Source organism: Cryptomeria japonica, chromosome 5, assembly GCF_030272615.1.
Source record: "Cryptomeria japonica chromosome 5, Sugi_1.0, whole genome shotgun sequence".
NCBI classification, from domain to species: domain Eukaryota; kingdom Viridiplantae; phylum Streptophyta; class Pinopsida; order Cupressales; family Cupressaceae; genus Cryptomeria; species Cryptomeria japonica.
This window is the reverse complement of record NC_081409.1, coordinates 352,760,308-352,832,396: the sequence shown is the minus strand read 5'-3', so window position 1 is coordinate 352,832,396 and position 72,089 is coordinate 352,760,308. Positions and strand designations below refer to the sequence as shown.

Genomic DNA, 72,089 nt, shown 5'->3' with positions numbered 1-72,089 from the left:
AGAATCCTCAAAGAGTAATGGTACCATGAATATCAATTTAATGGATATATATTCTTATTATTAATGATCTATGGTATCTTTTCATCATTAATGTATAGCACATGGTTAATGTTTTTCTTAGTTAAAGTTATATGATTAAATGTTAGTTAACCTTGGCATCATATATTGACTCGTGAATTAGTTATTGTGTATATCCTTTTAAAATAATTTAAAATTAATTTTCAATAAATATTTACAAAGTTATCAAGGAAATATGTATAGAATGATGCTTTTCATGCCTTTATGTGCTTGATTAAAAAAATGTGAGTAAACATACATTTCAGTGATAAAATATGTGATATGCTCTTTTAAAGACTTCATGCATTTTATTTGTTATCTTTGAATAATGTGCTTGAACTTGTTGGTTGAAAATTTTGTAAACTAGGGAAGCTCACAAAATTGTGGTTTCACCCATAGTATGCGAGATTGAATCTCTCCTAATTATAAGGAAAGGCTCCCCATTTTTACTTACTACTCTTCTTTACTTAAAACAAAATTCTAACTATGAATTCTAATCTAAACTTGGGTGGTACATCATCTTATTCTCTCTTTTAGAACATATCTTATTTGTTTCTCTTTTTTCAAAAAAGATATTACAATTTGGAACAATAATGATTAATACAACTTTGAAATCACTATAGAATAACTCAAAGTATTATAATGGACAATACAAATAACAAGAAGAAAAGTTTCCATGAAAGCACAAAGTCTTATGTTGCTTCTTCAGGATGAGAAAATAGTACTTAAGCACAAAGTCTTACAAATACTATAATCCTATCAAGCTTTAACTAATAACTTATGTAACCCAGCATACTTTCTCAAGATAACAAGACAAAGAAAAAATTATTCATATTGATATCTAATTACAATTTCAATAATCTTTTCTTGAAATAACAAGATGAAGCTCAAATTCTTCAGATAGCTATCTCTTGTACTAATTCTATTTCACAAACTCTGAAATGTAACACAAAGTTTACAAGACAAAATTGTTCTACTCTTTAATAATATTTCTCCACAATGCTTTTACTTGATCAAAACAAGATTTTATAACAAGAATGACATAAGAACACTGTCACCATAAACCACAATGTATTCAACACAAAGTTTGATTGCCAAATATGTCTTCTTATTTGATCAAATTTGCAAAATACCAGTATGAACTCAAAGTTTCACTTTGCTCTTCACTTCGATAGAGTTTTGTTGCATAAGATTAAAGATGGTATTACAATGAAAAACCTCATATATATATAGGAGAGGGACCATGAGCTAATCTAGGAAAGCTAAAACAAACTATGACTAAGTAAAAAATGAGTCCTACTTGACTTAGAACTTGTGCATATTCTAGATGCAAAAACATTAATACAAAATGACACTTTAAGTGTCAAATTCTAACTACAAAGATGCACCTACAACTTTAGAAATATAAAAAACTACCAAGTGTCCCCAAACACTCCATTATGATCTTGCTTCATGAATTCCTTGAAATTTTGAAGAGAAACCTTCATTTGTCTTCATCAGGTCCTTGAGTATGGCTTGTGACAACTTTGACCCAAGTGATTCAATCTCCAAGGCCAACATAACATATTTTGTGCTTCTTCAGAAGAGATGCCAAGTTATCTAGATTAACTTGGATATCTATTATCTTATCAATTGAGGACAAGGTGAAAATTTCTTTGTCGACCTCTTCTCCAATGAGCAAGCTGAACTCTTTGAAAATAACATCTTCGTGAAGAGGCTTTTGATTCTCATCAAGGAATGTACAAGGAAGTGTTGATACTTTTTCAATGATTTCATTTCCTTTGTCATTACATTCCTTTTGGACCTTTCTCATGCATTAGATGAACACTAAAAATTGTTGGTTGAAAATTTTGTAAACTAGGGAAGTTCACAAAATTGTGGTTTCAGCCATAGTATGCGATATTAAATCTCTCCTAATTATAAGGGAAGGCTCCCCCTTTTTTCTTACTACTTTTCTCTACTTAATTTTTTTTTCTAACTATGAATTCTAATGTAAACCTGGGTGGTACATCATCTTATTCTCTCTTTTAGAACAAATGTTATTCTTTTCTCTTTTTTTCAAAAATATTACAATTTGGAGTAGTAATGATTCATACAACTTTGAAATCACTATAGAATAACTCAAAGTATGCTAATGCACAATACAAATAACAGGAAGCAAATTTTCCATGAAAGAATAAAGTCTTCCGTTGATTCCCTAGGACAAGAAAGTAGTACTTAAGCATAAATTCTTACAAATACTATAATCTTATCAAGCTTTGAAGTCCTAATAACATTTTTAACCCAACATACTTTCTCAAGATAAAAATTCAAAGCATAAAGTCTTCGTGATATCTAATTATAATTTTAATAATATTTTCTTGAAATAACAAGATAAAGCTCAAAGTCTTCAAATAACGATCTCTTGTACCAATTCTATTTCACAAACGTTGAAATGTAACACAAAGTTTACAAGAAAAATTTGTTCTACTCTTTAATGACATTTCTCTACAATGCTTTTACTTGATCAAAACAAGATTTTATAACAAGAATGACATAAGAACACTCTCACCATAAACCACAATGTATTCAAAACAAAGTTTGAATGCCAAAGATGTCTTCTTATTTCATCAAATTTTTAAAATAACAATATGAACTCAAAGTTTCACATTTCTCTTCACTTTGACAAAATTTCATTGCATAAGTTTTAAGATGAAAATTACAATAAACACCCTCATATATATAGGAGAGGGGAAATGAGCTAATCAAGGAAAGCTACAACAAACTATGGCTAAGTAAAAAATGAGTCCTACTTGACTTAGAACTTGTGCATATTCTAGATGCAAAAACATGAATACAAAATGATACTTGAAGTGTCAAATTCTAATTGCAAAAATGCACCTACAACAATAGAAATATAAGAACTACTAAGTGTCCCCAGACAATCCATTATGATCTTGCTTCATAAATTCCTTGAACTTTTGAAAAGAAACCTTCATTTGTTCTTCATTAGGTCCTTGAGTATGGCTTGTGACAACTTTGACCAGAGTGATAGAATCTCCAAGGCCAACATAACATCTTTTGTGCTTTCTTAGAAGAGATGCCAAGTTATCCCGATTAACTTGGATATCTATTAGCTTATCAATTGAGGGCGTAGAGAAAATTTCTTTGTTGACCTCTTCTCCAATGAGCAAGCTAAATTCTTTGACAATAACATCTTCATGAAGAGGGTTTTGATTCTCATCAAGGAATGTGCAAGGAAGTGCCGATACCTTTCTAATGATTTCCTTTCCTTTGTCATTACATTCCTTTTGGGCCTTTCACTTTCCTTTGATGAGAACTTATAGAGTGTTCATTTGATGTTATAATGCTTCCTTTTGTTCAATATACATGTCCCTTGAAGAGAGCACTCAATTATCAACTAGAACATCTAATTGAGAATCTTTTGACTTCAACCATGAGTCAAAGTCCTTCTCTTGTGTTTCTAATTCCTGTGAGAGTATATCCAATATTTTATCTACCTCAAACTTGACACCCTCTAGGTTATTGATTAATGCAACTGCATAACATAGAAGATGCCTTCCTTTGCTTAATATCCTGTCCATCCATTCACCCAGTGATCTTCCTCATGAAATGACCTTCTCAGCCTACTTGATGACCTGTTCATCAACTGATGAAGTAACCAGTTCAATTACCATTGAGGACTTTGTTATGTTTATCAACATAGTGGTGAGTTGTCCCACCTATATCTTCATTTTGTCCTTCTTGATCTTTTCCTCATTATACCTAGCCACAAGGTTGTCAAAAGATGTTTGAGCATCTTCAATAGTTCCTTCATTAGTTTGCTTACCTAATTCAATCTTGTTGATAATAGAATATGTGGGTTGGATCTTGTCAATATCTATATCTGGAGGAGGCACCACCAATTATACATACTTGTTCTTTGATTTATCCACCTTCACCCTAGATGAGGTTTTAGCCTTCTTTGTAACCTTGGGTTTGACAAGAATTAACTGGCTAAAGTCAAATTCATCTGGGGAGATGGCCTGCTTATTTTGCTTGGGGGTATTGGGGACTAGCCAGGGTGGTAAAGGTGTATCATCTTCTACTCTTGTGGCCAATACTTGAGATGAAATTTCTTGATTTTGTACATTTGTGGTCACAATGGGAGGAGTAAAAGTTACAATTGTAGGGGGGTTATCAATAACCAAAACTTTGGGTGCAACCTGAGTTTTTGACATGAATTTATCAAAATCTTCAAACATAGAAGAAGATACTTTGGACAAATTTGGAAGAAGCACATTCTCAATATTATCCTATGGGGTATCTAAAGTTGAATCACTAGTTGTTGTAGAAGGATTGGTATAAATCACTACACTAAGAGCATCGATGCATAGGAAATGGTAGAACCAAAAGGAATAGGATTAGAAACTGACATTGGAGGAGGAGTTGTACCTAGAGTATAATGAGATGTAGGAGGGATGATTTCTTGTGTCTTTCTAGTCTCGAAAGTACTAGTAATTTTTGGTAACCCCTCCTCATCATTCTCTTCTTCTTCTCCTTTTCTTACTCTTCCTCATCTTCTTGTTGTATCTCCTCCTGACCAACTCTTCTTTAGCTTCTGCCTTTGTCTAAGTATCCCTAGCCAAGGGTTCCTCTTGAATCTTATCCTTATCCTTTCCAACAGTGAATTTTAACTTAGGAGCCTTTGGAGTTGTTGAATCTTGCCTATTCTTGGTTCTTAACTCAAAATTATTTCCCACTAGTCTGATGGTTCATCCTTTGATCTAGTTTGGAAAGACTTCAATTGAATCCCTTTCTGTGTTAACCAAACATTGGCATTGACAAGAATATTTTGGAACCTGGTTCTTATTGAAGTAATTTCCTTCTGAGACCAATGGATGAGGGGTAAGGGATAATAGATTCAATATAGAGAATAATGTGGTAGCATTATTTTTTGCTAGAATAATTTGACACTAGCATTATGTCAATGCACTTTCATAACCCTATACCAATACCCTTATCCCTATAGGTACCTCAACCCTATACCTTAAACCCTATATCATACACCCTATACCCCATACCTAAATGGGTAGAGAGAGGGGTGAGATTGATAGATGGTGATAGAAAGAGTGGGTAATGAGACATGGATAGAGAGGTAGAGAGGTGGAGAGGAAGGGAGTGAAAAGTGACAACCTAGACAATGGAGAGAGAGATGGGGCTAAGGAGCCTGGGAGGGGGAGATAGAGAGGGAAAGGGGAATAAAGGGAGGGAAATATCTAGAGATGGGAGAGGGGGAGAAGAGGAGAGACAAAAGAACAAAAAGAGAGAGAGGAGTAATAAGGGATGGAAGGAGAGGTAGGAATTGAGGGAGTGAGAGGCCTAGGGAAAGAGAAGATAGAGAGGTGGGGGAGAGAGATAAGAGAATGAGAGAATTAATAAAGGCATAGGGGTAAGGGGAGAGGGAGAGAACTAGAGAGGGGATAGATAGATATATGAGAGACCTATAGGGGGAAAGAGAAGTAAGAGACCTAGATGGAGAGAGAGAGGGGTGGGATATATATAGGGGGATAGAGACTAGTGGGTAATATTATTCTTGTCTTCATAATTATGTGTGTGACCTAAATATTATTATTTTCTTCATCAGTATGGTTCTCCTATTATCACTTAGTGGCATAACCCAAAATTTTCCCATGTGCTTTCTTTTCCTACCAAGCTTGGGGGTACAACCGATATGTTCCCCTTGTGACCCCTTTTCCTACCATAATGGGTAGCATGAACTCAATTTTCTTCTACATCTATTTTCCTCTTATTCTCTCTCAAAAAATAGTGAGCAATCTTTACTTTATGACCTTAAGCACTTTATCTTAAGTTTATTGGCCCTTTACTTCTTATCTTATCACCAATTAATTTAAGGGTTGGGCTAGGTGTGACACGCGTATTTTATCTCTTACTCACTTTTCATATCATTGTGATAATAGTTAAAGCTAAGGTAGCTTCTTTAGGTAGCCTAAAATTTTATCCAGTTTGCTAGTTACCACATAATTATTGATAGTATCATCACTTTTTATGTTTATACATTTTTTGGTTTGTTTGCGGGTAGTAAGCACATATATCAAAGGGTGACAATTACATATCCATTATCATGGATGATTAGCAAATAACTATTTTGTTACCAAATTCATAACTTTTAAAACCATAATTATTAGTGCGTTTACCATTAGCTTGGCCTAGATTAATCTTGGGTGGCTACCTTGAAATTCTTATCATCATGAGCAATATCCAATTTTTAATTTCTATTTCTAATTTACCTTTTCCAAGGTGTCCCTTCGTGGATCTGCTCACTTTATTTTTTCTTTTCTCCAACTCCCTATGGACCCCTTACATAAAAATAAGTACCGACCTCATTTTCATCCATATAGAATACTCCAAGAGTTTATGCATATGTTCTATGATTAGGTAATGTGTTTTCCTTGTATTTCTTTATTTTCCTTGTATACTGTTTATATGAATGTGTGTATGTCTCCATACTTGGGGTTTATTTTTTTGTTTCCATTTCCTATATATATGTGTTGTTGGGAATTTATTTTTGTATCATATAATGACTACTCTCTTCAAGTGTATTACATTACTAGGTAAATAAACAAATAAAGATAAAAGAGAAAATTAGGAGATTGGTACTTGTCCTTTGATAATTTATCCACTATACTTTTATTATTACTTCTTCCTGTTCATTATATCATCATTGCTAAAGTGGGCATGAAATGTAATTATAAAAATTACTACCTTACAACTTATTTTATCATGTTTTTCCTCATTTTCGGTGTTCTCATGTGTATGTTTTTAGCCTTGTTTTAGCTTGTGTTCACACCTCATATAACCTTGTGCATCTTTTGCTTAGCTCTAATTCATACCTATCCTTCTCTTCTTGCCTTTTTAAATCTTTATAATTTATGGTTCACCCTTTTCATGTGTTTTTGACCTATATCTAAACATTTTTCATCCTTTGCCATGTGATTCTTATCATACCTATCTAGTGTCTATTTTGTGTTTTCTTCCTCAAGTGCATTTGAACCTTATTTATCACATTGCAAAATTCCAATTCAATTAAGACTAGTTTGAATGACCTTAGATCAATTCTTATACATCTTTCCCAATAATTTTGGGGGCCTCAAAATTAAATGTGACTTGCACCTTTTTGGGACATGTGTGCCACCTAGTGGAACACTTGGATTGGGTGAATATTGGTTTAGACACATAAATTTGTCCACTTAATTAAATGAATATTTAGTATTTATTTGATTATTTAACCATCAGTCAACAATTAATTAAATTAATATTTAATTAATTCTTCCTCAAACCTCTTCTTCTATTAACTAATTAAATTATTCAATTTATTTAAATTAATTCATTAAACCATACTCTAACAATCAATTAAATGAATAAAACATATTTGTTTAATTTGCCCCCCTTCCTCATTTAAATAAATAAATAAATATTTATTTAAATCTCTAAACTTCCCCCCCACTTGCATTCTCCTACAAATGCAAGTTGCACAATTTTAGTTGAAATAAATGAATTTTATTTTAATTAGAACCCTATTTTCTCTCACCCACCAAACCCACTTGCATCCTAAACCCCTTCTAGATTCTTCTAATCCATTCCAAATTAGCCTAATCTTATTCCCTAATTATTGTCACATTCCTAAGCAAAGAAAAGTCACTTCTCAAAGCCTCCAAAGTCTTTGAAAAACATTATTCATTGCATAAAAGCTTTATTAACTAACTCAATCCTAACCAAACCCTCCCAAGGTAACCTTCGTGTCATCTCAAGCATTTAATGCTTCTTCCCTCTCTTATCAAACCATCTCATGTTGACATTTGTCATCATGGGATTGGGTTGAAAGCCACCACATAGATCATAAACCCATAAATCCTGGCCCTTGTTAAGATTACTCAATCTTGACCATCCATTTCCCCTATTTTCCCTATAAATAGAGCTCTCATTCTTCATTTAAAGAAAATAAGAAATCTTTTTACATCAAACTTATAGTCATTTTTAAAAGAGCACTTAGAAGCATTTGCATTGTTATTTTGCTAAAATTTACATAGACTAATTAGGTGCTTTCTCATAGTAACTTATTTGCACTTGCATAGGCATTTGTTCTCATTTTCATAAACATCTTGAATCTTCATAAGACATCCATGAATAGTGCAAAAAGCTGAGAGCTACACTCGTGTGGGACTTGGAGAGGAGAGGAACAAGGGAGGAGCAACTGTGAGCATGTTGGTGAGCATCTTGGGGGGTTTTCTTTCCTTCCTTAATTTGTGTATGCTTCTTATTGTGTGATTTTTATCTCTTTTGATATGCATGTTAAGGATCATAGGTTCATTTGTATTTCATTTCGATTATCACTAACATATTAATGTTTGAACTTGTGTCCCTTTTTAGCGTGCATCATTTGGTGAACCCAATGTGAATCAAACACGCAACCTTATGATATTTCCAATCTAACTTTTTGTGATTTTTCTTATAATTTTTACACAGAGATTGTGCTTTAGCGCTTTTGTCTCGCATTTTGGCACTATCGACATAATATTTTTAGCGCTTTCGTCCAAATTTTCGCACTTTTGTTCATTTATTAGCGCTTTTGTTCATTTATTAGCGCTATTGTAAAAATCTAGCACTTTTGCGCTCTCTGTCTGTCAGTCTTTTAATTCTGTCAAAATTGTTAAATTAACGCTTTTGTTCATAGCTTAGCGTTGTTTTCATTTGTTTTTGTGCTTTTGCAAGTACTTCGACGCTGTTGTCCAAAGTAGCGCTTTTGTGTTCTCACAGAGTGGCACTTTTGTAACAAAGAGCTAAAAAATAAATTGTAACGGAAAAATTTAAAACTTAGGCTTGTGGAAGCCCACCAAAGGATTTTTTTTATATTCATTAATTTTTCTTCTTGCAGGTTACTAACGATTTCTTGCAGGATTCGAGGAGTTAGAATTAAGAAAATTTAATTTCTTCCAGCTTTTTAAAGTTGGGTAAAAAGAATTCATTTTCCCTTTTGTTTAAAATGAATCTCATCTTTTATTTTGGGCTAAAAATCAAGTACACCTTCATTTGAGCTTAAAAAGAATCTTATTGTAAGGTAAAAGGAACAACAAATCAAACAACTTTGCTTTCTTGCAAGTTAGAAAAAAAAACATTTCAATTTGGGCTTAAGAACAAACAAATATTTCATTTTCTTGCAAATGGTAAAATTCACAATCAACCTTTTATTTGCAAATTAAAAAGAACAATCAAACTTGTCCATTTCTTTACAAAATGCGATTTTCTTTTAAGCAAACATGCTTTCAATTTTGTTGAATAGGATTTTACTTTCCTAGTTAGAAAATAAATTACTTTGTTAAATTAAAAAGAACATCATGTCTATTGGAGCAACATCTCCAAATAGCAAATAGATCATATTGCAATAAAAGGCTAAAAATAACAAGTGTTTTTTGTGTTTGGAACACTTGTGCAAAAATGTAGAGTGGTCCCATTTCTAACACACACTATCCTCTCCCTTGGCTCTCATGGTCATAGGTGCAAGAGAAAAGTGTTAGTAACACTCTAAATTTTCTATTTTTAAGAGAGGCCTGCCAAGAAACATATCACTCTTGGGAATGACCTTGCGTGGTAAATCCTTCGAGCCACTATAGAAATCAGGTGAGAGTGAAAGTTGTAGCCTTGGGTGTAGTTGTTCCTATAGTGTAACTTGTCGAAAGGACATATGGGCCTAACCACAAGTTACAAGGCTCTTAAGTGAGTCACTACAGAATGAACTTACGTCCAAAGACATCGAACATTACTAGACACCAAATATACTCACCATACATATTTCCTTGAGTAGAACAGGGCTTTTTGAAAAGCTACTTGTAGCTTGATGAAAGTGGTGACTCCCCCATCATAGGGATCATCTATCTGTTATGCTCGTGCAAGACATAGTATATCACATCCTTACCTGCCATAGTGAGATACATAAGGTATGTAGTACCAAAGTCAAAGAAATATCAAGATGTGGGCTGAAAATATTGCAACTGGCCATGACCTTAGGGATAAAAATTGTTTGAGTTGTCTTCATCTTGTTTTAGACCAGTAACAATTTGGGCCGACTTTAGGCTTTGGGAACATAAAATACATTTATAAAAGGTGAAAAAGTTCACGATTGGATTGATTTAGACCCACATCTGTTGTGCCTTTATTGAAAAGGGGCAAGATTATTGTGCTTGTTTGCTTGTCATGTTTTATTGTCAAAGAAATTCAAAACAATTGAAACCAAGTATCCATCCAACAAATCTACATCAAACATTGATAAACAAAACAACATCAACAAGTGAAACAAAGTATCATTTTGTATGACCATCACTCATATCTTGATAAAAAGGAGTCTTCATCAAAAGACAAAATTGAAGAAGAGACAACTTTGTTCAAAAGATTTTATAAAGAAAAGGAATTTTTTCTATATCAATAGACAACTATTTCTCTCACATAGGGTATTCTTGCATCATATGCACTTGTACCTTCAAGGAAAATCCAATGAATTTGACAAAGAGCCTTTGAGAAATAGAGATTTCACTCAGCATAGAGCTTTTGATTATCACAAGAACAAAGGGGGCAAGATCAATTCTACTTTCTTTCCTCAAATCTTTATCACATACAACGAGGATCGAGAGGAACCACCAACCCCTGTAAGAGAGTAAGAAGTAGAAACCCCCTTCATAGAATTTTATTTAGACACATATCCTACTCACTTTCACATCCAAACATCACAAATCCATTCAAGTCTCAAAAACAAAGAGGTATTGTCCTTAGTTCTTTTAGATATTTCTTAAACAAACCAACAAATCATTTTAGAGTGTCTCTACATCTAGGATCAATCATACTAAGAGGCATTTTTACACGTCTAGATAGGTTAAAAATACTTTATGAGTGCATCCTCTCATTACTAGGTAGCTTGGTTTGTAACACATCTCAAACCTTTCTATACCTCATCACATCAAAATTGTTGAAAAACACAAGAGCAACTCACAAAGAACTTTTTTGACATCCAACCTTCAGTATTAAAGATCTATCTTCCACCAAACATTTCATAAAACTTGTCTTCCATCAAACATTTCATCACCACCTCATAGTCATTTTTACAACATCAACTTTCAAAACCATGGCTCAAACAAGATCAATGAGGAATCAACAACTAGAAATTGAAGAGGAGGAACGAAACCTCAACGATTTTCATGAGGCCTTTGGAGGAGGCACTAATGATGAAGACCAACACTCCAACTCCAGAAGATATAGAAAGAGCACAACATAATCCCAAATTCAACACACTCTTTGATGAAATTCTTAGAAACAATGCAAATGCTCATTTCTTAAGACTTGCTCAAGAGGGTGCCAAATTACCCTCCAACTTTGATACAACATAGATACGAAAAACATCTAAGCAACATAGCCGTCATGATGGTGGAGGAGGTAGAAACTACTTCCGCTATGACCCTAATCATCAAGGGAATCCTTCACCTCCTCCTCCTCTTTCACAAATAGACATGTTGAGGCAACAAGTAGAAAAAATCACCCAACAATTGAACAATGGTGTGAAGTCCACTCAGTTCTCACTTAATGACATGTGTCCCTATCCTTTTGATAGGAACGTGCTTATTCCACCTTTTCCATGAGGGTTCAAAATACCCAAATTTGAAAAGTATAGAGGCAAAGGAGATCCTAGGGATCATGTGCAAGAATTTCACTCCACTTGTTTAGAGGTGGCCTATGAGGACACATATCTAATGCACCTCTTTCCTCAAAGTTTGGGAGGCACAACCACACAATGGCTTTCACGACTACTAGGTGGCATTAGAACATTTGAAGAAATGGTCCAAATATTCATCGCTCATTATGCATACAACATAGAACATGATGTTACCATGGTGGATTTGTGCAACACCAAACAAAAACCAGGGGAGCTATTCTCAACTTTCCTACAATGGTGGAGGCAACTATCTAGCAGGCACTCCCTTCATCTACCTGAGCAAGAATTAGTGGAAATTTTCATTTCCAACTTAAATGATGAAATGGAATTTCATTTGGACATGAAGAGTACAAAATCCTTTGAATAAGTGATCACTCAAGGGATCAAATGTGAAAGAGCCCTCATAAAAAGGGAGTGATCAAAATTTATAATGAACCTAAAGATGGTCCTCATCCACATTATAATAGCGATAAACCTAAATTTTCGAACAAAAACAAGAACATTGTCAATGACGAGATAGTGGATGCAAGAACAGTAAAAATTGCACAACCTGTGGTCATGTTTGCAGGACAAAATCCCCCTCCTAACAACAATACCATCAACAATCCATAAAATCAAGGTTGTAATGCACAACAAGATGAACCAAAACAAAAGCAACAAAAGTACAAGCCAAAACACACATATACACCCTTAGGGGAACCTATCAAAATGATCTTATGTCAATTGGTCTCCTCCAATCTTGTGACCTTGCCAAAAACATCCAATTATGAGCCTCAGGTCAAGCCTCCATGGTGGTGAGATCATGAACATTGTGAATTTCACCAAGGAAGAGGGCATAAAACAAGCAATTGCCATCGGCTAAAAGATCTTGTTCAGGATCTTATTGATAGAGGAGAAATTGAAATTGAGGGACACGACCCAAAAAAATCCAATGATGATCACTTAATGTTCAAGAATCCACTTCCATCACATGATCAAAGGGGTCCTTCCACCTTAGGGAGAAACATAGATACCACAACAAATTATACACAAGTTGCATACAATTATACTGTGAATCACCTTTATGATGCGGATGAATAAGTTGCAACTCTTACCATAAAAGATCCAAATCCTGCATGCAACGTTGTTTCAATATTACTATTTGAGCAGCACCACAAGGCACGACACCCCTCCCCAAATAATATAATCTTGTAGAGAAATTGGATCAGATGCCAACCCTCATCTCCATATTAGATCTTTTGTGCTTATCCCCCTCACATAAAACAATCTTGGATCAAGCTCTCTAAGAAGTGTTCATTCCCGCCAAACTCAACACAGATCAATTTCAAGCCATGGTTGGTAGTCTAAAGTCATCACCATGTCTCACTTTTACCAAAAATGACAACACATCCTTCCAACAACCCCATAATGCATCCCTTCATGTTGAAGGATTCGTAAACCAACATAGAATCAAGCGAGTCTTGATTGACAATGGAGCTAGCTTAAACATATGCACCTTGTAGTTAGTCACAACATTAGGTTATGCAATAAAATCGGTGGATGCCAGAAAAAAGATAACCATTAAAGCATATGATGATGCAGAACGTTCTTCCAGAGGAGCTGTTACATTACCTATCAGGGCTGGGCTAGTGGTGAGGCATATAGTTTGCCAAGTTCTAGAGCTTCCTTTTCCATACAATCTATTGTTAGGAAGACCTTAGATCCATGTCATGCAAGTCATTCCATCTACCTATTACTAGTATATCAAGTTTCCACATAATGGGGTAAAAATTACAATCCTTGGTGATTCTAATCCATTTTCATATTGTAATAATATTAACCATCAGCCAAAGATCACCGTACCTAACAATGGAGAAGCTATCCCTTCCTCATCATATGTTAATCCAGCCTCCCTTTCCAGCTTAACGACCCTTACAGCAAAGCAAAAGAAATTGAAAATGAAAATGGACGAGGAAGGTCCTGGGGAATATAATCTTAGCCAACTCTTTTGTGTTGGGCAGTTACTTACATCCTGTAGAAATCATGGCAAACCCCAAGGTTTACTTCAAACACCACTGGCCAAAAGAACTTGCACTTTAGCACAATTCACCCCTGGTAAAAGTCAAGAGGAGGAAACCATGGATGAAGACCTAGCATAATGGATCTACATAGACCCTATCAACAAAGAAAGACTGAAGGCTAAGCTCCCCACTGACAAATATGGCAAAGGTTTCACTATAATGCAAAGAATGGGCTATGATGTCCATAGTGCTTTGGGACCTTGCAAGCAAGGATGACAAGAGCCCTTACAACCGGAGTTGAAACCAAGAGATAAAACCGGAGTAGGTTTTCAAAAATAATCCCTTCCTAAGCTTCGATTCAAAGGAAAATTCAAAAAACCCATATATCAGCCAATTACTCCAAGGATGCAATCCTTGACTATATCTGTGACACCAACAACACCAATAACCCCATCAGTAGCATCAGTAGCACCAACAACACCAATAACCCCATCGGCAACATCAATAGAACCGATAACCCCATCAACAACATCAGTAGCACCAACAACACCAACAACATCAACGACTCCACCAGCAACACCAACAACACCAGTAACACCAGCAACCCGACTCCCAAAAGTACATAAGCTAGTAACTAATGCACTATTCAATTCAAAAGATATCCCTACTTGGTACAGTAATCGGATGCTAGAGAGTGATTCAAAGACAGACTCACATGAGTGGGAATGGGATTCAATACACTTAAATACTTTAGACGAGGAAGAAACATCACCCCCTCCGCCTCATAAGGATATACCATTTTATGGAGAAGCATGGATTCAATTTTTTTGGGTTCCCGAGCTCAAAACAACTTCCACAGGCCCTACGTCAAATCCTACGCCAGAATCTGACAAGGAGAATACCATCAATGAACTTCACACCTCTGTATTAACCCTCACTAATGCCTCCCATTAAATCAACTTAATCGATGAAGTAATACCTATCATTCATCCCCAACTCATTGAATGGAACCAGCCAAATCCTCCATGCCTTGACCATTTCCAAAACGATGAGGCACTCATAGACTTTCTAGAATTATGGGATAACATACCAAGCGGGGATCATAAAGTTGGGTTTGCCATCAAACTTAACAACGTATCATACTTTGGGGCAGATGCTAAACCTTTCAGCTACAAAAATATTACAATAAAACATGGATCTTCCAGTGAAAACCACACCATGGCACTGTTTGATCCCAAAAAAGTAAAAATAAAGAGTGTATCCAAAGGTGAAAACCTCTCTGAGGTGCTTGAGAGTGAAAGGTTTGTCATCCTCCCCTTTAGTATGAATCAAGAAAGATCAACCATCCTAATAGAGGAAACAAAAGAATTCAATGTGGGGACCCCTGAGACTCCTTACCAAATACATTTGGCATCTCTATTAACTCCAAAAGAACAACCAAAATTTGTGGAATTATTCTAGAAGCGCCAAATCAACTTTGCATGGTCTTATGCAGACATGTATGGATTAGATCCAGATTTGGTCATGCATCACCTAACTGTAGTAGAAAAAGCTAAACCTATCAAACAAAAGCTCAGAAAGATGCACCCACAAATTGTCGTTCTTGTCAAGGCTGAACTTAAAAAGATCTTAGATGTTGGTTTCATCAGACCAATTGATTATGCAGAGTGGATCTCCAATATTGTACTTTTTGGTAAACCTAATGGGGGCATCTGTATTTGTATGGACTTCAGAGATTTGAACAAAGAATGTCCTAAAGATGAATTTCCACTACCAAACATCGACATGATTGTTTATCTAATAGTAGGTCATGCAATGCTTTCTCTTATGGATGGGTTTTCAGGGTACAACCAGATTAAAATTGCTCCAAAGGATCAACACAAAACTGCTTTCACATGTCTATGGGGAACATATTGTTGGAATGTGATGCCATTTGGTCTAAAGAATGCAGGGGAAACATATCAAAGAGCCATGACTACCATATTTCATGATATGATGCAAACCATAATGGAAGATTATGTGGATGATTTACTAGCTAAATCATGAACAAGAGAGGTTCATATTGCAGTATTGGATAAAATCTTTGACATATTAGAACAATACCACATCCGTTTCAATCCCAAGAAATGTGTCTTTGGAGTAACTTCGGGGAAGCTCGTAGGATACATTGTCTCAAGTAAAGGCATTGAGGTAGATCTTGCGAAAGTCAAGGAAATCATGGACATGCCACCTCCAAACAATATCAATCAGTTGAGGACATTAAAAGGGCGGTTACAATCCATTTGATGATTCATTGCACAACTGGATGATAAATGTCATCCCTTCACCCATTTATTGCACAAAAATATCCGCTTTCAATGGGATGCAAAATTCCAGCAAGCATTCCAAATGCTTAAAGACTACCTAATGAATACACCATTGTTGATTCCACTAGATCCAAGCAGATCTATATTGCTATACATTTCAACTACAATCATGGCATTAAGAGTATTGCTTGCATAATATAATGCAGAAGGAAAAGAATGTGTTGTCTACTACATCTCTCAAACACTGGTAGGCTATGAACTCAATTACACACCTATTGAGCGAGCTTGCCTAGCAGTTATCTTGGTAGCCACCAAATTAAGGCACTACATGTTAATGCACAAGGTATAACTTATTGCCAAGATAGATCCACTCAAGTACCTACTCAACAAGACAAAATTAACGTGTTGCTTGGCCAAATGGGTTATGATCTTGAGTGAATTTGATAAAGAGTATGTTGACTGCAAAGCTATCAAGGGATGGGTTATTGCAAATCAGTTGGCTGATGCACCACTCAAAGACGACCATCCTCTTATTTCCAACTTTCTTGATGAAAAAATCTTCATGATCATAGCTACACAACCTTGGAAGCTATATTTTGATGGCTCATACACCAGACATGGCTCGGGGGTAGGTATTCTTTTTATCACACCTCAAGGTGACAACATCTCGAAGTCCTACATATTCACTTTCCCCTGCACAAATAATATAGCAGAATATGAGGCATTGATCACAGGACTCACATTGGCTATACAATGGAATCTAAAAGAGCTACAAGTATATGGAGATTCCCAGCTAGTCATCTGACAAGTCACTGATGAATACCAAACAAAGGATGATAATCTCATGTCATACAAAAGGATGGTGGATACTTTGAAAGAATCATTTACAACTATCACATTTGAGCAAGTACCAAGAGATCAAAATCGAGCTACCGACACAATGGCTACCATTGCATCTCTCCTGGATCCTCCACAAAATTTGACACGCTATGACTTTTTGGTAGAACAACATTGGATCCCCGCTTATGATATCCGTGAAACTAAAATGATGTCGCCTTGTCATTTCTAAATCTCCATGGTATGGTGAGTTTTTCACTTACCTACATGACCACACACTTCCCCCTAATCAATCAAACAACCAACAAAAAACCTTTATCCACCAAACCGTTGGATACACCATCATTTCTGAAACCCTATATAGATGAAGTCTTGATGGTACTCTCCTTCGATGTTTGGAACAAGATGAGATAACAAAAGCCTTGGAAGAGGTACATGAAGGAATTTGTGGGGCTCACTCAAGCGGTCCTTCACTAGCAAAGAAAATCATGCGAGCCAGATACTATTGGCCCTTCATGGAAAAAGACTCCCACTACTTTGTCAGAAAATGCAAGAATTGCCAAGTTCACGGAGACCTGATACATGCCCCAACACAAGAATTACAACCTATCACTAGACCATGGCCCTTTTGCCAATGGAGACTTGACCTTGTGGGTAAAATACATGCATCTTCATCCAATGGTCATAAATTTATCATTACCACCACATAATACTTCACAAAGTGGATTGAAGTCATTCCACTTACCCAAGTCACCGATAAAAAGATCGCCTCATTCATCCTCAATTACATCATCTGTCGGTATGGTGTACCCATGTTCATCATCACAGCTAATGGCCTTCCTTTCAAAAATCAAGATGTCCAAGAACTTTGTGAGAAGTTTCATATCCAACACCATTTTTCCACTCCCTATTACCCACAAGGCAATGATCAAGCGGAAGCATCAAACAAGAATATATTAAGGATTCTCAAAAAGACAGTCAATGATGCTGGTCATGATTGGCACATTTGATTGAATCCAACACTAGTGGCATATTGAACTAGCATTCAAACGCCTACAGGCACAACCCCCTACTCATTAGTTTATGAAGCAAAATCCATCTTTCCTATTGAGGTTAAAATATCATCTCTATGGGTCTCCTTGCACAATCTAATAGATGATGAAGAATATCGAGTCTCACATCTTCAGGACTTGGAACTACTTGATGAAAAGCAACAAGCTACCTACAACCACCTAGAAGCCTATCAGCGGCACATGAGCATAAGCTACAATCATCAGGTCAAACCTCGCACATTTGAAGTAGGAGATCTTGTTCTCAGGGAGAATCCTCACAACCAACCGAACATAGAACACCAGGGCAAATTTGAATCCAATTGGCTAGGTCCATATGTCATCACTGTCATCTTCAGGTCTAGGGCATATCAGTTAGCAAATTTAGAGGGAGAACCACTAGCAGATCCGATCAACAAAATGCATCTAAAAAGGTTTCATACATAAAGCTATGGAGAGCATTAGGCTCATCTAATATCAGAAAAAAACAAAAATATTCAAAAAATAGTCCTGAACAAAATACAAAAATACAAAAATCAAGAAAATAGTAAAGAAAAATCATTCATCCAAATGGGGAAAACCACTCTGGGGGTGCCTTGGGTAAGTACGGTGGTGAAAACCTAGCAAACAGGCACCATTCGTAAATGTTATGGCTCCATTGTCTTTCAGACTTGTTGTGATCACATCCATTCACCCATCATTTATACCATGGCTTGTTATTGATCTACAATCAGGGTTATTACTGCATGTATCCCGTGTCACGCTTTGATAGCGACATCTAACTAGGGGAAAATGTTCTTGTATGTGGGAAAAGCGGTTCAATGAAATCCAAAATGTGAAAATATTCAAAGATTTGCCCACACACCCATGGGACTCTTGGTGCAAGTTATGGAGCCATGAGGAATGGCTCAACTTCCCAAGGAGTGTTCCATGGTTCTCTATCTCACAAGGTCCCTCAAGCCAATGCCTTTTCTCTCAGATCATTGAGCAAAGTGACTTAGGGATGACGAATGCAAGAACGAGGGATGCTTTTGATCAAATTTAGTATGAATGCATCCTATTTATGCATGATTCTAGTAAATGAACTAAACTAGATGATAAGATGACAAGGTTAGTAAAATTACTATCCTAACATGATATAGTAGCTATATGATTTAATCTAAGATGATAGAAATATTCTAAAATAATTATTAGATTTATTTCTATTGCAAAGAGAGGCTAAATGCTTGTTAAAATTAAGTATAAGTATGATGCTAAAGACTTGGATCCTTTTGAAGAAGGAATGGGCTCTATTTATAGGGAAAATAGGGTAATGGATGGTCAAGATTAAATGATCTGATCAATGGTCGTGATTGAAAGCTATTAATCCATGTTACAATTCTCACCAATGAAATGGTGACAATTGTCAACATAAGACTGTTTGAGAGAAGTAAGAAGCATTAAATGCTTGAGAAGACCTCATGGTTACCTTAGAAGGTAAAGGTTAAGGTTAGGTTAAGGTTATCCATTGGATAAATATTTTACCCAAAGGGTAAACTCTTGTGCAAGGGTTAAAGGGATAAGCATGGTCAAAGAAATGAATGCTTGATGAGACCCCTGGGTTAGATGAGGGTTGAGTTAGGCAAAAAGTCTCTAACCATGCCACTAAGGGTTAGTTAACCATTAATGGTTTGAAGACTTTGGGGACAAATTTGTAAGAGTCCTTCCAAATTTGGGGGTTTTCAACAAGTTAGCTTGTTGAAGGCATAAAGGCTTTAATGCCTTTGGAAGACTTTACTCCAAATTTGAGAAGTGACCTCCTCAAATTTAGGGAAAGGGGATAATTGAAGGGTTTAGCTTAATTGATTAGGATTAGAGAGGTTCTAGAAGAATTTAGGAAGAGGGTTAGGAGGCAAGTGGGAGATGTAGGAAAATGCAAGTGGGTGAGAAATAATAGGATTTAATTAAAATAAATTGCTTTATTTCAATTTGGTTGCAAGTTGGGAATTTTAAATAAATTAGATTTATTTAATTGGGGTGAACTATTTAATTAAATGTAAACTTAATTAAAAAGAAGAGAGAAGGGATTTAATTAAATAAAATGATTTATTCAATTAAATGATATAAAAGGCTTAAGTGAATTTAAATAAATAAATTGAATAATTTATTTAATTAAAATAGAGGAATGTGGGTGATTTAATTAAATTAGATTTAACTAAATAGAGGAATGAGAATAAAATGAACATTAAATATTCATTTAGGAATATGATCATTTTTATACGTCTACAATTCTTAAACCTACTAATGGAAGTGGATTCTCCATTACTTGTGATTCATTGAGTTGCTCATTCAAAAATGTCTTGACATAATACCAAAAAACATTCATTCAAACTTAGAAAAATCCCCAAAACATTTGCAAAAAGTCCTAAAGATAATACCAAAAACATTTACAAACATTCAAACAAATCCAAAAACATTGCAACGGATATTATTTCTTGTACATACACATCGCAACAAACACCACACAAACATTTTGAGCTACTCAAATGAGGACCACTTATCAAATCAACCAACCAATCAAAACATTTGCACACAAGTGTCTTCACAAGGATGCATCCTTCCTCACAAACAAGACATGGTAACACGTTGACAAGAAAATTCTGTTTGGTTGATAAGTACTTGGTCGATTTGTTATTTGTTTATTTATATCAGGTTCCTATGCTACTCCAGGATATCCACGAGTGATTAGACTAGCCGGGATGGTTCCTGATATCTTTTCTTTGTTTGTTGTCTGTGGATTGTTCCAATGAATTTCTGGGGCATATACTAATGGTGTCTACATGAGAAGTTCACTAAGCTATGTGATCTTATGCAAAAATACAGTCATAGATCACTATGGTTTACTGACTACAGCGTACACCTCGACCATTTATACATGAACCCGAATGGAGGGGAACTTTCTTTGTCTGTGATGTTTGCTTATAGGTGAAACACTCAACTGTGGTTTCAGATACCTCGGCCAAGATCGATACTACTATGCTTGATGATGAGAATAAAGCACTATGAATAATCCATGGATCATCATCTCATCTCATCTATTTATATTGCATTTCGTTGCATATCACCCATCCATTTGTTCATTCATCATTCATATATGTTGTTTGCATGCAAGTAATTCAGGTTTCTATGAGAAAGCACCTAATATAAATTTGTCTTGGGTACAATCACGACGGAGTTCTTTGATACATCATCTCACATCTCCATTCCACATCCGCAATTTCTCACCAACTTGTATTCATATCATGAAGGCATGGCATTATCATTTAGTTACATTTAGATTCATTAAATCCATTCAGATATTCATTTAAGTGCATTTGTTTATTCATCAATAAAGTACATTCAAAACATCAAGTGCATTTTATTCTCATTTAGTTGCCTTGCAAATCATTTCATTCATTCATTTTAGTTACATTTTATTCATTAAACGTGCATTCATTTAATCATTAAAATTCATTCCATCATTTAGTTGTTTCGTACATTCATTTATCATCATTTAGTTGCATTTAAGTGCATTTGTTTATTTGTCATCAAGAACATTCATCTATCCATTTAGTGCATTCATTTAATCATTAAAGTGCATTCATTCATTATCATTTAGTTGCATTTCACATCATTTTATTCGTTTAGATTCATTTAGTTGCCTTTCAAATCATTCATCATCATTTGGTTGCATTAAATACATACATTTATTATCATTTAAAGTGCATTTATTCATTAAGTACATTCAACCATCCATTTAAGTGCATTCATTTAGCAACATACATAACATTTTCATAAACATTTCATTCATTTAGATTCATCTTAAAAATATGCATCATTTACTCATATCATCATCTCATCATATTCAACATGTACAGTATTATCTATCACAAATTTCATTTTTCATTATTCAAATCTCATCATTTAGCATAAATCATCATCATTTCATCACATTAATAGTATTACAAAGCATCATCCATCTATTAACCTGCATCCACATGTTAGCAAATCATCCATATCATACATATAGAAATCATATCATCAACATGTACATCTAGAAAGTAAACATCTCCATATCATGTAAGCATAACTCATATCATCATCTTGCACAAAGTACACATATCATCACATGGATACATATCATATCATCACCACAAAAATGCGATCTCATCATATATCGCATCAAAAATAATACGTGTATCAGAGTACAATGATGTCTCAAAATATTAGCTACCAAGAGCCATCCAAGTATCAGTCTAGTAACAATGTAACAATGCATAGAAACATCTCAAATGGCACTCTGGTCAGATGCTGCTCCCCCACCACCCTCACCATCTCACCGAGGAGGACCCATAACACCACCACTTCTTTGAACCCTATGTGACCGCTCTGATCTTGCCCGCCACATCTGAGAGTAGGTCATTGCTCGTTGACTAACGGACACAACTTGCTCATATAATCCCCACCAATAGTCAATCTCTGCCCCTTCCCACCGCATCTCTCTCAATACCTCCCCAGTTGGACCCTATCCCTGTGCTCCCTCCAATGCTCAAACTCTATCATGTAGCTCCCTCACTCTGTCCACCAGATCATCTCTCTCTCACACAACTACAGTCAACTTAGCCTCCCATACAAAAAGTTGGACATCCCTGGCTACAATCTTCGCATCCTTATCCTACAATCGTGCCTCAACTGTTGTCAGTCGCATCTATAACCGTAATATCATAAACTCTTGCAGGTCTCCCTCTCCTCCATCTACAACTCCCTCTCCCATCTCCATAGGCTCCTCTCCACCACCCGTGGCTCCCTATCCTATTTCCATAGGCCTCTCTCCCCCACCAACATCTCTCCCTCCTACTCTCGTTGCTCCCTGTATCAGCAGACCTTGTGACATTCGTAAAGGTTGCCCACCTCTGCCTCTCCTCTGTAACCACCCTCCTCTACCTCCAAATCCACCTCCCCCACCACCTCCACCTCCTCCTCCAAAACCTCTGCCACCTCTACCGACTCTCCTTCTTCGTCGTCATTCTCTGTCATCCTGAAATAGTGGTATGGGCTCTGCAAGATCTGAAATCTGCAGAATCAGATGGGCAACGGGATACTGTGTATACTCCTCTGTCACCCCTGCATCTACAATCTCTGGCCTCATTTGCCATGGTCTCGCTTGTAATGTACAAAACTCTACAAGGGCATGATCATAGGGTAAAACCAGCCCCCACTGCCATTTGTCCCACACTACCCATGCATACTCCCTCGAATCCCTTGGCATACTCTGCCTCCATCCAAACTGTCTCATCACTCTCCTTGGCAACTGTCTCTCCACAACATAGGATGTGCGACCAATCAAAAAATGCGTCATGTAAACATACGATAAAGCCTCTCCATCATCCTCCTAGACCTCACAATTAGTGTATGACCTCCATTTGACTATATCTAAGTCATCCAATGCCTGTCGCCAAAACTCCAACTTCCCCAAATGGGGCTGGGTCATCAAACCTCCATACATAAAAACATAGGGTTGATCTATCGCCCTAAACCTCAAACATACCGGTCCTGTGACTGGCAAGTTCTCCCAAGACCAGATATGTAATAAAGTGATCCCTACCCCTAGTGATCTACTCTCTCGGTACACTGCCTCGTGCAAATCCCTGTAAAGGTGCACTAACACACATGGCCCCCATGCATAGCGGGTCCCCTCTGTCACCATCTGCTCTATCACTTGGCCCCAACCAACGACCAATCCATGCGAACGTCGATCGGGGCAAAGAAAACCCCCGACGATCCCTACTAGTACTGATGGTAGAGGCTCCTAAAGCATTGCTATATCCTCCCACGCCACAGAGCCATCCTTAATGTATACATCCTCGATGAATATCCTCAGCATGACTGTCATCCCGAGGTGCCGATCATATGTCACAAGCTCTCCCCTAATCGGGATATGAAGTAGCCTCCACACATCCTCCAGGGTTACACTCATCTCTCCCATCACCAAAAGAAAGGAGCACATCTCGCTGGTATCGATGGATCCGCTCTAGTCGGTGATTTTCTATAGGCATGACCATGATGACTATTGCTCACTCCTTCGCCAAAGGTCACTATCAGAGCTCCAAACTGCTAGGGAGATAGGTGCAAATAAGACCGTTTTACCCCTTCCCCTCCAAATAAACCCCCCAACCCTAACCCTAATTCACTCTGCTCACCGTTGTGGTCCCTGTGAACTTTGGAAGCCTCTCATTTCTGTATTAACTCTGTTTTCTCCCATTCTTTCACCATCCTTTCTAATTTCTTCTATTCTACCTCCCCCCAACTTCTTTCTCTTTTTCGAGAGATCGCCCAATTTTTTGAATTTTTTTGGTCCACTAAATTAACATTTATGGGGCATATTTCTCATACCTATCTTTCTTTCTTTGAAACAACATGACAAACTGCACCGTCTCAAAGAGGGGCAAATGTAGACAAATAAATCTGTCCACTTAATTAAATGAATATTTAGTATTTATTTGATTATTTAACAATCAACCAACAGTTAATTAAATTAATAGTTAATTAATTATTCCTCAAACCTCTTCTTCTATTAACTCAATTCATTAAACCATACTCTAACAATCAATTAATTGAATAAAACATATTTGTTTAATTTACCCCCTTTCCTCATTTAAATAAATAAATTATTTTTTATTTAAATCTCTAAACTTCCCCCCCACTCACATTCCCCTACAAATGCAAGTTGCACAATTTTAGTTGAAATAAATGAATTTTATTTTAATTAGAATCCTATTTTCTCTCACCCACCAAACCCACTTGCATCCTAAACCCCTTATAGATTCTTCTAATCCATTCCAAATTAGCCTAATCTCATCCCCTAATTATTGTCACTTTCCTAAGCAAAGAGAAGTCACTTCTCAAAGCCTCCAAAGTCTTTGAAAATCATTAAAGGCTTTTATTCTCCAACTAGTTAACCCCCAAAGTCTTCCAAACCATTTATGGCTCTTACATAACCTTTAATGGTTAAACTCAACTCACGCACATGGTTAGAGACTTTCCCTCTAACTCAACCCTCATTTAACTCATGGGTCTCTTCAAGCATTTATTGAATTCACCATGGTTATCCCCATTAACTCTTGCACAAGAGTTTATCCATTGGATAAAGGCATTATTCATTAGATAAAAGCTTTATTCACTAACTCAAGCCTAACCAAACCCTCCCAAGGTAACCTTCGTGTCATCTCAAGCATTTAATGCTTCTTCCCTCTCCTCTCAAGCCATCTCATGTTGACATTTGTCATCATGGGATTGGGTTGAAAGCCACCACATGGATCATAAACCCATCAATCCTGGCCCTTGTTAAGATTACTCAATCTTGACCATCCATTTCCCTATTTTTCCTATAAATAGAGCTCTCATTCTTCATTTAAAAAAGAAGAAGAAATCTTTGTGCGTCAAACTTATAGTCATTTTTAAGAGAGCATTTAGAAGCATTTGCATTGTTATTTTGCTAAAATTTACATAGACTAATTAGGTGCTTTCTCATAGTATCTTATTTACACTTGCATAGGCGTTTGTTCTCATTTTTATAAACATCTTGAATCTTCATAAGACATCCATGAATAGTGCAAAAAGCTGAGAGGTACACCCATGTGGGACTTGGAAAGGAGAGGAACAAGGGAGGATCAACTATGAGCATGTTGGGGAGCATCTTGGGGGGTTTTCTTTTCTTCCTTCATTTTTGTATGCTTCTTATTGTGTGCTTTTAATCTCTCTTGATATGCATGTTTTGATTAAGTAAAAATGGGTTTTTGAAAGGAACCCGAACCTTTTACATAGCAGGAGAGTCAAAGAACTAGAAAAGACCGCGCCTGATCACTTTAGAAACAAAAACTGATCCCATTCGAACAAAAAGGGATCTCAACACACATAACATGAAGAACCAAAAAAAGATAGTGAAAGGAAAGCAAAAAGACAGCACAAAGACAAAGACCGGGACAGAGACCAAAACCGAGACAACTAGATATTTTTCATGATATCTTCAGCGTGAACCACCATCTGTTTCATGTTGTCTACAGAGGTCTTTAAATCATCCAGCTCATGACCTTTGATGTCGCCCTTATTCCTGGTATTAGCTCTGGTCCTCTTCTCATGACCTTTTTTGTCCAACTGATCCTTGTCGCCTTCTTTCTCTTTGATGTTGTCAAATCTGTTAATCAAAATGTTCATGTTGTCCACCGAGGCTTTGAGAATCTAGAAGTTTTATTCAGCTATCTTCTTTACAATGAGTTCCATCCTATCAATTCTGCTGCCCAAATTGTTCATAGAAATTTCCATCCCTTTCACCTCCTTATTCTCTGCCATCTCCTTAACCTCATCTTTAGTTGCAATAATTTTACTCACCATGCTTTCAATGGCTTCAACATTATTAATTGCTACCGCCAACTCTTTAAATTTTTCAGTCAAGGGTTTGTCGCCTATCATTGCTCTTTTCACAATATTCATATCTTTCTTCAGGCTGCCAATATCTTTCACCATTGTGTTGATGGTGTCATAAAAACCCTTAATACTCTCATTTTCTCCAACACAATCCCTAGATTTACCCCTTTTGTCCTCTTGATCCTCTTTCTGTAGACCTTGAGTGTTCAAATCCTCATTGTTGCCCACAACCGACATCTCTTCCCCCTCCTTATCCTTCCCATCATCATTTTTATTCTCCTCTGCCCCTTCATCAAAATTAATCAAAATTTGATTAATATCTTTGTTCCCTCGCTTGCTAATGTTCTTCTTCCCCTGGGTTTGCTTACTGGTGCCTTTCCCTTTCTTGATTTTGATGAATTTACCTTCAAAGGACTTAGCCTCAGACTTCAAAATATCTGAATCCACCACAATCCTTTTCCTCTTCACCTTGTTCCTCCCCTTTTTACTTGGCTCCTCCGAATCGCCTTCAGTTTCTAAATCAAAGTTAAAACCACTAACCTCACTCTCTGTGTTCTCATCTCTTTCATTTTTACCTTTAATAGGTTTTTCAATGCATTTACCTTTCAACACTTTATAAACAAGAGCCATAAGACCTTGGTGAAGAGAATGGTCACCCTTGGGATCTTTCTATATCTCTTTGATAGTATGGTCCATGGAACATGCAAGATAATTGGCAAACTCACCTTTTCCCCATGGCAAAAATGATTGAGCAAAACAAAGTGGTGTCCGTAAGCTCTTGTGAACCTGCCATCCAAAGTTATATAGGTAATTGTAGCGAATAAAACGAACCTCCATGGCTTGCATATATGTTTTGGGGAGTGATAGGAGTTGTCGACCTTCACCATTTTCTTCTTCTCACCTTCCGTGATAGGAAATTTGTCTGCTACCTTATCAAAGATGCTTCGATCTCTATAAAATGTCATACCCTCTATCATCATCCCTGTGGCTTCAACAATAATCTCCTCGTCCATAGTCATCATCTGGGTCCCCACCAAAATTTTGCCATTCTTCCAATTCTGGATAAAGTGTTTAGTGATCGTAGGATCTTTCCCACTAAGCCTCTCCATAAACACACTCAAACCCCCCTCCTGAAGAATTTCCCAAACTTCCTTATTCTTCCTCCATTCTAGGCAAGAGGTAGGTTTGAACCTTTTTTTATTCCCTCCCATTTTACCTTCGCAAGCCCTGAATTTCCTTTTCTCGGCTCCGAGTCTTCTTCTCTGGTTTTTGTAGTTGCCCCGAAAAATAGCCCCGAATCCGTGCCAAGCAAGTATGAAAAGACACTTAAATAAATGCACATCACCATCATTGTAAACTTGCTTCATAATGAGTGGAAGAGGCATTTAGAAATTATGGTTGATAGTGCCACGTTGCCTCATCTGGATATAGTCCAGATCGAGCAAGGATTTCACTTCACATGCGAGTTCACTCTCACCTTTAATTATTATGATTTCCTCCATTTGACAAGCCAAGTTGGCAGTCCAGTCAGCACACGAGTTTGCTTCCCTGTACACGTGTGTAAAAACACACATTTCAAATGTCTCACTTATTCTCTTAGCTACTTTAATAGCATTGTTTACTGTCCATGATGGTGGGAACTTCTTGTTTAAACAATTGATTGTATTCAATGAGTCTCCTTCACAATAGACTCTGATGCAGTTAGCTTCCTTTGATAGGACCATCCTGTGATAAGCTACCATAGCCTCAACAACATGATTTGTCTGATTTCCTATAGGTATGCATTTAATAATTTTGTATTTTCCCCATTCGTCCCTTAGGACCACACCACATCCCGCAATACTAGGATTACCCTTTGAGGTTCCATCAAAGTTGATTTTCATTCAACCATTGGGAGGACATTCCCATATCACACCCTATCTAGGATTGGTCTAAACATGATCAATACCTTTTAATCTCCACTTCTTGAAGATTATTTGATCATTCTTGTCTTGAGGTTTATCAATACCACCTATGATATTCATATTTTCCAATATACTTCTTTTTATTTTCTCAAACACAATTTGATCCTTAGACACCTTCTCTCTGAATACTCTTTCGTTTCTCTCTTTCCATATACCCGAGCACATATGGGGCAAAGCCAATTTCCACAACAAAATAATGGATTTATTCCTTGATGGGTGCTGCCAAGAATTAAAAACCTCTTGAACTAACTCTGGGAAACTCCAACTGATATTGAAGTGATCCAGACATCTTCCCCAGACAACATTAGCGAAGGAACAATGAAAGAGCAGGTGGTTGATGGTCTCCGCATTCTACATAGAAAGAAAACAAACACTAGGCATGCACATACCTCTTTTTTTGAGGTAATCAATAGTTAGAATTTTATCTTGAAGGGCTATCCAGAAGAAAATATTAATTTTAGGGGTTAGGCCTTTCACCCAAGCCTTAGCCCAACAAGGACTCTCCATTTTAGAAAATTGCTGATAATAAAGAGAGGCCATAGTGAATTTACCATTTGCTGTGAGTTTCCAAATTAATTGATCTTCATCTTCCACCACCACCATGGAATTCATAATTTTGTTCAAACTTCCCAAGGAAGGATCAACTTGAGATAAATCCTTCCATTGTCCTTCTTTCTAGTAGTCACCCACCATAGATCCATATTTTTCCTTGCACTAGTTCTGAAATCTACTCCACTCAGGACTTTCACTCAAAGGGGACTCGAGTAACCAGGAATCTTCCCAGAATTTGATAAGGTTCCCTTTCCCCATCTTCCATTTCACACTTTTAGCAATAAGATCTCCTGATTTAGACACATTTTTCTAGATATAGGATAATGCCTTTTGTACTTGTTGTCCCATATCACTTTTCATTCTCCCTGATTATTATACCCTCTCCAAATCTGCTTGGCCATAAGGAATTCATTCACGTCTCTTATTCTTCTTAGACCTAGACCTCCCTTTCTTATAGGCTTACAAACCTTGTCCCACACAATTAGATTCATTCTCTTCTTCTCCTCAACCCCTGTCCACAAAAAAGTTCTTTGGATCTTTTCAATAGCCTCTGCATAATTGGCAAGAATTCTGAAAAGACTGATGGCATAAAGAGGAATAATTTGAAGAGTAGATGTCAATAGCTGAACCTTACCAGCTTGGCTAAGGAGAGAGCCCTTCCAACCAGCTAACTTCTTGTGGAACTTGTCCACCAAAGCTCCCTAGAAAGTATCAGGAGGATCTTGGCATAAGGGGAGCCCCAAATAGGAAGCAGGAAGACTCCCCAATTGACACCCCAAAATATTGCTTAATTTTATCTTTCTTCTCTCCAGAGTATTGATGAAATAAACAAAGCTTTTAGACCAATTAATAAGTTGCCTAGTAGCTGACCCATAACTATCCAAAGCTTTCTTTAAACTCCTAGAATCCTGCACTGAAGCCTTCCCCATAATTATAGAGTCGTCCACAAACTACTGATGGGAGAAAACTTGATCCTTTAAAGATGGTTTCAATCCACAAAACTCCCCTTTCTCAACCAGCTTTCCAATGTATCTCCCCAGACATTCCGCCATGATAATAAAAATATCCGAAGATAGAGGATCTCCCTGTCTAAGTCCCCTTGAGGACTTGAAAAAAGGAGAAGGAGACCCATTAATTAAGATAGAAAAAAGAAGCCAAAGAGACTAATTGCCTAACAAGACTAATACTTCTAGAGAAAAAACCAAAAACCGAGAGAACTTTCATCATTAAATCCCAATCCACTCTATCGTAGGATTTGGATAAATCAAGCTTCAGAAGAAAGCCTTCTTTTTTAGCACTAGATAAAGAATGAATGTTTTCATGAACCAAAATTATCGAATCCAAGTTTTGTCTTCCAGGGACAAAACCACTTTGTTGAGGAAAAATGATAGAAGGAAGCAACTTTAGGATTCTAGAGGTTAGAACCTTAGAGATAATCTTGTATAGAGAGTTGCACAGGCTTATGGGTCTGAAAAGATCCATGGAATCAGCTCCCATCTTTTGGTGGATAACAACAATAAAAGTGCCATTTATCTCTTTCAAAATTCTTTTAGAACCAAAGAACTCTTTCACAGCTCTGGAAACATCATCTCCAACAATATGCCAATATATTTGAAAAAAGAACATGGGAAAACCATCTGGGCCTGGCGCCTTGTTACCTTCAAAGAAGTTGACAACTTTTAGAATCTCATTATTGGAAGAGATAGCAATCAGGTAAGAGTTCTGATTGACCTCCAAGATAGATGGAATACACTCCACTAGGTTCTTTTGAGACTGCAGATCCAAATTCTGATCCTTAGTAAGGAGGTTGGAGAAGAACTCCATAGCTACCTTTCTCATAGATTCTTCCTCTTCAACACTTCTACCATTAAGTTTAATCTGTGATATCCTATTGATGGCCTTATGTTTTAAAGTAGACATATGAAAGTATTCAGTGTTTCTATCCCCTTCCTTCAACCATACATTTCTAGACCTTTGTTTCCAGAAAGTTTCTTCTTTTGCAATTATATCATGATATCTCATAAGAATTTCATCTTCAACTTCTCTTGAAGTATTAGTATATCCATTATTCTGAATCTCATCTTGAATATCTTTAAGCTCAGAAAGAATAGTTTCTTTCAAAGAAAAGATATTCCCGAAGCATTCCTTATTCCACCTTTTAACATTTTCTTTCACAAACATCAACTTTTTAACCACTTTATACAAAGCGTTACCTTCAATTTTGACCTGCGACCATTCCTTGGTTTTTCTTTCCATATCCGGGTGTTTAGTCCACATTCTCTCAAATATGTAAGGGAAGTGTTTTCTTCTATTCTTGGCATCAATCGTGAAGGATATAGGATAGTGATCTGATCCCGCCCTTATGTGAGCAGATAAAGAACAAAAGTAAAGATTAAACCAATCCATAGATATAAGAGCTCTATCAAGTCTGACCTGAATTAAGTCCTCACTATTCCTATTAATCCAGGTATATTTAACGCCTTGCAAATCCAAGTCATGGAGTGCATTATTATTGATAAAGTCCATTAAATCCAATCTATTGTCTAGATTGGTTTGGCTCCCTCCCTTTTTCTCGCTTTCCTTCAAAGGGGTATTGACGTCCCCCATAATCATCCAACCATATTCAACAAACCTACTTCTTAACAAGGTTAATTTTTTTCCAAAAATCACTTCTGCTAGTATTAGTGTTAGGAGCATACACATTAGTTTAGACCCATGATGTTCTATCTTTCAAATTCTTAAATCTGATACAAACCAGATTGTTCTCTTGAATTAGCACTTCTCCCTCTACAATACTTTTATTCCAGAAAGTAACAATACCTCCTGAGGCACCTTCTAAACTACCACTGCTAACTCCTCCATTATGAAACATTTTCATTCCCTCTACCTTATCTTTTGACATTTTGGTTTCTTGAATCACAAAAATATCCGGGTTTTTGTCTCTAATCATACTTTTTATTAAATAATTTTTGTGAGGATTATTCAATCCTCGAATATTCCAAGAGATGATCTTCATGGTTTTTTAGAAATACCCGCCTCAAAGATGGTTCTTTGAGTCCCATATGCTATGTTCTTGCTTGTTTCCATAGTCCTCTTCTTTACATTTGAATATCTTCCTAGAGAAGTATGTTGAGCTACCACATCCCCAAGTCTGCTTCTGGTATTTCTGGCTGATGTACTATTGTTGTTGTTGTTGTTGTTATTCTTTTTTTTGTTCTTAATCTTCCTTTTATCCTCCATTACTTCTTCTTCTTCCTTCTTTGATTCATTCTTTCCCAGTGCCTTTTCGATGTCTTCCTCATCTCCCCATTTTGGCTCATTTTCCTCCGGAAAGATCAACTTTACCTTAGCTGGAGAAACTAATGAAATCTCTGATAGCCCTTGATCCAAGATGTTATCAGGTTGTGCATCTTGGATCTAGTCTGCTTCCTTATCTGACTCAAATGAATTTGATACTAAATTAAAATTGTCTCCTTCCTCTTTATTGTCTTTGGACTTATGACCGTTATTTCTCTTCTCACTATTGTCTGAGTTTTGATCTGTCTTGTCCTTTTCCTTTTCCTCTTTTTGGCTACTGACTTGTGACTCTCTTTCTCCATCATCTGACTCCTTGCCATTCTGCTCCTTTTCCTGAAGGGCGACACTTTCAATATCTCCTCTCTTCGTTTCATTTCCCAGTTCTCTGACTAACACTTCCTCTCTCCTTCCAACCTGAGATTGTTTTTCCTGATCTAGACCATCAGAATGCGAAGCTTTCAAAGAGTTGTCCACCTTTTTCCATACTTTAGCTTGGGATTGAGATTTGACCACATTACTTGGGCATTTTTTAGCCCAGTGTCCAACTTTCTTATAGTGAAAGCATGCAAAAGGGATTGTTTCATAAACTATATTTTGCTTCCATTTCTCAAGCTTTGATTCTATCTCTATTTCCTCTGGCATATCCGTTTCGGGCCCCACTCCTACACAGTTACTGGCATAAATAAGTCTTCTTCTGGATGCCGTAACTGGATCAATGGCGATAAGCTCCCTAAAGGCATTGGCTATTCTTGCAAACACATCTTCCTCCCAATATTTGATTGGGAGTCCAAGTAACTTTATCCAAATTGGAACTTGGACCACAAATTTTTTTTCTCTTCTCGCATTAGGGTACCATTTCTGGATATACATTAAATATTTGCGTATCGCCCAAGTTTCGTTGCAAAGGATATTCATGTGGTCCTCCTCACAAGAGAAAGAAAAGGATAGACATCCTTTGTTCATCGCAACCACATCCACCTGACCTTTCAAGTTCCATTTCCTCTTAACAAACCCACGAACAACCTCAATGTTCGGTCTCATCCCATAAAACTTGCCAATCAAGGTATTTTCCATTCTAGCAATGTTATGATCTATAATTTGGTCAGGGACGGATATGGCGAACTTACCCTGAGACACATTTGAGATATTTTTGACCGGGGGCAAGGATGACTTACCTTTAGGCAGTATATTTTCTGGAAGCTTTCACGGAGGATCATATCAGAATTATTTTGAGCAGAGTCCACGGTGACAAGATGTACCTGGAGAGGACGCATGATATCACGCCTCAGGCAATTCATGCAGTCATCTATTTCTGCAACACAGGGGAAGTGCCAGCCCTGAGAAAAGTGAGCAAAACGGAAATGACCAAGCTCACCGGTTCAACAAGTGATTCACAGGGTATGACAGTCAATCCTATCAAGGATGATCTGGTGAAATATGCCTATATGGTGATAGGATACAAAATGTTTTCAGCTAGCATGATTAATTCTGTATCTACTGTAGCAGTAAATGCCGCTTACCGAATGATAAAAGAGGATGCATCTTTTGACTTATGCACCGGTATGCAGAGGCAACTCCTATTAAATCTTAAGGCAATCAAACAGGACAACTCAATGAGGTTTAAGTTTGGACAACTACTGGTAGGGTTGTTCTTTTATTTTCAAGGCTACTTTCCGGGTGTAGGAGATGTCTAGTGGTCCCCTGACCAACCGGTAACCAAGCAGATAAAGGAAAGTGTACAAGCCATTGGAACCGGCTACCCTGAGGTACTGAACAAATATTTTGATGAGTTCAGAAGAAAGATGAGTCAGAGGGTAAGAATCTCAGGTGACATAGTGAAGAAATATGAAGATGACATCTGTTTCACTATTCAGGTGGACAAATGTTTAATGGAGGTTGTTGAGCCTAGAATGGAGGAAGTGGAGCCTATGGGCTATGAAGTTATGTTTAACATGCTGGAAGGGTATGCCTCAACCCTTATTGCCTCACCTCTTGATCCAAAGGCTAAGAGGACCGAAACCTACTTGGAGAGGATTGCACTGGTTGAAGAACCATCGGTGAAGAAGGGAAAATAACCGGCAACTAAGAAAGCTAAGCTAGTGCCTGCAGCATCGGCACCGGCTACCACTGCAACTCCAAGAGTGACCAGGTGGTCACCGACAAAGAAGAAACTGGAGGTAACACCGGCAAAAGTCTTCGAAAGAAAGAGGAAGACTAAGGCAAATGAACCGAACTTCGAAGAAACCGAGTCTGATGAACAACCAAAGAAGGCAAGACAGACAAAGAAGATGAAGAAGAATGAACCGGCAGTATCCGCACCGATAAATATAGACATCTCCTCATACAAACCTTTGACACATTGTCAAAGAACAGTAAAAAATATTAGGAGAAAGTTACTTCATGATTTAATAGACTATTATGATGAACTTAATAGTGAGGAAAAAGATGAAGTACTACAGGAAATCATTCTTTATTTATGTAAAAATGACCGGTCACCATCAGAGATTAAATCTCAAACACCGGATTCATTATTTAAAGCATTAGATAATAAATGGTGCATTGCCATTGAAAAGGAATAGGAGATTAGGGAGAAAGTCTTTGCACAGTACTTCCCCGAACTCTCAAATTTAGAATTATTTGATGCCCTGGATCAAAATAAAGGTCTCTTCTTCACAAGGAGAAGAAGACTCTGGTTGTTGGAGGGGAGAGTTGATGATGTTGAAAAAGATACACATCAGCATATGGCTCATGATATCAGCTCTCACAAAGCACGAATGGCCAACCTCCAAGCGGAAAAGGAACCGGTTATTTCCAAACCGGATGAGGTCTTTGATGAGGAAGGAAACCTGGTGGAAGAACCAATCGACACCATCAATGTCGATGCCCTAGATGTAGAAGATGTCACTCAGAACATACCTTCTGAGGGAACTGGACAGGGGCAACAAGCCGATCAGGGTCATGAACAAGCTGAGGACAGACAACAAGTGACAAAGGAACAGGAAGAGAAAAAGAAGAGGGATGAAGATGAGAAATAGAAGAAAGGGGAAGAGAAGAGAAAAGAGGAAGAGGAGAAACCAAAAGATGAAGAAAAGAAGAAGCAAGAAGATGACATGAAAAAGAAAGAAGAAGAGGATAAGGAAGAAAAGAGAAAGAAGGAAGAAGAGGAGAAGAAAAAGAAGGAAGAGGAAGAGAAGAAGAAGAAGGAAGAGGAAGAGAAGAAGAAGAAGGAGAAGGAAGAGAAGAAGGAGAAGGAAGAGGAAGAAAAAAAGAAGGAAGAGAAAGAACAAAGGAAGAAGGAAGAAGAAGCATAGAAGAAGAAGGAAGAAGAAGCAAAGAAGAAGGTAGAAGCAGAGCAGAAGCAGAAAGAAGAAGAAGACAAGAAGAAGATGGAAGAGGAAGAGAAGAAAAAGAGAGAAGAGAAAGAGAAGGAAGAGAAGGAGAAGAAAAAGAAGGAAGAGAAGGAGAAGAAAAAGAAGGAAGAAGAAGACAAGACAATCGAAGTGATGAAGAGCACACAGATGGAGACTCCTAAGGCAACCGGTAGCCAAGCCAAACCGGCTACTATCTCGAGTCCTATTGACCTCCAATCTGCAAGTGAGTCTGAGCTTATGCAGAGCATCAAGGCTTCCTAAGAGCACCTTGAAGGCATTCGCAAGAAAAGGGAACAAGATATTATACAGGCGGCTGTAGACACACTTACCGGTTTAATCCCCGGTACTAATCTTCCTGACACTGAATCATCACTAGCACAACTCAAACTTCTGTGTACTATAGTGGATGATCAGGTGCAAAGTCTGGAAGAAGCAGCAGAGGCCAATGTAAAGAAAGAGCACCAAAAATCTCTTAATGTTGCTCTAGTGAAGAAGTTGAATGAGCTTAGGACTGAACTGCTGAAAGATCAAAAGGACATAAGGAATGCCTTGGATGAGGGTAACTTGCTACTCAGCAAAATCTGTCAACCTCATCTGTTCTGTGATGATGTGCTAGCCAAGAAGCAACAGCTTCAAACGGACTTACAGTCCTACTTGGGCACATTCAAGACTCCTTATGATTCCTTTGCAGCATATGGGCAAACCGTTCACCGGTTCTAGGTCCAGTCAGCCAAGATGGAGCAAGAGATTAGTACACAGTCTAGGGATTTGCAAGAGCTTCAACTGGTATTACTTCCATGATTGCAAATTCTTCAGAAGTGTTATCTGAACCTGGATGCTCTGACAGTCACACAGGAACTGAGCACAGTAGATGCCATGGAGGAACGGGTATCCCAGATGTAGACAAAGAAGGAAGTGGCAACCTCCCTACTTGAGTCCTGCTCCCTATCCATGAAACAATTTTTGCAGGACTATAAATCGGGTTTTGACAAGTATCATTCATTATTGTCATAAACTTTCTTATATATATGGAAACAGGGTTTTTCAGCGGTACTTTGTCATTGTTGGCAAAGGGGGAGAAGTATATCTGGTTTTTGGTTTTAAAATTTTGATCTTCTAACACAAGGGGAGAAGTATCTGTTTTAAAAATTTGATATATGTTGTGATATATGCTATATGCTTTGATGATTATGCTCTGTATGCAAAATTGCTATACACTGTTGATTAAGGGATAGTGTATATGCTTAGGGGGAGCAATTTTGTTAATGGCAAGTTTTTGTTGTAAAACACTTAGATGTCAAAATTTTATTTTCCTAAGTGTTGCCATCAATGCCAAAGTGGGAGATTGTTGGCATTTTTGTTGTTTATGTTGTGATTGTCATTGATGGACACACACTTGTATTTAGATCCCCTTTATATCTATGAGCTTGTGCTCAACCGGTATTTGTTCCAATTGGTATGTTGTATACTAGTCTTTAGACTAGTGGTGATTTTGCAGAATGTGTTTCCTGGTCTGAAACGACATGTCGACCCCAAGTGGTTCATAGATCTCAAGCGATACGAGGGAGCAAAGCGGCACAACACATTCTTACCAGTCTTCATTTTTGTCAAACCGGCAACCGGTATTTTGTATGAACCGGTAATACTCTGTGATGAGTTACCAATCGACATTTTGTGATGAGTTACCAATCCACTGATTGTTTGATGGTGCCGACACATTGATGGTGCTTCTTATGTCGTGTTACTGAGTATGTCTAGATTCATTGAACCTAGGAAATTGTAATGTAATCCTATTGGACCAACATGAAATCAGATTCCTTTAAAAGGACATCATGTCTAGGGTTTTAAGTTGTTGCTGAAAGGGTTAATGTCGAGCTAGGGTTTAAGGTGGAAGTTGAGAACGATCTTATCTGAGAAGATCAAGTTGTAACTGTGTGAGAGAGAGAGAAGACTAAAGTAATGCTGGAATGCATTAGCTGTGAGCAATACTAGATCTAACCAAGCAGTTTGTGCTATTAGATAGGTCAAACACTTGTTGATTACTCACATCTTTGACAAGTCTGTAGCCCTTAACCGGGTAGGCCTCAAAGCCTTTGCAAAATCCTCTAACAAGGTGGTTCACACATGTGAATCTAAAATCCTCTAACAAGGTAGTCTTTAATCGGACTTATCTCCTAACAGAGATTGAGATTCCTAATAGGATCTATTCAGGTGAAGAACATTGTAAGACCTTAACCGGTCTGGTTTCTATTCTGCAGATAGTGACTTGTGAGTTCCATCTCACCATGGTTTTTCCCAATTGGGTTTCCACGTCAAATATCTTGTGTTATGGTTGTATTGCTTTTGTGGGTGAATGCTTTATTCGCATTTTGGTTTGCATGTGTGGTAACCGGTTTGGCTGTTAGACTGCTTTACCGGTTTATCTTTAGATTGTGTAAGCATTTTAGTGTAGAGATTTTTGGCATACTAATTCACCCCCCCCCCCCCCCCCCCTCTTAGTATTCATCACAAAGGAACATTGGGTTCCTTATCATTTGAACCCTCCCCTTCTACAGGACTCCCTGAATCTCCTTCTACATTCTGTCTTGCTACTGAACCGGTTGTCCCTCCCAAAAAATTGAATTTTGGGGCTGACCGCTCCCCTTCTCCTCCCCACTCTCCATCTCTACTGAAAGGATCATAGGTTCATTTGTATTTATTTTGATTATCATTAACATATTAACATTTGAACTTGTGTTTCTTGTGTCCCTTTTTAGCGTGCATCAATTGGCATCAAACTTCATGAGAACCTAATTCATGAATTATAAAGTATGTTTATAAATTGACACTTTCCCCTCTTCTTTTGACATTTAAATTGTGTTGTTATTTTAAACTATCAATCTTGTATTTATTCTTTGTTAGAGTGTGGAGTCTTGTTAGAGCCATTTGAAAATTGATTGTGTCCTCTTGTGACAATTCTCTCTCTTCATGGACCATTGTGCTACCCATTTTCCTTCTTCTCCAACCATTAGAACCTGCATTTCTTGTAGCTTTCTACATACCCTCTTCCTTTCATCATTATTTACATATTTTTATTTTCAAGCCCTCTTATACATCCCTTTGTCTATTTAGTAGACTTGTCCTTTGTGTTTTCTTTCTAGGTTTTGTTTGTATATACATTTTTGTTCACTACAACCATTGACATATTGCTATAGTTTGAATATAATTATTTTCATCAATATTATTTTGTGGTTTTATATATTGAAGAATTCATAAGGGGGGTTAATTGAAGTAGGCCTGCCTTTAACACTTTCTTTTGTAGTTTTTCCTTATTTTGCAAGTGTTTGGGAGTAGATACATATATTAAAAAGTGTTTGCAGGTCATCATAGAGTCGATGGGCGTGGCTAACCTCATCCCTTTTTCAAAAGACACTTCTTAAAGCCTCTAAAACTTCCAAGAAATTTTTATCATCTTTCTAAATAATCTAGTTTCACACACTTTATGTCTATCAAGAACAATGCCACTTTTGATGCTTGAAGTGTTTCTTTTTCTTGTTTAGTTTATAGTTGCTTTCACTCTCTTCAAGTTCATGTCTTTTGTTTAAAAATTAGTCCCATCTTGTGTGATATCATTAGTTCAAATTAGAACTCTTTAATTACTAAATACCCTTAATTTTGATATAATTGAATATAAAAATAAAGAACTCACTTATTTAACACACACTAGGGCTTAATTTCTATTCTTTCACTATATGAAGTATTATGAACCTTACTCATCTTGTGTATATATGAGTGAACTCTTGTTCATAGATTGTTACGTGAGAACTTTGGCCAAGGGAATATGTTTTGTGAAAATATTTTTCATTTATGATTGATAGAGTTGTAATGGTTGTTTTCACATGTACTAGTCACTTCTAATGTGGTATGCTTTTGTGATTCCATCCATGAATGGTAGGAGTCCACTTTTCAAAGTGACATACATGGGAATTGTATAGCTCCATGTTTGGTGGAAAAATAGTTACATTATGCTCTCTCTCTCTTACAACTACTTTCCATTTTAAGGTATTTATACTTGTCTATGTTATTTTACAAAATTGAGATAACATGATTAAGAAAAGTTATAATTCCTTATTACACTTTGTTGGAACCTAAGGACAACTTTTCTACATTATGATAAACATCTTTCTTGGATATTTTAACTACATTACTTCTTGATCAATGTCCATTTAAACATTTTTTAAATTACTTTATGAAAATTAATTAGGAAGTATTATGCTACTCTATTGGACTTGTAAAGTGTAATTGTACCAAAAAAGACATAAGTATGATGTACTTTTTGTTCTTGATGACTAATATTTATCAAAAGAGATGTAAAATATGTTGTACTTGAATTTAGACAAACGGAAAAGCATGATTTGAACATTAGTGAAATGTACATATTGTTAATTTGTTGAGATAAGTTTGAATGTTATGAGGATGCCTTTGTGTCTTTGGAAATGAACAAATCTAGAAAAGGGATATTTATAAGATGTGAAAGGCAATGCCTTTTTATAGCCTCGATTTACTCATTTATGTCATAAAATTAAGTATGTGAAAAAGGACTTTATTTTTGTTCTATATGAAATAAAAGCATATGAAGTGATGCTTGAATCCAATACAACATTTATTTCTTTGCTTTCATCTTGTGAAATTCAAACCTAAACTTGTAGTTATTGTTCTTAGGTCAAATCATAATATCACTCTTTTAATTTAACACGTTACTATCAAAATATAGATTAATCACACATTAATAACTAATTTTTTTAATTATACCTATATAAAGGACGTTAGAATTAAAGATCAATGTAATTAATTTATTCAAATTTCTAACATTGAATTTTCGATAATTATTTATAACATTCCCAACTCAACAATTTAAATGGATTATTACTTGATCGAATATATTATTTAATTAAAATCAAATTTATTTTATTGTAAATAAAATAAAAATAAAAATATTGAATATTTTTAATAAACATAGTTTGTTGTACTCATATTAACACTTATTAGGGACTAGAGCTTCTGAGATGGTGCATTAGAAGGAAATGGTGCTATTAATGTAGATTCAACTCCCTCTGGTCCAGTATCCTAGATCTGAACAGATAAGTTTCATAGATTTGGTAGCCTTTTTTTGGCAGTATTAGTGATGAACTTGTTTGTGATTGTGTGTGATTTTGAGTAGGATCAAATAAGATTTTAGCGTTGGTCCTTGGTATTGGGATATGGCAACACTTTACTTGAAGTCATGGTTTCCAGAGTTCAACCTGCTTATGACAATTTTTTAAGGTTTTCTTCTATCTGGGTAAGAATGTCGAGTCCCTGCCTACCTTTTTGGCTGCATTCTACATTGAAAAATATAAGAGATGATGTAGTTAAGTTCATCTATCTATAACCTAAAACACAGGCATTCACCAACATCTACAACGAAGATTTTAGTAGAAATGGATCCAGGCCTCAGGGTCTTAATTGGTCTCAAAAATTGGTAAAGGTTTATGGAAACAGCCTTAGATTATGGAAATTAGGCATTCTGTTTTTGGAACTGTTTCAAAGGTTGATCATTTAGATGTGGCTTGTTTGAAATTCAGAAGGCTCTTAGGATGTTCTACGTGGTAGAAGAATGTTGTTTCTGATTTTGATTTGAAGTTAAATAATTCTGAGGAATAGGGTAAGGAGAAGAATAAATTTTTTGAAGACTGGCATTTGGGGATGTTTAGGAGTTAGGGGAGAGGATGTAGTAGTTGAAGTTCTTAATTTCGTGGCTTTCAAAATTATATAAGGTAATTTTAAATCACTCTCACTTGTTTACAAAAGTTTATTTGGCAAGGTCTTTGGGTATAATTAAGGATTTAGGTACACATCATCAAATATGATGTCAGATCGGCATGCTTTGCATTAAGGTGTCCAAAAAGATCCAAAAAAGGGTAGACCTATATTTGTGCATTGAGTTATGTTTTATTGGTGTGCCAATGTGACATCACATGATTTTAAAGACATCAAGTTTCCACAATTCATGAGATTTGGAGGAGCTGCCTCTGGATCAGATCGTGTAACAGTTTTTGTATCAGCATTTTGGATTGAGTACTATCAGAGAGTATAGGACTCAATCATCCTGATGATAATGCACTCAATCCAAAACATTGATGCAAAAACTACTACACAATCTGATCCAGAAGCAGTTCCTTCAAATAACATGGTTTATCACTTTTTAGATCTAAGGAATACATTTCATTTGATTATAAGTAATCATAATCAACACTATCAACTTTAAAGTTTAACTCGCAATTACTAGTGCTATGCTGTTAAAAATATTGAACATTAAATCAGCAAATACTATTACAATTATTAAAATATGCTCGAATCCTCTCTCTCAATAATGATTAAAGATTGCTAGAAAAATGAGCAAACTCAAGCAGAGGAGAAGGGAAAGGATAGTGAGGAGCTTGCTACGGAAGGAAATGGCTCCTTAAATTACTCAGAATCAAATAGAGAAGAAATTCTTAATCTATAATAATATTGTCAGCAAACAATCTGTAAAGTTTGAGAGTTTCAGGGAATGTCAGAGTTGGACCTCTTTATTCTTTTGAGGAAGATTTCTCGTCAGATGAAGAAAATAACATAGATGTTGAAGCTGAACCTCATCAGTCTTCTCCCTCAAAAAAAGTGAATTAACAATGATGTCTAACTGGATCTCGTTTAAAATTTGGATCTGAATTGGTTTGCTTTTATTTCAATTTCATTGTATTGAACTATGATTTTCAAGTGAGCAGGACTCATTTAGCCCCCTCACTTATCTATTGAAAAAACCACAATAGTTAGGGCACACCTCAATTGGGTAGGCTCAACAATGGTTGCCTCTGCAACAATTTTTTTTTACATGGCTAAGCCCTTCATGGGCCTGTTTGGGTGGGTCCATTCCCACAGCTAATATTCACATGGACAATTTCATTCAAATTTGACATTAAGAAATGAAGTACATGGGATTTGGAAGCTTGAATACCCGAGCACCAACAGAATTCCCTATTACATCACTCCACTGATCTCCTCCATTTCCCCATATTCGATATCCCTTCTTTATCAATTCCTCCCTTTTGCGCGACTTGAACACAACAGCGCTGTCACCATGATCGCTCTCACTTCTGTTAAACAACCACACTACATTTTCTCAACACACCATCACAGTACAGTTATAAATTTACCAACAAAATCAATCATAATTACCTTAATATGAGTCCATCCCACTTTGTAAATCCCTGTGAGATTAAATTATCCTGTGTGATTTCTCTCTGGGATTCATCCCTCCCGGTGATAAAGAATACCCTGAAGCCCAATTTTATGAGCTGTTGATAAAGTTCCAAAGTTGCAGTTAAAGCAGGAGAATTTCCGCTGAATACCCAAGAGTTGAATGCATCCTGGTTAAACAATTCTCCCCTGAAATTTCACAAAATTTATTAAAATGTAACTGGATGCATCCTGGTTAAACAATTATGTCCTGAAATTTCACAAAACTCAGCAAAATGTAATTGAATGTATTCTGGATAAACAATTATGCCCTGAAATTTCACAAAACTCAGCAAAATGTAATTGAATGCATCCTGGTTAAACAATTATGCCTGAAATTTCACAAAACAAACATTTCTCCCCTTATATTTCAAAAAACCCATTAAAATGTAATTCAATGCATCCTGGTTAAACAATTTTCCCCTAATATTTCACAAAACTCATTTAAATGTAAGTGAATGCATCTAGGTTAAACAATTCTCCCCTTAAATTTCATAAAACAGTAAAATGTAATTGAATGCACCCTGATTAAACAATTCTCCCCTGAGATTTCACAAAACTCAAAAAGATGTAATTGAATGCATCCTGACTAAACAATTATCCCTTGAAATTTCACAGGACTTTCATAAATGTCTATTGAATATACAGAGGCACCACCAAATCAAAAGGCCCATTATAACCATTCTAGCTAAAACCAAAAAGAAGAAGGATGAGACATAATTACCCAAATTTTCTGGTCTTGTAGTACTCAAGATTAGACAAAGCTGTTTCATCCACATCCAACACCCAAGCATCCCTTCCATCATCCTCTCCAGGGCTAAATTGCCTGGCATAAATTACAGCCTGCTCAATGACTGCTGCCAAATCTCTTTCATAATCTCCATTCAGCATATAAGTCCCTACATATTCTATACATTCTTCAGGAACAACTTTCCAGTGGCGAAGATTATTTGCTTCTACATTTAATCTCCAGCTTAAGCAATGTGCAGTCACAGTAGCCTGAGATGATTCTTCAGCCATGATAAGCTTGGTTGTACCAGAGAGGAGCAGAAGCCCCATTAGTATGAGCATTGTGCCTGCAAAATTCATGGTGAAATTATGTAAACTGTGAAGAGTTTTCTCTATGATGTGGGCAAGTGTGGCATTGAAGGATTTAATGTTTCTATTTCGTTGGAATAGGATTTCATTGGAGAATATGCGCCGACCACGCAATGTCAAATCACAGGAAGGGCGATGTGTCACGCAACCAATCAAATGCCAGGTTTTAAAGTACTAGGTCATCCAATCAAACCACTGCACGCGTAAGGTGCAGATTCATTCCAGAGGGCTTGGAGTGCATGTGCATGACGGTCAATTTGAGCCTCTTTACGCAATACAATTTGTAATTGCCACGCGTCCCGCTTTATTATTATAAAAATGGAAAGAGGTTCCCCCAAATGCAAAGAACATGCCAGGCCTACCAAGCATCCTCCTTTGTTTGGTTAAATGGTCGGTCGGTAATAAGCCAATATTTAATTAACTTTATTATAAATATAATTAGTCATCCTTTCTACGATTTCAATATATTGAATTCATATATAATTTATAATTATCTATTTATTAGGTGGAAGATGCATATACGAGATCATATTTCTGTGTTTACAAAATAGAAAAATAATAAATTATATTTAAAATATTATTTTAGATTTTAAAAGTAAGATGGAATTTAGATAATAAGATAACTAGTATATTTATCTTTAGACAAATATATGTAATGTACATCGAGAGATATATGTAATTGAAAACTAACTTTAATTCAATGGTGAGCCTAAAGATATTGGCCACATGTATTGCATAAAGCATCATGTATCCAAATACTTTTAAAAACGAAGGACAAAAATTGGATGTTCTAAGAATGGTAAGCATCAATTATATAATGGTTTTTGGATTTGATTGTTTTATCTTTTTTTTTAATCAATGTTTCGAATCATACTTCATGATCCATCATCAAGCTGAGTAATCTTGAGAAGAGAAATAAAAGTATTAGCAGATCAAGTTGACTTAAAAGAGGAAGCGTCAAATTTAAATTGAAATATTTTTGTTTTTGTGTAAAATAGTTACAAAAGATAAGGATAATAAAACTTTATAGATTATAATTATATGATTTATTGACTTCTAAATTTTTAATATTTATGAAAAGTTTCATAGTGTTGTATGAATGTGGTTAGGGGTCCATTAGGGTTTGGGTTTATTTAGGGTGAAAGTTAAAGTTCAATAGGGTTGCTATTTAGTTAGGACTTAGTTTGGGTAAGGGTTCAATCAAGGTTAGGGTTTAAATTGGGTTAGTTTTAATATCAATCCTAAAGCCGATCCTAATTGAACCGTAATTGAACCCTAATAGTAATTCGTAATTGAATTCCAATCCTAATTCTAATCTTAATAAAATCTAAACACTAATCTAACCCTAATTGAATCCTAACCCAAACCAAACCTTAGCTCAAACCATAATTGAATCATAACCCCAATCCTAACCCTATTTGAATTTTAACTCCAACCCTAACTCAACTTTAATTTGCTAATCCCAACACTAATTAAAATTTAAAACTAACCCTTACTCTTAGTGAATCATTACCCTAATTGATCTATAATTGAACACAAACCTTAATTCAAATATAACCTTAACCCTAATCCTAGTTAAACCCTATCTTCAATCATAATCCAAATTAAATAGTAATCCCAACCCTAACCTCGACTCTAATTGTAGTTCCCTAACCCTATTTAAAATCTAATCCTAAGTGAACTATAACCCTAAGCTAAACGTAAGCCTAATTGAATCCTAATCCCATCCCTAACTATAATTAGATCATAACCTCAACCTTAACACCAACTATAATCCTAACCCTTTTTGTAAGAACTCAGCAATTTTGTCATTTCCACTAAAATTGTTTTAATATAAAATGTTTCTTCTCTTTTGCTTAACATTTTATTTTATAAGTTAAAATTTTTAAAAATTAAAAAAATACTTTCCTAAAAAAATAAAACTTCTCCCCTTTCTTAAGATATCATTACAATTTTAAAAAATAACATGTGTTTACAATACAGTCTTTGATCCCAAACCCAATTTTTTATCTTTATTCATTTCCATTAAACACACATGTACAAGCCCTTTATAGCCCTTTTCATCCATACTCTAACCTCAATTCTATCTTTAGTTATATTTCTCTATCCCAATCTATTCTTTTCACTTAGTGTACCTCCCAAACCACTCTTTTTCAACTACCTCCCTTAACTCAATGGCACATTTAATGATGTACAATGTGTTCCTTCTTTATCATCCAATCTGCTTTCTATATATATCAGATTACTCACTGTGGGCAAGGTAAGACGGTAGAGTTCACACCCGTTCCAATGTTTATCAAAGATCTTCATAGTAGAGAGCTTATTGTAGTTGGCGGTGTTGATCATACATCACACTTATAAAAGTATCACATTTTGCTCCCATTGAGCATGCAGTTCCATTGACTAGTCCTAACTCTCATGCATCTAGAATGGATTAGGTCTCTGAGGAGAGGTTTGGTCACTTGAACCTGTGTGTGCTTTAGTCATCCACAATGATACATGAGACTTCTATTGTGCCTCCTCCATTTCTTGCTTCTTCAGAGTTCAACTCAATTTAGTAGATTAATTGTTCCCTTCCATTTTCTACTTTGTGGGATGAGTACTTGCTAGATATTGAAGGGTTGTTTGATACACTACACACTACAACATTTGGGACATGATTGAGGATATTCACTTCCTCTTTGATGACAACTTCAACATTCATGTTATGCCATCTTCAGTGCCTTCAAATCTTGTTCATCAGTTGTTTGGATTTACTTCATTTGATTTAGCATATCAAGATTTAGACATATGGACAATTGAGCAGTCTTCCCTGGCACACATTATGAGGCTATTCCTTCCACCTCCTTTCATGGAGTTACTTCTACCTGGGCTATTGAAATTGTTTCTTCCCAAGACAGGGAACATGGTTTGCCACTATTGGATCTGCATTCACATTCATCCTTGAGCCTTCCTCTTCAATATTGGAGTTTCTCTCTTATGGGGGGATACATCGTCTCTTCTTTTCTCTCATATGGGGGGATCTTAATTATACCTATGTGACCAATTCAATCGTTGGGGGGACATTTGGAGTCCTTCATGCTTAGTCACATATAATCTTTTTTCATTTCTTTTTCTCTCTTTTGGAGATGAGTTTTCTCCCATTTGGTTTTTCTCCTATTCTCTATTTGTGAGAGTTGCATTAGTTTGTACACTAATCAGGCATTGTTGCCATGATACATTCATGCTTTCTTCTTTGCATTCATCTTAGTTGTTTAGCTACTCCCTAACTTAATCTTAAGGGGGGTGTTGGATTAATTGAGACACATTATCTAATATTAATTAATTGGGTCCTTTAATTACTTTATTCTCTTAAGTTAAACTTAGATGCTTTTTTCTTCTATTTAATTAAGCTAATAATAGCTTAAGTTGTCTCATTCATTATGATTGTGACACTTGGTACTAGCCAATTTAATATTTTTTAGGGTTTGCATCTAGATATTCATTCATCTTTTCATAAGGGTTCATTCATTCATTGTAACATAATCATTTTGTGTAGATGATTCTTGACTTGTGAGGTTGAAATCATCAACTTTTGCAATGCTTATGAATAGTGAGATCCCCACCAAGCATTCATGGTATCATAAACTACAATTAAATAACATGAAGGAGATTGAAAGGTTCGCTCAAGTTCCTTGAATATATTCTAATGGCTAGCAGAGGCTAAGACCAATATTTTCCATTGACACATTAGAGAGTTTGATGAACCAATTAAAACTCCACATTAGCATGCATCGACCAATAGGACAAGTCCAATGATTAAAATCATGAAAATAACCCAAACTCTTGTGGACCTTCAAATAAAAAATTTCAATAATTGCGAAATATTTGGAACTTCATTAAATAGAGCACTCCACCCATTAAGACCTAGAAAAAGAGTACCATGAAAAAAAACTTGGAGCTTAGTCATGACAAGAAATATCAAATATTAACACAGTGGGGAAGGGATCATAGCACATAAGAATGAATTAAGGCCTTGAAAAAAAATTCTTGGATTGGTAATTAACACAGAGGCCTAATAAGAAGAATAAGGGTATAATAGAGCTTAGTGGAGGTACACAAATGGAGCATTAGTTGAGTTACCTTGAGTTAGTTATTAGTGCCAAGACACAAGAAAGCCATGGGAATTCGAGAAGAAGTGGAAAATATGGAAGAGAGGTAATGGGAAGGAAAGGCTAAAAATGGAGTGTAAAGATTACACAATTGTAAGCAAATTTTTTTAGCCCTACGTGATTCAAGTTTAGATATATCCATTATCTTAACAAGAGAAAAACCAACAAGTTTTTGTTCCAAACATTATTCTAAGGTAACATTTGGAAGATCCTCTAATCTAGTAGATTATTTAAGTCTCATTGTTTGCATTATTTTTTCGATATTCACCATGATTCACATTAATTTCATGCTCATTGCCCTAATTTCCCAAATTTGACATTGATGAAAACTCATAGGAAGGAGAAATGCTCAAATTATTACAATATTATAAATTTTGTTCTAATAATGCACATTCATACTTGCATACTCTAGCACGTCACTTTGAAAATGAATGACAAGACTTACAAAATAGTTATTCTTTGATTAACAGAAATGAATTGTTGATAAAGAACTTTGAAGCTTAATTGTGATATCATAAATTATGTTAGATAGAGATCACAACTTATCACTGTCATAACATAAATGATCTCCCCATACACACATGCAAACAAACAAAGAAACACAACACCAAGAAGCCATATTTGTCGAAAGCAACCAAAAGATATCACCAACAAGAAGGAAACATAAAACCAAAAATATAGAGAATGAGTTCAAGAAAAATAAAAGAAGTCGACCAAACACCTACACAAGAGGAAAATAAAGCGAGATATCCATTGGTACAATGCCATTGAAAAAAATATGTGTCGTTCTAAGAAGAACTAAGATCATATGAATATAGAAATTGGTGAAAACAAGTGTTAATCACCATACCCCTAGCTTGTAAAATCATAAAAACAAAGTTAGAAAGAAGTAAATTGTTGATAAAGAACTTTGAAGCTATTAAACTCGTATTAGTAATCATATTTTGGAATCTCAACATATAATTCTAGATGTCTACTTAATATTATGTTTACTAGCGTATCTATATTTATAAATAAAATTTATGTAGAAGACACCAAGAGATATCAAATTTAAAAAATATTTTTCTTTAGCATATAGATTAATTACTTTACATGGTTAATAAACTCCAAATTCAAGATTAAGTCATAGTTGGTTGTTTTCAAATACCATATCATTGGAGATTGTGAAAATTAATCACATGCCTTCTAATTTTAATTACTATAAGGTTATATTCTCATTCAAAACTATTTAATAATTCAGTTTAATTTATATACAATATATGGAGAATTATATATATTTCTATTAAAGCTTCCATTTGAAATGTTGGTTTTTATTTTGAAAAGATGCTTTAAAGTAGAAGCGAAATCTAAGATTAATAGTGCAAATGGTAGTTTGGAAGAATTTCATCAAAATAGAAACTTGTCTTTTAAATAGTAGATTGGAGGAATTTCATTGAAATAGAAACTTTAGCAACTTAAAAAAATGAGAAAGTTGCAAAAGTTATAAACTTTGAAACTATTCATTGTTATATGTTTCAAATGATATCTACTTTTAAAAATGATGTAAAATATGCTTTTTAAATTTACTTTTTTGAAGAAAGCTACAAACGTTGAAAAAATTGAAACTATTCAAAACAAGTAATTATATTGTATTCTATTATACTTATATTATTATAATAAGTAATTTGAAATATTTGAGTTCATTTTGAAGAGTTTTGGGTTGTATTAATAGATGTTTTGGAATTTTGAACATGTATGATTTTGTGTTTTTATAAAAAGTAATTACATAGTTTAACAATAAGAAAATAATGGAATTCACTTAGAGTATCAAAAAAAAAATGGTGCGTTAGGAGCCTTTGGTGCAATGGGAGCCTCTACAACGAGGCCATGGAATAGGAATGAACTCTTGTAGTTTCTACATAGGAAACCTTGGCATTGGGAGAAGGAGATTGAATACTCCATGTCAATAAACAATGCAATGGTTGTAGGTGCAAACTACATCTTGATGAGTGAGAGGAAAGACAGAATCCCTCTTAACAGGCAGGAAGAAAACCCTAAGCGGAATCTTGATGGATTTTGGAATGGACCGGGTCCAAAGAACACCAAAGGATCCCTCAAAGTTGATCCTAGGGCATGGGTGGATCTAAGAAGTGACTTTTGGTTTAAAAACAAGAACATGAATAATCAGTGGAAAACAAAACCATGGGGTGGAGGAGCTCGTTGGCCCAACAAAGTTTTGGGAGAAGCTAGGCAGAGAAGAGATCCAACCTTTGTGAAGAAATCCAACAGTAAAATGGTTTTGCTTCCTCCAAACCTTCTTAAAACATTTGCTAATCGATTAAAGGATAGGGCGTTATTTGTCAAGTGGAATAGATCTGAGAGTTTGCAGGAGGAGATTAAAGCTTGGTGGAGAGAATCCTATCCAGGCAAGTTATGCATTTGACCACTTTAGAATAAGTTTTTTCTTATAGAATGCATAGATCCTAATTTGAAAATGGAGCTACTATATGGTATGCCTATTTTTTCAAGGGTTCTAGTTTGTATAAAATCAACTGGAACTTAGGTTTTGATCCTTGAAAACATAATATAGTAAAAAAAAAAATATGGATTAGTCTAGTAGGCCTTCCTTCCAAATTCTGACAGGAAGAAGCCCTAATTAGAATATGAGATGCATTGGGCACCTATCTAGGTATAGAAGAGGACTTTCTCAATAGGAAATTAGGCGATGTAGCCAACTTGTGTGTAGAGAGTGATTCAAATCTAGGAATCTATAGAGAACTTGAAATTCTATCAGAATTTGGCAGATGGAAGCAAAACATTGAGGAATAAAAACCTTGGGAAATGCCTGATGAGAGAAGACATGGAAACTGGGTGCTCCCCCCCGCCCCCCCCCCCCCCAACGAGATCAAACAATCCTAAAATAACCAATAGGGTAACAAGAGTTAATGAGGAACAACCAGATCAAAGCAAGGAAGGGAGTTTTGCAAAAAATGTGGACACACAAAATACATGAATATTGAATCAGGAAATCGTTCAGCCAAAGAAAGAAATTTTGGGAGACAACCCAACTTATCAGACACATATAACCATAGAACAAACTGAAATGAATCATGAAGAGGTAAATGAGGATATAAGGAACATAAATTCAGGGACTAAGGGTTTAGATAAGATTGTATAAAATGCAAATGTAAGCTTGGAGAGGAGCCTGGAGAGTTATGAAGGGGAGTTCCATATTCTAGAGAATCAAAGCATAAGAGAAACTTTTATTGGAAAATTAAATGACTTAAAGAAAGATAGTGATGCTCTCAATAGGGATACTTTTGATTAGATGAATCTCCTCGATGAAAAAGGGACAACTGAGATGATAGAGAACTCAAATGAGGAAAGGATCCTTGAGACAAACATGGGAACCTCTGGATATGGGAGTTTCCCTTCAAAATTAGATGTTGCATGTGAATTTATAGGTTTGTCCCCTTCAGTTGGCATAAATTCAAAGATTCTTAGAGAAGCCAATTACAAAATGGTGCAGAGTGTCCTAGAAAACAAGGGGATAGAAGAGATGGAGCAAGGCTTACCATGGGAGAATGAAGATCATGCTAAATTGGAGGAAGAGGAAGGAGGTCAAGTATGTCTGGGATTGTGCCTTTGCTACCCTTAGAAAGAGAAACCAGATTGTGGTAAATTAGGAGGGAAAAGGAGAGGGAAGAAATCTCTAGCTGAACTCAGGTTAATAGATTGATTTGCTATAGACCAAACCAAGATAATATCAATATTGAATGCAGGGAAGGGGAAGATCATTCCCAAGGAAACATGAAGCTACTAAATTGGAATGTTAGGGGCCTCAACCCTAACAAGAAGTGCTTAATCAAGTGTGGTATTAAAAAGTTACAACTAGAGGTAGTTTTTATTCAAGAAACAAAATTGAACAAGGAGGAAATGGAGGGAAAAAGAAGGGTCTAGGATTTTGGGAATTCAAGGTAGTTCAAGATGAGGGAGCTCCAAGTGGAATTGACATTCTGTGGAACCCAAGAAAAGTAGATGTGGAGGTGATAGCAGAGAGAAACAACTGGATGACAGGCTTTGTGAAAAGTATCAATAGTGGGGTAAGATTTAGAGTGATAAATGTATATGGGTCAACTCAAACTAATAAAAAAAAAAGAATTATGGTGAGACATAGACGAATTTCTTGACAATTCTGATTTCCCCCACATAATCATAGGTGGGGATTTCAATGCAATCCTACATATATCAAAAAATATAGGTGGAATTCAAAGGGAGCTACAATCACAAGCATATTTCAAAGAATGGGTCACCCGAAACACTCTGTTGGACATTAAGTGTGAGAATGGGGTATATACTTGGAAAAATAGACGAAGAGGTTTCAGTAATATAGCAGAAAAATTAGACAGATTTTTATTTAAAGGAAATGTGTTATCCTTTAAAGGAGAAATGGTTTTTTCTATTGTAGCTCAGGTGGGATTGGATCACTATCCAGTAATGTTAGATATTGTGGAAGAACAAAGACCTATACATAGCCCCTTTAAATTTGAAAACATGTGGATGAAGGATGGGGAATTTTTTGATCTCATTGAGAGGTGGTGGAAGGAGGAAAACTTTAATTGATCAAAACTATTATGTTTTGTTTCAAAATTGAAATCAGTAAAACAAAAGCTATTAAAATGGAATAGAGAAAATTTTCAAAATATTTTTACAAGGAAAAAGGAAGTGGAGGATGAGCTGAAGATGATTTCAGAAGATCTTATCAAATTGGGAATGGACACAAAACTAAATGAAAAAGAAAAAATGCTTCTAGTGGAGTATCAAGAATTACTATCTAAGGAAGAGATTTAGTGGAGGCAAAAATCCAGAGAAACCTGGTTAGAAGAGGGGGATAGTAATTCAAAAATAATTCATGCTAGCACCGAGGTCAGAAGAGGTACCAATAGGATCCTTAGTATCACCAAAGAGAATGGATCAGTGGTGGATAAGCTAGAAGAAGTAGCTAAAGAAAGTGTTAACTATTTCAAAGAAATTTTTAACAAATAGGATGGATCAAACTTAACAGTCCAAGCCGAGATGTTATCCTGTATTCCCAATAAGATATATGAGAGACAAAATCTCAATTTAATAGAAAATCTCACTAAGGTATAAATAAATCGTGCATTGTCCCAATTACACCAAGACAAAGCTCCTAGCCTAGACGGGTTTCCTGCTAGTTTTTATAAAAAAAATTGGCATATATTAGGTCATGAGATGACATAAGATTTTGAAGCTGCTAGAAATGAAGGCAAATTTCTAAAGGAAATCAATAACACCTTTTTGGTGTGGATTCCCAAAAAGGAAGCCACTCAAGGTTTTGAGGAATATAGACCAATTTCCTTATGCAACACTTTGTATAAGGTCTTGGTGAAAGCATTGACTAATCACCTAAAGATAATTCTATCATAGATCATCTCAGAGAAACAATTGGGTTTTGTTTTTGGTAGATCTATTCTAGACAAGGTCATTATTGCTCAGGAGGCTATACATTCCATTCAAACAAAAAAATTACCTATCATGCTTATCAAACTCGACATAAAGAAAGCCTATATAAGGTAGATTGATGATTTCTCTGCAAGTGTCTAGAATCTTTTGGTTTTAACAAACAATGGACATAGTTGCTTTTCTACTACATATCTACCCCAAAATTCTCAGTGATAATCAATGGTTCTCTTGAGAGATATTTCGAGGCCTCCAGAGGTCTAAGGCAAGGGGATCCACTTGACGATATGATGAATCAATAAGGATCCGATAAACTACTGAGAGGGGGGGGTGAATCAATAGATAGAAAACAAACCAAAATTTTACCAAACTTAAACCCAACTCATAAATCAATCATTGAACCATCCAGTTTAAACACTGTACCATAAACTGCAACTGCACTGTCAAGTTTACTGGTTGACTAGAATACCAATATAACAGATCTGAAACTCACATACCATTTAACCAAAACACCAAACTACTTTACTAACATTAGTAATAGCTCATTTTAGATCACTTCTGGTCATCTAAACATATCTAAGTGGCTTTACCAGTTAAACATATTAAACACATCAAAACATATAACCACAAAATCATTCACCACTTGACACAATGATTTTTGATGTGGAAACATAAATGGGAAAACCACGGTGGGGATGAATACCCACAAGTATTCTGAACTCTTATGAAGTTCACCCTGTTAGGAGCCAAGACTTGTTAGAAGCTTTACATAAATGTCATGTTAGGAATAGATCCAGTTAAGGACCACCCGGTTAAGGGATTGACTACAATACCCTGTTAAAGGCAATACCCTGTTAGGAGTAACCTCGATAGAGGATTTCAAATCCAAGCTAATGGATCACCTAGTTAGAGGATTTAGAAAGCAACAAACCTGTTAAAGATTACCCGGTTAAGGGATTTAACTGTTGTAATTGTTAGAGAACAACAAGGTCTTTGCTGATCTGGTAATAGCACTGCTCTGCTTAGTCAGATCCATTTATACTCCTATCTGCCTTCAAAAAATTCTGTAGATACTCATTTTGGTTTGGCAATCAATCACACTACCACACTTAACCAAATTGCCAACACAATTACAAACAATCCATCGACATTAAAAAGAAATACAATAGGTCGGTAACACATCACAAAACCTAATATCTCATAGAGATTACAAACATATCAGTTCAAACATGACCATTGGATTACATAGCAATCAACTGCACATTGTTCAAGACAACTTCGACCACTCCTGGATCACCGCATATTGGATCCTGTAACTCATCATGCGTTATTCACTTCATTCTATGCATTTTTTCATTCCCAAGATAAAACAATTATCTCTACATGCCAAAACCACTTTGGAAATCATCACATGCATCATGCATACATGGCATAATCATCTCCGATCACCATTTGATCATGGATCAACATAAATGATTCACCAAGCTCCATCGGTTAGGGTTTGACATATCAATAGTTTAGGGTTACCGGTTGATCTCTTTTCTTCAATAGTAATACCAGTTTCCATCATTGCTCTACTACCGATTGCATTACTGCATCAGTACCGGTTGCAATACAACTCCATTACCGGTTACAATTGACATCAATGACAACACTATACTTCATCAATGCAATCTTCATGCAATGCCAACACCACTGTCCCCCTTTTTTTTCATTATCATGGCCGAGGCATTGGTAATAAACATTCAAAAAGCACAATCATTGGGAAAAGTTAAGGGTATTACCATTACAAGTTATGTTCTTACTGTGGCACATCAACAATTTATGAATGATACAATTCTAATAGGGTTATGATCCTTACATGAAGCTTCAAATTTTAAGATTATCTTGGATACACTAAGGTCTCAGGCCAATAGATTAGCTTAGAAAAATCAGAAGTTTCTTCTTCATTATTCAACCATGGATGGAAAGAGAAATTTTGAGAATTTTGAGGTTTAATAAAGGTGGCCTTCCTTGCAAATATCTTGGACTACCTTTTGAAGATGGCATTAGATCATCCAAACTATGGGACCCATTAAAAGAGAAGATGGATAAGAATTTGACTTCTTGGAAGGGCAGATGCTTAACATGGGCCAAAAAAGTAGCTATGCTTAGGGTTGTTCTATCCGCCATGCCCATATATCTCATGTCTTGCCTTGCTCTACTGATAGGTTCTTCTAAAAAACTAAACAAAAGGATGAGGTCTTTTTTTGGGCAAGTTGATGTAGGAGCATGCCTGGTTCACAGTAATCTTGCATCAACCAAAAATATTTTCCTTTATGTTTTGTTTGTAGTTTCAGTTTTCTTTTTGTGTGTCCTGGTTTTGGCTCACTGGATCCTATGGAGTTGGATTATACTTGAAGACTTGATCATCTTTCTTTCTTTCAAACCACATCTCATTTGGATAACTTTTTGTCAAGATATCGCCACCAGTTTCCATGACAGTTTCTTGTTACCGATTGTTCCTTTGTTACCGGTTGCCTGAGACCTATTCTGGTGATCTACCGGAACCCATTACGAAGCTTGCAGAACCTTGAGCATTGATCTCAATGTTTCTTGGCATGTGGCTGACCTTCTACATTTCATCCTTTGAGGAATCTCTTGGTGGAGGCCGACCTTGTTCATTTTGCACCTTAGGTCTTGTTCTTCGGGTTTTGATCCCTTTTGGATCAATATATATATATTTGTAATCATTCTTTAGAATTCAATCAATTAGAATCAATCAGAGTATCAGCTAGATAGACTGTGCCTATAAGATATATCTTTCGATTCAAGGTCCCGATTGTGACCTATTCTACCAGGCCTATGTGCTGGTATGTTGTAACCCAGTTGTTACTGGTTGGATGTAATCAAATTTCATGCAATAAAACTATTTGTTCTGCATTGCCTCCATCATATCCATGTGTTTTCATTGTGTTTACTCTTGCTGACCGATCCAGACTGATCTCTTTGAGGTCCCTCCTCACTGGTGACTTCTTCAAGTGGTATCAGAGTGAAGTTTCCTTCCAGAGGTTGCGTGTCCTGAATTTTATTGTAGGGTGGCGGATTTCGGATCCGACCTGCAATTGCAGAGGACTAGAGTGAATCAATGGCACGAAGAGGAACCAGGAATGGTGGAGCGCATGGGAATGCAGAACCTTCTATGATGGAGATGTTGCGAGGAATAGCAGCCCACTTAGAAGTCATGGAGACAACCCAAAGAAGAGGCCGACATATTGAAGATGTAAGCGAAGATGAAGGAGAAGAAGCCCTGACAAAACAAGTGAACCTACCGGTAGTTGATCCAGATGAACAAAGTTTTTTAAGGGTTTTGAGTAGGGAGAACACTAAACCTCATTTCACCCCACCAGAATATGGCGAAAAGTTAGATTCGGATGAATTGATGGATTGGATCTTGGAGATGGAGAAGTATTTTGATTTGGAAAACACTGCAAAAGAGAGGAAGGTGAAGTATGCCTGTACCCAATTGAAAGGTCATGCATCTCGTTGGTGGGAGCATTTGCAAGTTGATAGACAAAGAAGAGGTAAAGAAAATATTAAGACATGGGATCAGATGATTGCTAAGTTGAAATCAAAGTTTGTCTCGATGAATTATCAAGTGGATTTGTTCCGAAAATTGTAGAACTTGAGACAAAAGAAATCTAGTGTGAAGGAGTACACTGAAGCATTTTACAAATTGAACATCAGATCTGGACATGTTGATGATGAAATTGAACAAACCGCAATATATTTGAATGGATTGCAGATGTCTATACAAGATGAACTCAGTATGATCAAATTGGAGAGTGTTGAAGAGGATTACCAGTATGCACTAAAGGCTGAAGAGAAATTGAACAAAAGACATGAGCAGAGATAGAGAGGTAGAGGTGGAAGGTTTACTAGAGGAAGATTTAAAGGAGGAAGAGGAACCAGTACAGATCAGAACAAGGACAAGGAAGTGAGAAAAGAAGGTAATTCATACTGGAAGGATGATAGAAATATCTACCGGAGTAGAGAACCAGATGGTTACCAGAATGCGAACTTTGGAAGACAAGACTAGAGGACATTTAGAGGAACTTTCTTTAAGTGTGGAGGAGAAGGACACCATGTATTCAAATGCAAAAAGACAGAGGCTACCAGAAGAGCAACAATGGTGGAAGAAAACACCACCAGATTAGACAATAAACCAAAAGATGGAGAACTGTTGATGATGAGAAGAGCTTTGTGTCATACCAGAGGAGATGAAGAACCCTTGCAGAGGAAGAATCTATTCAAGACCAGATGTAAGGTATCCGGTAAGTGTTGTTATTGATAGTGGTAGTTCAAATAATATTGTTTCAGAAGAGATGGCGAATAAGTTAAAATTGGAGAGATTGAAACACCCTAAGCCTTATCAGATAGCATGGATTCAGGATGAACATAAGTTGTTAGTAAGTGAACAGTGTTTGGTAAAATTGAAAATTGGGAATTATCATGATGAAGTTCTGTGTGATATTATGCCTATGGATATTTGTTATCTTTTATTGGGAAGACCTTGGCAGTTTGATAGATAGGCAATACATGATGGGAGGATACACTATTATGGCCAATGGGATGAAGAAAACCTTGTTGCCTTTGGAGGAACCTTTAAAGAGTGAAGTCTGTACAAATACCGGAATCTGTTTAGTAGATGGAAGGAAATCCATGGATGGACTAAGACACGAGAATGTGTGTTTTGCCTTAATTCCTAAGAATACTGAGAGACCAGAACTAGAAGAAGAACACCCGAAAGAGATAAGAAATTTGCTGACATAATATGAGGACATCATTTTAGATAATGTACCTGATGGATTACCACTTGTTAGAAGTATTAGTCATTGCATGGACTTGGTTCCTAGAGCTAGTTTGCCTAACAAAACTATACATTGGTTGACACCAGCATGCTAGCAATTGACACTCATTTTATTTGTTTCAATATGTTGTCATTGATGGCAACATGTTCTAGCTTCATATTTTGGTTTGGGTGTTTACCGACAGACACTTCACCAGCACCAACACTGGTACCGATAGGTATCTTCATCGGTAGGAGGAATTCTTTGGTTATCGACATTGTAGGCCAACATGAATTCATCAGGTATTGAAGGCCAATATCATTTGGGAGATCTGACAATCGACAATTGATTTTGATATTTATGTATTTATGTAATTGAGCTGACATGTATATTCTATGTAAGCCAACATAAGGCATGAAGGATTGTAAGGGTATATAGGTCAGTTGATTAGATAATTTTTCAATGTGTAAGATGTGTTGAGAGATATGGAATGTTGTAATACGAAGATTATGTAAGAGGTTATTCCGGTAAGGGTTTAGGGTTTCAGACCGGAACAGACATGGCTTAATCGAAACTGTATTCAAGCATAGGAGATGCTATCTTTGTAGTTCTTTGCAATTCACTCATTTCCCTAGATTGTAGTTTGGATTTGTATGTAGTCAGTGAGTCTCTTTTGTGATGAGAAATGTGCTCTAGGCTGTAAGCCTTCCTGCATGTGCAGGCCCCTATATTTTATAATATCTTTTCATATGGCTAGTGGATTGATATTGTGGGTCACAAATCCCACCGTGGTTTTTCTTCTTTGAGGGTTTCCACGTATAATTCTCTGTGTTATGGTATTCATTTGTGTGAATGTCTTATTGATTGCTTTACTTCTTTCAATCTTATGTGTACTGGTTTACCGGTTGGTGAATGCATGTTTTAATAAGGTTAAAATTGATTATTCTAGTAGAACACTGATTCACCCCCCCCCCCCCCCCCTCCCCCTCTTAGTGTTCTTGGATTACAACAATTGGTATCAGAGCCTTGTGCCTCGGAGGAAGTTTAATAGCTTGAGGAAGATCCTGAATCAGGAATTCATGGATATGAGTTTGGAGAAGCAACTTGAGGTAGCACTTGAAGATTATGGTGCTGAAAGCACTTGAAGATTATCCTACAAGAGAGGCTATCATCTGTTCAAGCTAAGAGGAAGGAACTATTGCAAAATCAGGATAATGAAGAGAAGGATGCCCTTAATGAAAGATGTCAGAAGCTGATTCAAGAGAACATGGTCATGAGGAATGAAATACAAGCCTTAACTATGAGGGTGTCAAAGGAGATTGAAGCCTAGAAGAAGGAAGAAAATCTTGCTATATCTCTAAAAGACAAATTTGGAGAATGCACCCAGTTGGTTCATGAAAATGATATGTTGAGAATAAATTTAGTGCAATCCCAAAGTAATGAATAAGAAAATGAGAGACAAATGATAATTCTGAGAGATGATCTGACTGTTGCAAGTGAGTACAAAGAAAAAATCAAGGTTAGTTCAGCACAACTTGATGAGAGTTATTGAAAAGTCAAAGACAGAATGGAGATTCCAATGGACTTGGATTTGAACAAGGTCAGAGCTCTGGTACTGCAAATGAAGATCAAAATTAGAAAGCATCCGTAAGGCAACTTAATGCTTACAAATTTAATGGTAGCTACTTTGTTTGTAATAAATTTGGTCACATGGCTAGGCAATGTAGAAATAGAGCAAATCAGAACTATAACTCTGCTCCCGGTCAATGTTCTAAATGCAATAAGTATGGTCATAAGACAAAAGATTGCAGAATTAATGTTAAATGTTATGCATGTGGAAAATTTGGACATATGGCTAATTAGTGTAGGTCAAGCAATTATACTGGTTTTAGCAAAGCAATTCAAAAGAACAATGTTACATGATATGCATGCAATGAGGTTGGACACATAGCTAAGTTTTGTAGAAGCAAAAATCCATCGGTTAATAATGATGGATCAAATGATAAAGGAAAAGAGAAGGTCAATGAAATCTGGCAAGATCATATCAAGAAATGGGTCAGGAAGTCAGATGACCAATCAACAGATGGAAATGCACCGGTTACTCAACCGGCAGAGGAGGTTTCTCCTACACTGACAAGAATCTCATCTGGTAACTGAGGCAGATGCCTTAAGGGTGTGAAAAATTCATGAAGATACTACTCATGCCCCGGGAACAAGTTCTGGAAGATGTTATAGACATTGGAAATGCTTATCTGGCATGGAGATGTTAGATTGAGATCCAGTATCTTTCACCGAAAGTCATTCATATCAGTGATAGATTAGGGTTTCTTGGAGGATAAAAAGTTGAATCCACTTCATTTTTGATCACTTTGCATTCAAACCGATTCAAAGCGATTTAGAGTGAGTCTAAGGAAATTTAGTGTGATCGATATCTTCTTGAGCAATTTCACCAGCGATCGAAAGAGTTCTTTAGGGTTTTCATCGACAACTATTTCAAGGTATTTATCTTTCATCATGGAAGTGGGATCATCCTTTGCACCAATTTTTTTTGGAAATCCTACTATTGTCGAGGTCAAGGACTATTCTAGGACGATTTTCAAACAATGTCTGCATATAGCCACCTTGGATGATTCGGTTGGCACTTTTTCCCATGTCTCGAAAGGAGTTGTATACATTGAAGATGTCAGAGCTTACATTCACTATCACATTGAGGATTTGGGAACTAGTGATATTAAGAGCATGTATATGAGTGAGTTAATGGGAGATTCTGGAAAGATTAAGCCCGAGTATCAGCATATAAAGGATCTAGGGTTTACTGACATTCTGGATATTCTTGAATTTGAGGATGAGATTGTCAGATATGTTTTGAGCAGAGTGCATGGAGAATTCATTTTGTTGGACAGACTGTACAAGATCTTGAAGGAGGCCATCAGGTCTATCATCGGTTTGCTGCAGGCTGGACAACGTCCAAAGAAGAAGGTTTCTAATTATCATGTCAACAAAATCACCATCATAACATCAGACAAGCAATTAATGAGGGTTAGTACTATCACCGACAGAGATATCAAATTCAAAAGCATGGTTATTGGATACAAGGTAACTCAATAAAACCGTCTGAATTCTGTTTCCAGCTCCTGCATTTATGCAATACATAAAATGATGAGGGAAAATGAGAAGTTAGATATTTGTGGATGGATGTTAGATGAGTTTTTAATTAACCTAGGGTAGATCAAAGGAGAGAAGAAGGGAATATTCCATTATGGAAATCTTTTTGTTTGTTTGATGCTATTTTTCATTAATGAAACTCCCAGTTTTGGGAAGAGACAATGGGCATGTGATATCTCGGTAGGAAGACAACTGAAACAATCTATTGCTACATTGGGTAGTCAATGAGATGACAAATTTTGGGGTTACTTTAAGGCATTCCAAAAGGCTATGAATTCTAGGGAGAGGGTTCCAAAGCAAATTGCTGAGAAATACTCAATCGAGATATGCTTCATGGTTAAAAAGGATGAAAATTTGATGGAAGCTGTCAAGCCCCAAAAGATATGGATTTAAGAGATGGGTTATGAAGTTGATGCTCAGATTCTAGATGCTTATGAAAAGTTGCTAATGGATGCACCTATTGATGAAGCTAAGAAATCCTTTGGTACTGCAAAATAGAAAAAAGAAAGAGGTTGAAACTAAGTTTAACCAAAAGAAGAGGGAGAAACAATAGGGAAAGGAAAGAAAATTTGTTGAACAAGTATCTTAGGATATCAAGGCATTAATTAATGTTGTTCCAAAAAAAGGAAGGAAGAGGAAAGAGCCTGAAATTTTTATTGAGCCTATTCCATCAGAAACATGATCTAATGATGACACACCCTTAGCATTCAAGAGGGTATTGAGGAAGAAAGTTGAAGAGACTAAGGTATAAGCTAGGAAGCAACCGGTTAGGAAGGTTACAATCAGGGTACCAACATAGAAATGAGCTCCAAAGGAAACACCTTCTGCCCCATCCGGTACTGGAAGAAGAAAGAAGATGGATGATACCGATCTTGCACTTGTATCTGGTAATGTAACTATTATTCCACCCAAGACTTGTGCAGAATTGGTTGATGAAATTACTAAGGATGGTATGTTGAAAAATGTACAATTCTATTATGAGAATTTAGATAATGATGAACAGAGAGAAGTTGAGCAAGCAGTTTTATTGTATTTGGATATATATAAGAAAGCCTTGTTAGAAATTGAAAATCAAATACTGGCACCATTATATGATAATTTAGATGCTAGAAGATTATCAACAATGGAGGAGGACAAGCATATAAATATTCAAGAGTTGTTATCTACTTGTGCATCTATTACTCCAGAGGAGTTGGATAGGACTCTTGAGGTTGCAGACATGAAGATCTTTCACAACAAGCACAAGATAGTTAGTCTTATGTTAGGAAGGGTTAATGAGATAGTTAAGGAGACCCACAAGGCATGGGTTCAATTATTTGCTGCAAACCCTTATTTTTATACTTCACCAAAGGCTAAACTAGATACTACAGACATCTCGGTTGAAGAAAAAGGTAAAGGTATAATGGGCACCTCATCTACAATTTTGAAGGGTATTAAGATTTTGGATATAGAGCTCCCGGTAGAAACTAATGTATAGACAAATGTTGAGATAATGACAGATTTTGAGAGTGTAAAGGTTGCAAGTTTACATGTTACTAATGTTGAGGAAATTAGCCCTCTAGATCAGAATGTACAGGTTGAGGTCACAGTTCATAAGGAGGAACCAACAATAACTGTTATTGCACCAAGTGGCGAAGCCACCAGTGCAAGAGAGGAAGCTATAAAAGTTATTAAACCATCAGAGGAGAAGAAAGAGGAATCCAACAGGGAAGCGGTACTGAGCACATCATTGTTGTCAATCGACACCTCATAGGTAGAACATAAAAGCTTAACTGAGATGAGTTCTACTGAGCTCATGATGATGGCTGCATAGAAGATGATGAAGGAAGGATCTATGGACAAAGGAGTTATTGATCAGTCAATCCCAGTATTGCATAGAATTGTCCTAGAGTGCAAATTTGACAAAGAAGAAAGCCCATCTGACAAGCTTAAAATAATCACAAAGCACATTTCTAAGGACTTTCAATCTTGACAACATATATCAAACCAACATGCATTGGAGAGGTTTACACAGGCTAAGAGAGCAACATTTGATCAGATGATTGAGTCAAAGAAGAAGGAGATTAATGATAAGTTGAAGTTGATTGATAATGCTTTGAGGCAGTGTACTAATATTTACAGAGTATGTTGTAACACAGGTTTACTTACAGTAGAGACAAATAAAAGGATTAAGGATACTCAAGAGAAGATTTTAGGTATAGTCAATTCTTTTGATAGTTCAAATTCTTTGACTACATCTATTGATGGTAAAGAATTGGTATTGGAAGCTCAAGTTTCATCTCTTGAGAGGGATTAAGATAAAATCATAAGAACATGCAAAGGTCTTAGAGGATTGGTGAGTTCTAGGTTGGACTGTTTAAGTGTACATAAGAAGGAGTGTATTGATATGGTTGGTAAGCCCACACTGGGAAAACTTAAGGATAAAGAGTCATATGCCCATATGCTTAATGAGCTTGTATCTATTTCTGGCACACTCAAATCAGGTTGGGATACCTATCTAGAGATTTTGGAGAAAGCCTATCCATAAATTTTCAAGTATATTCAGCTCTGATAAGGTATTTTGGGACATTCTTTGTACAGTCTTTCATTCTTCATCCCAATTTTTGGTATTTTTTTTGACATTGATGTCGAAGGGGGAGGTATAGGTGAAAAATATATTCTTGGCATTGGGAGGTATGGAGTATTTTGTTCAGATCATGATCTTAGATGGATATTCAGCTCAGGGGGGTAGCCTCAAGATGAAATTGGTAGATGGAAACCATTATTATTTTTCACATGAGTGTTGCCATCAATGCCAAAGGGGGAGATTGTTGGCAATTGACACTCATTTGATTGGTTTCAATATGTTGTCATTGATGGTAACATGTTCTGGCTTCATATTTTGGTTTGGATGTTTATTGATAGACACTTCACTGGCACCGACAGGTATCTTCACCTGTAGGAGGAATTCTTTGGTTACTGGCATTGTAGGCCGACATGACTTCATTAGGTATTGAAGGGCAACAACATTTGGGAGATCCAACAATTGGCAATTGATTTTGATATTTATGTAATTGAGCTGACATGTATATTCTATGTAAGTCGTCATAAGGCATGAAGGATTGTAAGGGTATACAGGTCAGTTGATTAGATCATTTTGCAATGTGTAAGATGCGTTGAGAGATATGGAATGTTGTAATGCAAAGATTATGTAAGAGGTTATTCCAATAAGGGTTTAGGGTTTCAGACCGAAACAGACAGAGCTTAACCGAAGCTGTATTCAGGCATACGAGATGCTATCTTTGCAGTTCACTCATTTCTCTGGATTGTAGTCTGGATTTGTATGTAGTCAGTGAGACTCTTTTGTGATGAGCAGTGTGCTCTAGGCTGTAAGACTTCCTGCATGTGCAGGCTCCTATATTTTATAATATCTTTTTATATGGTCAGTGGATTGATATTGTGGGTCACGAATCCCATTGTGGTTTTTCCTCTTTGAGGTTTTCCACGTATAATTCTATGTATTATGGTATTCATTTGTGTGATTGGCTTATTGATTACTTTACTTCTTTCTATCTTATATGTATCGGTTTACTAGTTGGTGGATGCATGTTTTAATAAGGTTAAAATTGATCATTCTGGTAGAACACTGATTCACCCGTCCCCCTCTTAGTATTCTTGGATTCCAACATGGCAAAGAATGAAGAACTAAATAGACAGGTGCAGGAGCTGTTAAAGAAGGGTTTGATCAGAGAGAGTCTGAGTCCTTGTGCAGTACCAATAGTATTATCACCTAAGAAGAATGGATAATGGAGGATATGTATCGACTCAAGAGCAATAAACAAGATCACAGTGAAATACCGGTTTCCTTTGCCTAGGATGGATGCCATAATGGACTGTTTGAGTGGAGCAAAATACTTGACAAAGATAAACTTTAAGAGTGGATATCATCAGATCAGGATCAGAGAAGGTGATGAGTGGAAGACGTCATTTAAGACAAATGAAGGACTATATGAATGGTTGGTGATGCCTTTTGGATTGACTAATGCACCGAGTACTTTCATGAGGCTGATGAATGAGGTATTGAAGAAATTATTGGGTAGGTTTGTTATTGTGTATTTGGATGACATTCTGATTTTCAGTAGAACAAAAGAGGAGCATTTGTTGCAGTTAAGACAAGTTTAACAGAGGTTGAGAGAAGAAAAGTTGTTGATCAATATCAAGAAGTGTACTTTGATGAAGGATGACTTAGTCTATTTAGGATTTGTGATATTTGAGGATGGTTTGAAGATGGACCCTAAGAAAGTGAAAGCCATTGTTGAGTGGCCTACATCGGAGAAAACAAAAGTTTTGAATTGTTAAAACAGAAAGTGACTGAGCAACCTGTGTTAGCTTTGTTGGATTTCAATAAGGTATTTCAAGTAGATTGTGATGCAAGTGGAACAACAATAGGTGCAGTTTTGAGTCAAGAAGGGAGAGAAGTAGCCTATTTCAGTGATAAATTGAATGATGCCCAGAAGAGATATTCAATGTATGATCAAAAATTTTATGCCATAGTTCAAGCCTTGAAGAAATGGAGACACTACTTGTTGCCTAAGGAGTTGTGTTGTATACAAATCATCAATCTTTGCAGTATTTGAACAGTTAGAGTAAGTTGAATCAGAGACATATGAGATGGGTAGAATTCTTGCAGAGTTACACCTTTGTGTTGAAGCATACAAGTGGGAAATCTAACAAAGTTGTTGATGCATTGAGTAGGAGAAGGAATTTGCAGATAGAAATGAGAGTGACGATATTAGGTTTTGAAGATTTGAAGACCTTGTATGATGAAGACCCAAATTTTGCAGAACCTTGGAAAGCATGTAGAGAACCAATTATGGTTGATAGGAGCAAATGGTTCGATTATTTCATTTAGGATGAGATGTTATTAAAGGGAGTTCAGTTGTGCATACCTAAGAGTTCCATAAGAGAGAACCTAATAAAAGAGAAGCATAGTGGAGGTTTAGCTGGACATTTTGGTATTGACAAAATAGTTGCATTGGTGAGTGAGTAGTACTTTTGGCCCTAGATTCATAAGGATGTTAAGAGATATGTGCAGAGTTGTAGAGTTTGTCAAGTTGAAAAAGGTAGTAGTCAGAATGTGGGATTGTATAAACCTTTGACAGTATCGGTAAGACCTTGGGAGGATATAAGCATAAATTTTGTACTTGGATTGCCTAAGACACCGAGAGGGAATGATTCTATATTTGTGGTAGTGGATAGATTTTCAAAGATGGCTCATTTCATACCTTGTAAGAAGACATCAGATGCATTACATGTAGCAGACCTATTTTTCAAGGCAGTGGTGAGATTGCATGGATTACCTAAGAGAATAGTTTCAGACAGAGACACTAAGTTTGTTGGCTATTTTTGGAGAACACTTTGGAAGAAGATGAAGACAGATTTGAAGTTCAGTTATACTTTTTATCCACAGACTGATGGACAGACAAAATTTGTTAACCAGATCTTGGGAAACTTGTTGAGATGTTTAGTGGGAGATAAAACCGGTGGGATTTGATCCTTGCACAAGAAGAGTTTGCCTATAACAATTCAGTGAATAGAAGTACCGAAAAAAAACCTTTTGAGATTGTTACTGGAGTGCATCATAGAGGAATAGCAGAATTGAGAGACATTAGCAGTGAAGACCGGAAGAGTTTAGAAGCAAAAGATTTTGCAGATCACATGGCAGCATTACATATTCAGGTTAAACAACATTTGGAAGTCATGAACAAAAAATATAAAGAGAAGGCAAATGAGAAGAGGAGACATAAGGAATTTGAAGCTGGTGATGAAGTGATGGTATAATTGAGAAAAGAGAGATTCCCAGTTGGAACTTATAACAAGTTGCAGATGAAGAAATTTGACCCTGTAAGATTTTGAGAAAGTTCAGTTCTAGAAATGCATATGAAGTGGAGCTACCAGACAATCTAATTATATCACCTATATTCAACATTGCAGATCTTCATGAGTACCATGAACTAGAATTCAGCGAGGATAGTGTTGCAGACCTTGAGAAACAATTGCCCCGAAAGGAACCGGATTAGATTGAAGAAATTTTGGATAGTAGGATTGGGCGTAGTACCCGGATTAGTCAGTACAAAGAATACCTTGTGAAGTGGAAGAGAAGACCAGTTGAAGATTCATCTCAGATTTCTTAGGTAGATGTAGACCGACTTGGTTTCCCTCTGACCCCAGCAAAGTGAGAGGCTCACTTTTCATTAACCCCAAATGTCTGATGCAGGAATATCCCCGACTCACAACAATCTTGCATCAAACAAAACATTTTCCTTTCTGTTTTGTTTGCAGTTTTAGTTTTCTTTGTGTGTCTCAATTTTGGCTCACCGGATCCTGTGGAGTTAGATTCTACTTGAAGACTTGATCATCTTTCTAACTTTCAAACTACATCTCATCTGGATCACTTTTCGGCAAGATATCGCCACCAGTAGTTTCTTGTTACCGATTATTCCTTTGTTATCGGTTGCCTAAGACCTATTCTGGTGATCTATCGGAACCCATTCGGAAGCTTGCGGAGCCTTGAGAATTGATCTTGATGTTTCTTAGTATGTGGCCGACCTTCTACGTTTCATTCTTTGAGGAATGTATTGGCAGAGGCCGACCTTGTTCATTTTGCACGTTAGGTCTTGTTCTTCGGGTTTTGATCCCTTTTGGGCTAACTGGATCCTTTGGATCGATATATATATTTATAATCATGCTTTATAATGCAATCAATTAGAATCAATCAGAGTATCAGCTAGATAGACTGTGCCTAGAAGATAGATCTTTCTATTCAAGGTCTTGGTTGTGACCTATTCTAGCAAGCCTATGTGCCACTATGTTGTAACCCGGTTGCTACTGGTTGGATGTAATCAAATTTCATGTAATAAAACTATCTGTTTTGCATTGCCTCCATCATATTCGTGTGTTTCCGTTGTGTTTACTCTTTCTAACCAGTCCAGACTAATCTCTTTGAGGTCCCTCCTCACTGGACCGGTGATTGCTTCATAAGGTCTGGAGGAGAAGGATAAAATGGCCCTAATTGCATGGGACTCTATCTATAAATTGAAAAAGTATGGTGGGGTTGGTTTGTGGAAACAAGTGTGGTACAATTGAGTTTTAGGTGCAAAACTGGTGTGGAAACTTTATGAGCAGCCACATCTCAAGTGGGTGAAAATATTACAAGAAAAATATGTTGTAGGAGCATATCTAGAGTTAATATTTAGAACAAACAACCCTCCTAGGGGGGTCCAAACTATAGAAATTCATCCTCTCTTCTAAATAATTGATCATGAAGAGACTGAAATGGGATGTAACGGATGACTCAAAGGCTCTATTCTGGGAGGACTCTTGTGGGGGATATCCTACTATTAGTTCTATGATGAATACAAAAAGACTAAAAGCTATATGTGAGAGGACTTGGGGTCCTTATGCTTAGGATTTTGTAAGTTTTATAGTTGCAAGGAAGGCATGCAATTCAAAATGGAAATCCATTATAAATTTACAAGTCCCAAGAGAAGATATAAGATAGCTCAAAGAAATTCTACAAGGAAGGCAAATGTCCTTCAAGGACTCAAGGGATAGAATTATATGGACTGGGGCAAATTCGAGTTGCTAGAATAAAGGATGTCTTCCCAAATTTGGAATTTTTACTTGGGAAATGCTAAAAGGGAGAGTGCTCACAATAGAGTGGTTTAGGAGAATTGGATTTAAAGGCCCTTCTAGATGTTCTCTATGTGAGCAGGAAGATGAATTCATTAACCATATTATCCTACATTGTCCCTATTCCCTCAAATGTTGGAAGTGCTTGTGTGCTAAACTAGGATGGGGCATTTATTACCTCAAGACATATTAAGCCTCTTAAAAAGCCGACCATTGTTGAATAGAAATGGTTTGTATAATGGGTTGTGGATTTCCAATCCTTCAATTTTGGTATGGTAGATATGGAAGGAAAGGAATAGGAGAATCTTCAAAGAGGTCAAGATGAATAGTGAGTCATTAATTAATAAAATGAAAACTGCCATTGTGAAGGTAGTTAATAGAAGAAATGAGAAGCAATCTCATAAACACTCATCGTTCACACATTGGGATGGAATTACTAGAGGTCGATGGAATGGAATTAAAATTCCCCAATTTTTTGGAAAGGGGGGGGGGGAGAAAGTAAACATGCCAGATTGAATTGCATTTGGGAACCTCCATGAGAGGGATGGTATAAGTTAAATTTTGATGGAGCATTTACAGGAAACCTAGGAATTTTGGGTGCAGGATGTGTCATTTTCAAATGGAATGGTAGGAATCTTAGACAACTTAGATAATCAAAGAACAACTGAGAGGGGGGGTGAATCAGTTGTCATCGGATTATAGAACTTTAAACATTCAAAACCTTATTACCAGAACACATAAACTCAATATTGGAATGCATAAACCAAATACCGAAATAACTGATATAGTAATTAAACATAAACATAAATAAAAACATAGTTATCATCCATCCATAACACATCGCACCAAGATTTGTACATGGAAAACATGATAAAGGGAAAAACCTCGGAGGGAAGCCTACCCACTGTCAGGTAATACTTTTGTGGTAAGTATGTGATTACAATAATGAGGGGCCTACACATGCAAGAAGGCCAACAACCTAGAGCGCACTGCTCATCACAAAAAGGAGCCTCACTGACTACAAAATAAATCCAGACTACAATCTGGAAAGAAGAGTGAATTGCAAAGATAACATCTCCTATGCCTAAGAACAGTTCCGGTTAAGCTCAATACCGAAGGCCTTAAACCTCTCTTACCAACCCAATTCGATCACCTATGATCGACCAAAACCTCTCCATATGATTACAACATTATTCACACACAAATAGTCCTATAACCTTAACCTATATGCCCATGATCTACAAAGAGATTTACATCATATTTATACCAACGCGGGACCTAAACAATTAGGTTGGCCACCTAAAATATAATACAATATGTTCATAACATAAAACTGCATTCCAATGATCAACCAAATTGTCTTAGGCCAAAAATAATGTAAACCAATCATTAAATCCCACCAGTAACACATCAGGAACATCCTCCAACACGTTACATAAACCAGTCCATAACCTAGATAATGCTAGACCCAAAATAGGCCACCATAAACAAATCCATCACCACCAATCAATAGGAACATGAACAAGATAACCAACAACATCTCGAAAGCCATCTAGAAACCACACCAACACCACTTATCACATGCATCAAAAGATCTTCAACAAAGCTCTACCAATAAAACCCTTACCAGTGACCAAAAGGCTTACTAGAACAAATGATAGCTCCTGAGTCATCAAATCCTTAACCAACTAATCATGATACACATCTAAATAGCATGAATGATAGATCGAAATTGATTTCACAAACCAAAGCATGTCGGAGCATACCGGATCAATACCATAATCCAACCACTCTACTGGAACAAACCGGAAACAGATAAACAACCAAAACAACCGATGTTGCCATCAATGACAAAACATCAATGCAACACATAATAAATTCCTCCAAATTGCCAACAATCTCCCCCTTTGGCATTGATGGCAATAATAGATGTGAAAAACATCCAAGTGCCAAAAAAAATACCAAACAAGTCTCCCCCTATTTAAGACAGCCAACAATATCCCACAAAATGATATAGCAATGAAGCTCTGAACCAAACTCCCCTAATGAATATATCTTTGTTAAGCTTTGATCTCTCTCCCTTTGATTGATATTCTATTAAGCTCTATTTTTCACATATATCTCTCCCCCTTTGACATCAATGCCAAAAATCTGACATAAACATCAAAGAAAAATTATAAATCCTTTGATTCTTACAATTGACTACTCCCCCTGAGTATTAGCACCACCACATCAATCTGAAATGAATAGTATATCTGTAAATGCATACCAGACTGATGCCAGTCAATATCACTCAAGTCTCTACCAAAGGGGCAGAAACCCCCAATCTATCTTTGAAGTACTCAAATGATTCTTCAGGCAAAGGTTTAGTGAAGATGTATGTAATCTGCTCTTTAGTATTCACATAAACCAGTCTGACTTCACTTGCTTCCGCCTTCTCCTTTAGAAAGTTATACTTGATAGATATGTGCTTTGTCTTAGAATGAAATACCGGATTCTTTGATATATCAATAACAATAGAGTTATCACAGTGAATAACTACCGGTTCATTACAATCCACCTTTATATCCTTCAACATTTTCTTCATCCTTAGAACTTATGTACAGTTAGTAGCAACATCAAGATACTCATCATCAACATACTCAGCTTCAACATGACTATTCAAGAATGATGTGGGTTACTTTTCTAAGGGAGAAGTCTGAAGCATTTGAAAAGTTTAAAATCTTTAAAGCTAAAGTTGAGACAAAGACATGATTGAAGATTAAATGCTTAAGGTCAGATCAGGG

General features: G+C 36.4%; 2 protein-coding genes across 2 annotated transcripts; both read right to left on the bottom strand.

Moving 5' to 3' along the window:
- Nucleotides 1-32,382: 32,382 nt before the first annotated feature.
- On the bottom strand, nt 32,383-33,336 carry LOC131875927 (uncharacterized). The gene is made up of 2 exons (XM_059220663.1): nt 32,929-33,336; nt 32,383-32,811 (listed from the first exon to the last, which is right to left on the bottom strand). The coding sequence occupies exons 1-2, from the start codon at nt 33,334-33,336 to the stop codon at nt 32,383-32,385; spliced, it is 837 nt and encodes a 278-aa protein (XP_059076646.1).
- Nucleotides 33,337-42,134: 8,798 nt separating this feature from the next.
- Nucleotides 42,135-44,153, bottom strand: LOC131034208 (acid phosphatase 1). The gene is made up of 3 exons (XM_057965603.2): nt 43,654-44,153; nt 42,870-43,079; nt 42,135-42,787 (listed from the first exon to the last, which is right to left on the bottom strand). The coding sequence occupies exons 1-3, from the start codon at nt 44,016-44,018 to the stop codon at nt 42,610-42,612; spliced, it is 753 nt and encodes a 250-aa protein (XP_057821586.2). The 5' UTR covers nt 44,019-44,153; the 3' UTR covers nt 42,135-42,609.
- Between the last annotated feature and the right edge of the window lie 27,936 nt (nt 44,154-72,089).

Coding starts and splice junctions, on each gene's coding strand:
- LOC131875927 (XM_059220663.1), bottom strand. CDS start 33,336: ATGGAAAATACCTTGATTGGCAAGTTTTATGGGATGAGACCGAACATT. Junction 32,812..32,928: donor TTATTTATGCCAGTAACTGT/GTAGGAGTGGGG, acceptor TTTCACTATAAG/AAAGTTGGACACTGGGCTAA.
- LOC131034208 (XM_057965603.2), bottom strand. CDS start 44,018: ATGAATTTTGCAGGCACAATGCTCATACTAATGGGGCTTCTGCTCCTC. Junction 43,080..43,653: donor TACAAGACCAGAAAATTTGG/GTAATTATGTCT, acceptor GTGAAATTTCAG/GGGAGAATTGTTTAACCAGG. Junction 42,788..42,869: donor TGGGATGGACTCATATTAAG/GTAATTATGATT, acceptor GTTGTTTAACAG/AAGTGAGAGCGATCATGGTG.